The following is a 71,032-nucleotide window of genomic DNA, read 5'->3' on the forward strand; positions in this document are numbered from 1 at the left end:
TCAGTCCAGGCCTTCTGGAGAGTTTCCAAGCATTCCCAGGCAAATGTGCTTTGTGGTATGTCGTGACCATGTTTGTGGAAGTGGGCACTACTCAGATTGGGAACAAATATGCCTTCTTGCACCTTCCTGCGCACCTTCAGCGCTAACTGTTGCGCAAACTGCTGCATCTGTTGGCTGCCACTGTACTGCTGAATCTATTCGCACCAAAACCTTCAGCCAATACGCTAGGGAAATTTCTTGAAAGCAGGGTGAGAGACACCTCCAAAGGTGAGTAGGAAATACAATGAAATCTGTGAACTGGGAGCAAAAGATGCTCCCAAGACCCAGAGAAGATACCTGGAAAGCAGAGTGGGAGATGCTGCCAAAGGTGAGTGGGTATATCAGCAACAGCTCTCTGAACGCTCCTGCCAAAAGAGCGCATAAATTCCTTATAAGCAGAGCACAAGATACTGGCAAAGGTGTGTGGGAATATTTCCCTGATTCCCCGTTGGCATTTGGTAGCATCTCCTGCACTGCTTTTGAGGAATTTCCACTGTATCTTGGCAGGAGCTTTTGGTGAAAATTTCTGCTGACTCCCCACTGGCATTTAGTGGTCTTTCCTGCTTTGCTTCCAAGGTATTTCTGCCGTGTCTTTGCACGACGTTTTTGCACAAATTTGGGAGCAGCTTTTCTCACAGGTTTCATTGAATTTCCAGCTTGCCTTTGGCGCCATCTCCTGCTCTGCTTTCACATTTCTGTGGTGTCTTGGGAGGAGCTTTTCTCCCAGATTTCACCATTTTTCTCACTCCCCTTTGGAGCCGTCTCCCGCTCTGCCTTCAAGGGATTTCTTCTGTGTCTTGGGACAATGTTTTGGCCTAGCTGGGATGGCATTTCCTTCTTGCCGTTGGTGGTGTCTCCTGTTCTGCTTTCAAGCAATTTCTGTGGTCTCTTGGTGGGGCTTTTGGTGCAGATTTTGCCCAATTCCCAACTGGCATTTGGTGGTGCCTCCTGCTCTGCTTTCAAGGAGTTTCTCTTGAGTCGCTGGGTGAGAGTTTTGTACAGTTTATACTGAATTTCTCAATCACACTTGGCGGGGTCTCTTACTCTCCATTGGGGAATTTTCCAGAGTGTCTTGGCTGGAAGCTTTTGGGTAGATATCACACAAAGTTCAGAAAAGATTCTGTCTCAAAAACAGAACAGGAGATGCCACCAATGACGAGAGGGAAATTCCATGCTATTTGAACCAAGGCATCGTCCCAAGGCACAGCAGAAATCCCTCAAAGGCAGAGCAGGAGAGGGCGCCACAGGGAACTGGGAAGAATAGTGAAAGCTATGAGAAAAGCTCCTCGCAAGGCGCTGCAGAAAGTTCTCCAAAACAGAGCAGGAGATGGCGCCAAAGGCAAGCTGGAAGTTCGACAACCTCCTTGAGAAAAGCTGCTCCCAAAACACAGTTGAAACTGCTGGAAAGCAGAGTAAGCGTCACCAAAAGTGACTGGCAAATCTGGTACAATTTGCATGAAAAGCTCCTCCCAAGATGCCAAGCAAATCCCTCCAAAGCACTGCGGCAGACCTCGCCAAAGCCAAGTGGGGCATTCCGCAAGATCGGCACAAAAAGCTCCTCTCAAGGCACTGCGGGAATTCCTCAAAGGCACAGCGGGAAATCTTGCCACAAGTGAGCAGGAAAACCTGCGACATTTGCACAAAATCTTCCGGCCGGAGCACCAAGGACGTTTCTCAAAAGCAGAGAGGGAGACCCCACCAAAGGCCATTGAGAGATGCAGCCAAAACTGAGCAACAACATCATCCAAAGACACTACGGAAATTCCTCCAGAGCAGAGTAGAGCAGAGCAGAGCAGGAGATGCTGCCAAATGCCAATGGGGAGTCGGGCAAACTCTGTGCCAAAAGCTGCTGCCAAGAGACCACAGAAATTCCTCAAAAGCAGACCGAGAGACACCACCAAAGGCGAGTGGGAAATACGATGAAATCTGAGCCAAAATATAGTCCAGAAATATTGCAGAAATTCCTCCAAAGCAGAGCAGGAGAGGATGCCACAAGTGATTAGGTTATTGTGTGATATCTGCCCCAAAACCTCCAACCAAGACACAGTGGAAATTTCTCAATAGCAGAGTAGTAAACACTGCCAAAGGAAGCAAGAGATTCAGCCAAAACTGTGCAAAGACATCATCCAAAGACATGATGGAAATTCCTTGAAAGCAGAGCAGGAAACGCCACCAAATGCCAACGGGGAATTGGGGGAAATGTGCACCAAAATCTCCTGCTAGGAGACTGTGGAAATTCCTCAAAAGCATAGCTGGAGATGCTGCCACAGGAGAGCACAATTTGGGGCAAAAACTGCCCCCAACGCTCCTGCCAAGACACTGTGAAAATTCCTCAAAAGCAGTGTGAGAGATGCCACCAAAGGTGAGTGGGAAATTCCACAAAATCTGCTCCAAAAGCTCCTGCCAGAACACTGTGGAAATTCCTCAAAAGCAGTGTGGTAGGTGCTGCCAAATGCCAGTGGGGAATCGGGCAAACATTCCCGCACACTTTTACCACTATCTTCCGCTCTGCTTTTGAGGAATTTCCGTGCTGTTTTGGCAGGAGCTTTCACAGAGATGTTGCTGATATACCCGCTCACCTTTGGCAGCATCTCCCGCTCTGCTTTCCAGGCATCGTCTCTGTGTCTTGGGAGCATCTTTTGGCTCAGATTTCATCGAATTTCCCGCTCGCTGTTGGCGGTGTCTTTTGATCTGCTTTGGAGGAATTTCTGTGGTCTCTTGGTAGGATCTTTTGGCACAGATTTAGCCCAGTTCCCCACTGGCATTTGGTGATATCTCCTGCTCTGCTTTCAAGGAGTCCCCATAGTGGCAATTTACCAGGGGCAATTTGGTAATGATCAGATTGGAGTTCTGAGCTCTGAGAAACAGGACAAGAGTCAACGGGCACAAACCTACTTGAAATCTATGCAGCTGGAAATCCACGGGCCTCTCAAGATCGAGTGGTAGCAAGGCATACTGAGAGAGATCACAGATTCACAGAATGGTTGAGGATGGAAGGGACCTCAGAGATCGTTTAGTTCAACCCCCTAGTCTCCTAGAGCATGTGGCACAAGATCACGTGCAGGCAGGTTTTGAGTACCTCCGGAGAAGGAGACTCCGCCAGCTCTCTGGGCAACCTGTTCCACGGGAACATTTTGTCACTCTCACAGTAAAAACGTTCTTCCTCGTGTTCCCATGGAACTTGCTGTGTTTCGCTTTGTGCCCGTTGCCTCTTGTGCTGTCGCTTAGCACCACTGCAAAGAATCTGGATTCGTTTGCTTGACACCCTCCCTTAAAACATTTATAGATCTTCGTAAGATCCCCTCTCAAGCTTCTCTTCTCCAAGCTAAACAGGCCCGGCTCTCGCAGCCTTCCCTCATAGGAGAGAGACTGCAGTCCTCTGAATTTCGTAGCCCTACGCTCGATGGCTAGCTCTAGGATGTTAGCTCTGGATGTGGTGCCCTAGCAATACATCAGGAAATTGCTACTCCTGGCCTTGAGGACCTCTGGCTCTGAACAGGCACACGTGGCTTTTGCTCTCGTGCCCACACTGCTCTTGGGAGCCATCAAAGAGCGTTGACACCACTTGCTCTCCGGACGGAGTACCACGGAGGCTTCTTCAATTCCACACCTATTGAGAGGGTTTGATATGGACGTGCTCTGTTTTCAAGAAATTTCTGTGGTGTCTTGGGAGGAGCTTTTCTTGCAGATTTTGTCAGATTTGCCTCTCACCTTTGGAGCCTTCTCCCACTCTACCTTTAAGGGATTTCCGCTGTGTCCTGGGGTGATGTTTCCGCTCAGCTTTCATCAAATTTCTCATTCACCAGTGGCGGCATCTCCTCTCCTGCTTTTTAGGAATTTCTGTGGTCTCTTGGCAGGAGATTTGGCACAGATTTTGCCCAGTTCTGCACTGGCATTCGGTGGCGTCTCCTACTCTGCTTGCAAGGGATTTCCGTAGTGTCCCTGGAGAATGTTTTTGTGCAGTTTTGGCTGAATCTCGCCATCGCCTTTGCTGGGGTCTCCCTCTCTGCTTTCACGAAATTTCCCCGGTGTCTCGGCTGGAAGGCTTTGGGCAGATAGCACAAGACTTCCTGCTTGCTTTTGTCAGCACCTCCCGCTGTGCCTTTGGGGAATTCCCGCGGTGTCTTGGGAGAAGCGTTTTGTGCCAATCTTGCCACACATCCTGCTCGGCTTTGGCAAGGTCTCCCGCTGTGCTTTGGAGGAATTTCCATAGTATCTTGGGAGGAGCTTCTCACAAAAATTGTGCTGCGTTTGCCAGTCACTTTTGGTGACGGATGCTGCTCTGCTTTCCAGGAATTTCTGCAGTGTTTGGGGAACAGCTTATCTCACAGATTTTTGCTGAATTTGCAGCTTGCCTTTGGAGCCATCTCCCGCTCTGCCTCCGAGGGATTTCCTCTGTGTCTTGGGAAGAAGTTTAAGCCCAGCTTTCATGGAATTTCCCGCCCCCCCCCCCCATTAGCCATGTCTCATGTTCTGCTTTTGAGGAATTTCTGAAGTCTCTTGGCAGGAAGTTTTGCTGCAGATTTCCCCCAATATCCTGCTGGCATTTGGTGGATTTCCTGCTCTGTTTTCAAGGAATTTCCATCATGTCTTTGGATGATGTTTTTGTCTGCAGTTGTTTCAGTTTTGGCTGAGTTTGTCAGTGACCTTTGTTGGAGTCTCCCATTCTGATTTTGAGAGATTTCCCCAGTGTCATGGCTGGAGGTTTTGGGGCACATTTCACAGGATTTCCCTCTCGCTTGTGGTGGCATCTCCCACAGTGCCTTTGGGGAATCAGAGTGCAGCTCCTAGAGGCGGTGAGCAGATGCAGCGGTTTGTGTGGCACTGTCTAGGCTCTGATGAGAACTTTTAAGGACCTTGCTGGACATTGTGGGGCTTTTTGTAGACCCCTGTAGAACTAGAGGATGATTCTGCTAACAGTTAAGGGGAGCTAGACAAGGGCAAGTGCAGGAGGCACTGGTGAGTGGAAAATTCTCCCCAAACTGCTCAAAAACATCATCCAAAGACACTACAGAAACACCTTGAAAGCAGAGCAGGCCATGTCACCAAATGCCAGCGGGGCACTGGAGGAAATCTGTGCCAAAAGCTCCTGTCAAGAGATCACAGAAATTCCTCAAAAAAAGACCAAGGCACATCACCAAAGGCAAGCAGGAAATTCAATGCCGTCTGAGCCAAAAGATGCTCCCAACATCCCAGGCAAAATGCCGGGAAAGCAGAGTAGGAGCCGCTGCCAAAGGTGAGCGGGCGTATCAGAGAGATACGCATGAAAAGCTGCTCCCGAGACACTGTGGCAATTCCTTGGAAGCAGAGTGGAGGATACTGGCAAAAATGAGCAAGAATATTGGCCACATCTGCGTGAAGTGCTCCTGCCAAAAGACTGTGGAAATTCCTAGAAAGCGGAGCGGGAGATGCTGCCAAATGCCGGGGGGAATCGGGCAAACATTCCCGCACGCCTTCACCAGTATCTTCTGCTCCGTTTTTGAGGAATTTCTGTGCTGTTTTGGCCAGAGCTTTTCACAGAGATGTTGGTGATATGCCCGCTCACATTTGGCAGCATCTCCCGCTCTGCTTTCCAGGCATTTTCTCCGTTGCTCTGTGCCGGGGGAAACAGTACCTCACAGCACTGTAGGAGAAGGCTGGAAACGGGTTGCTTCTCGTGGGAGGAGAAAGGCCCCTACTCCTCGTGAAGACTTGGATGTGCGCTTGAAGAACCAATTTATTGCCCTCCTGGATGAGGAGGACCTGGACACGACTTCAAGGGAAGCAACTGGGCCGACAGACCCTGTGCTGCGGGGGATGGAGGCATCTCTCTGCTGACCTGACCTCTCCTCTAGAGAGGTTCGCTCCCTGCCAGGGGCTCGCATACGAGATGTCATCGAAAGACTGCCAAGGCCTGTCCCCGCGTCAGACTGCTACCCTGTTCTGCTCTTTCACGTGGCTGCTAATGATACCAAGGGCAAATTGGTAATGATCAAACCGCAGCTTAGAGCTCTGGGCAACGGGACAAGAGGCAACGGGCACAAACAGAAACGCAGGCTGTTCCGCCTCAGTATGAGGAACTTCTTCCCTGTGAGAGTGACAGAGCACTGGGACAGGCTGCCCCGAGAGCTGGTGGAGTCTCCTTCTCTGGAGATATTCAAAATCCGCCTGGATGCAACCCTAACATAAAACAGGTGATCCTGCCTGCGCAAGGGGGCTGCAGTAGACGATCTCCAGAGGTCCCTTCCAATCTCAACAACTCCGTGACTCTGTGATTCACTGAGGTTTTCAAGCAGCTATTTTACAATGTGCTGTTTGCTTGCGGTGGCATCTCCCGCTCTGCTTTTGGGGACTCATAGCGCAGCGCCCGGAGGCCGCAAACAAATGCAGCAATTTGTGTGGCACTGCCTGGGCTCTGCTTAGAACTTCTGAGGACCTGGTGGGGCGTTGTGGTGGTTTTCTGCTGACTCCTGTGGGACTAGGGGGTGATTCTGCTTACAGGCAAGGGTAGCTGGACAAGGGCAACTGTAGGAGGCCTGAACTTCTCCTGGCACAAGCTCTGGCACCTAGCTGTAACTAGTTGTAGCTGCTGCTAATCAGCTGTCTTGATTTCCCCTGATTAGAGGGAGCTGGGGTCTTGGCTCCAAGTGGCCTTTGATTAGGGTGGGTCAAGCACCCTGTTGGTCAGTGCTAGTGAGAAGCCTATATAAGAGCCAGGCTCAGAGCACAGCTCCCAGAGCCAGTGAGCAGGTGCAGGAGCAGCTTGTGTGGTGCTGTCTGGGCTCTGCTTAGAGCCTTTGGAGGGCCTTGCTGGACATTGTGGGGGCTTTCTGCTGTCCCCTATGGGACTGGAGGATGATTCTACTTACAGGTAAGGGGAGCTAGGCAAGGGCAACTGTGGGAGGTCTTACCTTTCCCTGGCAGAAGCTCTAGGCCCTAGCTGTATCTAGGTGTAGTTGCTGCTAAGGAGCTGTCTTGGTTGCCCCAGGTTAGGGGGAGTTGGGGCCTTGAATCCAGGTGACTGTGATAAGCCCCATGTGAACAGAGCAAGGAAGAGGCTTATATAAGAGCCAGGCCTCAAATGCAGCTCCTGCAGGCAGTGCAACTTGCAGGGGTGCTTATTAGATGTGGGGTTTGAATTTCCAGGGGTGGATTAGGGGCCTCTTGAGAAGGTTTGATATCAAACTGTCCTGATAGGTATGGGATTGGAGAGGCATTGATGGTGCTTGATCTGGAGAGCTATTGGTGTTGATCCCTTTTCAGGGCTGCCATAAGCAACAGGGGCCTGAGAGCTGAAACCACCGATGGCTGTCAAGAGCCAGAAGGTGCAGCTTTTGAGGCAGCCAGGTTGGAATTTCCTGCTTGCCTTTGGAGCTGCTCCCACTCTTCTCCTGAGGAACTCCTGCAGGATCCTGGCAGGAGCTGTGCATGTAGGTATTCCTGAAGAGCGTGGTCACCTTTGGTGGCATGTCCCACTTTGCTTTTGAGGAATGTCCACTCCGTCTTCGGAGGACATTTTCCTGTGTATATTGCTGATATTGCTGCTCATTTGCCAGCATCTCCAGAGCTGCTTTCCAGGCATTTTATGTGTGTCTTGAGAGCATCTTTTGGCACAGATGCCAGCAAATCTCCAGCTCAACATCTGACCAGTCTATAAGTGGATTTTCAAGGTATTTCTCTTGAGTTCTGGGTGGGGGTTCTAATCCAAATATTGCAAAATGGTAGAGGAGACTGTACAATGATACACTGTTACAATGCTTAAAAAACGCCGGTGGGGAAGGCCGCTTCCAGGTAGCAGATTTGGGTTCCACTCTAAATAGGCAGGCAGTGCTCTGCTACATCTGTGACCTGTGCTATCTTCTCTTAAAGGTACAGCTGGACATGCTACCGTTGGCTAGCAGGATATTGTGCAATAGCTGCTTGAGAACCTCACTGAATCACAGGCTCACAGACTGGTTGAGGTTGTAAGGGAGCTCTGGAGAGCATCTAGTCCAACTCCCCTGCTCAAGCAGAGCAGGACCGCAGGATCAGGATCAGGACCTCCCTTGACCTGCTGGCAATACTGTTCCTAACGCACCCCAGGAGGATGTTGGCCTTTTTGGCTGCAGGAGCGCATTGCTGGCTCCTAGTCAACTTGTTGTCCACCAGGACTCCCAGGTCCTTCTCTGCAGAGCTGCTTTGCAGCAGGTGAGCCCCTAGCCTGAACTGGTGCACAGGGTTATTTTTCCCCAGGTGCAGGCCCCTGCACCTGTCCTTGTTGAACTTCCCAAGGTTCCTCTCCACCCAGCTCTCCAGCCTGTCCAGGTCTTTCTGAAAGACAGCCCAGCCCTCTGGTGTATCAGCCACTCCACCCAGCTTGAGATCATCAGGAAACTTGCTGAGGAAGCACTCTGACCCTTCATCCAGGTCACTGATGAAGTTGAACCAGATGGGACCCAGGGGCACTCCACTAGCCACAGGCCTCCCACTAGACTCTGCTGCACTGAGCACAACGCTCTGAGCTCTGCCTTTCAGCCAGTTCTCAATCCCCCTTCCCCTCCCCCCCACCTCCCCCATCTGCTCATCTAGCCCACACTTCCTGAGCTTGCCTAAGAGGATGTCCTCAGGCACTGCTCCAGTTCTCCGTGACCTTTCAAAGATGATGGGGAGCAGTCTAGCAACAACCTCTGCTGGCTCCCTCAGGACTCGCAGGTGCGTCCCATCGGGGCCCATGCATTTGTGGACATCAAGTTTGCCTAAAAGGTCTCCCACCCGATCCTCCTCGCCCAAGGGAAAGTCTTCCTTCCTCCAGACTCTCTCTTGTCTCCAGGCTCGGGGATTCCTGAGGGCTGCTGTTAGCAGTAAAGAAGGCATTCAGTAACTCTTTCTCTTGTATCCTTCATCACCAGGGCCCTTGCCCCATTCAGCCATGAGGGTGCATCTTCCCCAGTCTCTCTTGCTACCGCTGTATTTGAAGAAGCCCTTCTTGTAGTCCTTGGCATCCCTTGCCAGATTTAATTCCAAACGGGCCTCAGCCTTCCTTGCTGCATCCCTGCATACTCTGACCACGTTTTTATAATCCTCCTAAGTGGCCTGTCCCCTCTTCCACATTCTCTGTACTTTCTTTCTTTTGCTGCAGTTTTGCCAGCAGCATCCTGCTCATCCGTGCAGGTCTCCTGCCCCCTGTGCTGCACTTCTTTCTCCTTGGGATGCACCACTCTTGTGCTTGGAGGAAGGGATGCTTGAATACTAGCCAGCACTCCTGGACCCCTCCTTCCCTCTAGGGCCTTAACCCATGGGATTGCTCCAAGAAGTTCCCTGAAGAGGCCAAAGTCTGCTCTCCTGAAGTCCAGGGTTGCAGTCCTACTTCTTGGCTTGCTTCCTCCACGCAGGATCCCAAGTTCCACCATCTCGTGATCACTGCAGCCAAGGCTGCCCCCAACCTTCATGTCTCCAACCGGTCTGTCTTTGATGGTTAGTACAAGGTGCAGCAGGACCCCCCCACCTCGTTGGCTCCTCCACCACCTGTGTCACAAAGTTATCATCGATGCTCTGCAGGAGCCTCCTCGACTGTTTGTGCCTAGGTATGTTGTCTTTCCAGCAGATATCAGGGTGACTGAGGTCCCCCATGAGAACTAGGGCCTGTGATTGTGAGGCTACTTCCAGCTGTCTGTAGAAGGCCTCATCAACTTTCTGGTCAGGTGGCCTGTAGTAGACACCCACAGCCGTGTCCCCTGTGTTAGCCTGCCCTTTGATCTTCACCCATAAGCTCTAGACTGCCTCCTCCTCCACCCCTGGGCAGAGCTCGATGTGTTCCAGTTGCTCTCTCCCATAAAGAGCAACTCCACCACCTCGCCTTCTTGGCCTCTTGTTGCGAAGAAGCACGTAGCCGTCCATGACGGCGTTCCCGTCATGTGCACTACCCCACTGTGTCACTGTAATTGCAATGAGATCATGGCCCTGCGACAGCACGCAGATCTCCTGTTCTCCCTGTTTGTTTCCCATGCTGCATGCATTAGTGTACAGGTATTTCAGAGGTAGTTGTGCATGCGGGCTTTGCAGGAGGGGTGCAAGGAGATCCCCAGTAGCCACATCTTGTATGCGCATCGCTGGCTGCATGGACCCACTCGAGGCCTTCCGACTGGAGCTGTGTTTTGTTGACTACCCTGTTTTTATAACTCTCCCCTTCCCCCATCCATCTTAGTTTAAAGCCCTCTTTACCACGCTGGCCAACCTGTCAGCAAAGACACACGTGCTCCACTTAGTGAGGTGAATCCCACCTCTCCCTGTCAGTTGTCGATCTTCAGACAGGGTCCCAGCATCACAGAAGCCAAAACCCTGTTGCCAACACCAGTGGTGCAGCCAGCTGTTCACTTGGAAAATCCATCTACGTCTTCTCCTATCCCTCTCCCTTGTTGGCAGGATCAAGGAGACGATCGCCTGGGCTCTCAGACCCTTGACCACCATGCTCAGAGCTCCTGTTTGATCATTACCAATTTGCCCTTGGTATCATTAGCAGCCACGTGAAAGAGCAGTACGGGGTAGTAGTCTGACACGGGGACAAGCCTTGGCAGTCTTTCGATGACATCTTGTATGCGAGCGCCTGGCAGGCAGCGAACCTCTCTAGAGGAGAGGTCAGGTCAGCAGATAGGTGCCTCCATCCCCCGCAGCCTGGACTCACCCGCAACGATCGCTTGCCCCTTCTTCCAACTGTTCCTGCAAGGCACGGGGTCTGTCGGCCCAGTTGCTTCCCTTGAAGTCGTGTCCAGGTCCTCCTCATCCAGGAGGGCAGTAAGTCGGTTCTTCTACTGCACCTCTAAGTCTTCACGAGGAGTAGGGGCCTTTCTCCTCCCACAAGAAGCAACCTGTTTCCACTTGCCTTTGGCATTGTCTCTTGTCTGATTTTGGAGGAATTTCTGTGGGCTTTTGGCAAAAGCTTTTGGGGCAGATTTCCTCCCATTCCCCACTGGCATTTGGTGGTGTCTCCTGCTCTGCTTTTGAGGAATCTCTGTAGTGTGCTTGGATGATGATCTCTTCTTGCTAAGAAGCACGTAGCCGTCCATGACGGCGCTCCCGTCACGTGCGCTACCCCACTGAGTCTCTAACTGCAATGAAATCATGGCCCTGCGACAGCACACAGATCTCCCGTTCTTCCTGTCTGTTTCCCATGCTGCGTGTATTAGTGTACTGGCATTTCACAGAGGTATTTGCGCATGCAGGTTTCGCAGGAGGGGTGCAAGGGGATCCCCTGTAGCCACATCTCATGCACAATGCTGGCTGCATGGACCCACCTGAGGCCTCCTGACTGGAGCTGTTTTGTTGACTACCCTGTTTTTATAACTCTCCCCTTCCCCCATCCGCCCTCTTTACCAGGCAGGCCAAACTGTCGGCAGACATGCATGCTCCGCTTAGTGAGATATCGCCCCAAGACACAGAGGAAATCCCTCGAAGGCAGAGCAGGAGATGGCTCCAAAGATGTCTGGGAAAAATGCTGAAATCTGCGAGAGAAGCTCCTCCCAAGCAGCTGCAGAAATTTCTCGAAAGCAGAGCAGGAGATGGTGCCAAAGGCAAGCTGCAAATTCAGCAAAAATCTGTGAGAAAAGCTGTTCCCAAAACACTGCAGAAGTTCCTGGAAAGCAGAGCAGCATCTGTTGCCAAAAGTGACTGGCAAATACAAGACAATCTGTGTGAGAAGCTCTTCCCAAGATACTATGGAAATTCCTCCAAAGCACAGCGGGAGACCTTGTCAAAGCTGAGGGGGATGTTCAGCAAGATTGGCACAAAAACTCCTCTGAAGACACTGTGGGAATTCTCCAAAAGCACAGTGGGAGATGCTGCCAAAGGCAAGCAGGAAGTCTGTGCTATCTGCCCAAAAACTTCCAGCCACGACACTGGGGACATTTCTCGAAAGGAGAGCAGGAGACCTCAGCAAAGGCGGTGGAAAGATTCAGCCAAAGCTGTGCATCATCATCATCCAAAGACACTATGGAGATTCCTCAAAAGCAGAGCAGGAGATACGACCAAATGTCAGTGGGAAATGTGAGCAAATCTGCGCCAAAAGCTCCTGCCAAGACACCACAGAAATTCTGCAATATTTCTACACTATGTTTTGGTTCATATTTCATCACATCATTTACTTCCCTTCGGTGTTGCCTCTTGGTCTGCTTTTGAAGAAATTCCTCCAAAGCAGAGCGGTAGATGCCAGAAACCATTGAGTAATTGTGGTATCCGCCCAAATGTTTGCCCCCAAGACAAACTTGACGTCCACAGATGCATGGGCCCTGATGGGATGCACCCACAAGTACTGAGCGAGGCAGTGGATGTTGTTCCTAGGCTGCCCCCTATCCTCTTTGAAAGGTCATGGAGAACTGGAGTAGTGCCTGAGGACATCCTCTTAGGCAAGCTCAGGAAGTGTGGGCTAGATGAGCGGATGGTAGGGTGGACTGACAACCGGCTGAAAGGCAGAGCTCAGAGGGTTGTGCTCAGTGCAGCAGAGTCTAGTGGGAGGCCTGTGGCTAGTGGAGTGCCCCTGGGTCCCATCTGGTTCAACTTCATCATCAGTGACCTGGATGAAGGGTCAGAGTGCTTCCTCAGCAAGTTTCCTGATGATCTCAAGCTGGGTGGAGTGGCTGATACACCAGAGGGCTGGGCTGTCTTTCAGAAAGACCTGGACAGGCTGAAGAGCTGGGTGGAGAGGAACCTCATGAGATTCAACAAGGGCAAGTGCAGGGTCCTACATCTAGGGAAAAATAACCCTATGCACCAGTACAGGCTAGGGGCTCACCTGCTGCAAAGCAGCTCTGCAGAGAAGGACCTGGGAGTCCTGGTGGACAACAAGTTGACTAGGAGCCAGCAATGTGCTCCTGTGGCCAAGAAGGCCAACGGTCTCCTGGGATGCATTAGGAAGAGCATTGCCAACAGGTCGAGGGAGGTGATCCTGCCCCCCTACTCAGCCCTGCTGAGGCCTCATCTGGAGTACTGCACTGGAGTACTCTGGGCTCTCCAGTGGACTGGAGGGAGTTCAGCATAGGGCTACGAAGATGATCAGTGGACCAGAGTATCTCCTCTATGAGGAAAGGCTGTGAGAGCTGGGCCTGTTGAGCCTGGAGAAGAGAAGACTTAGAGGAGATCTTATCAAAGTCTACAAATGCCTTAAGGCGGGAGCGTTAAGGGGATGGGGCCGAACTCTTTTCAGTAGTGCCGTGTGACAGGACAAGAGGCAATGAGCACAAACAGAAACACAGTTCCACCTCAGTATGAGGAGAAACTTCTTCCCTGTGAGAGTGACAGAGCACTGGGACAGGCTGCCCAGAGAGCTGGTGGAGTCTCCTTCTCTGGAGATATTCAAAGCCTGCCTGGATGCAACCCTGTCTAATATGAAACAAGTGACTCTGCCTGAGCAGGGGGGCTGGACTAGATGATCTCCAGAGGTCCCTTCCAATCTCAACCATTCTGTGATTCTGTGACCCAATGAAGTCTTCGGGCAGCTATTTTACAATGTCCTGCTCACTTGTGGTGGCCTCTCCTGCTGAGCCTTTGGGGAAACAGAGCGCAGGATCCAGAAGTGGCGAACAAATGCAGCAGTTTGAGGAGCACTGCCTGGGCTCTGCTTACAACTTCTGGGGACCTTTAGGGATGTTTTGGCTGACCCCTGCGGGACTGGAGGCTGATTCTGCTACCAGCAAAAGGGAGCGAGGAAGGGAGCTGCTGGGAGGGGCAGCACAAACGCCTTTGTGGCAGGCGTTGTTATATATATATAACAAACAGTACTGCCCCAGGAAAGCTCTGAGATTAAAGGTTATCTGATGATGTAACCTGAGACTGCCTCTGGGTTTAACAAATGGTATTAAAAAGGGAATGTTAAGGATTTCTCAGAAACTATTTACAAACCTCCCTTTTAGAACTATTTCTAATCTATTAAACTGATGTTATTTTAGAAATGCCAAATTAGAATAAAAATTAGAATTTCTATTAAAAAAATCAGTTTAAACATTTTAAAAGCTTTAGATTGGAAGTGAGTGGAAAGCAATTGCAAAGAAAAGCAAATTTTTTTCCTGGAATGCAAGAGACCCCAAAACTATGATGGCAGCAAGACTACTCAGAAATGAAGCAGCCTGAATTTCCACGCAAACACTCTGAGGCTTGTGCAGAACTTTATGCAGAAAGCCTTTGGCAAGCGTTAAGTGGTTTATTTTCGTCAAGTCTATGCCGGGCTACCAGCTGCGCCCAGAGCTCGCTGTCCGGCGCCACAGCCTCCCGGCGGCGCCCTGCACCCCGCCCCGGCCGCCGCTCGGCACTGCGCCTGCGCAGCGCTCCCCGGCCGCGGCCGCCTTCTCGCGACGCGCATGCGCGCTCCCCTGGCGGTGCCCTCTCCCGGCACCGCCTCCTGCCACCGTGCTGCCGCGACATCCGGTGTCCGCGCGGAGGGTGCTTCCGGCCGGGGCGGGCCGCGCTCGGCAGGTGGAAGGAGCGGGAAGCGCGAGGGGGGAGGGGGCGCGCGAGCGCCGGGGGCGGCCGTTGGTGGCACGTGGGGGGTGTTGGGCTCCCCCGGCGCGGCGGGGGTGGGGGGGGGGGGGGGGTCGCTGATGGCGGAGCGTCTGCGGACGCGGAGCCCCGCCGGGATGTCGGCTCCCCGCGGGAGGGGCGGGCGAGGTGACGGCTGCCCCCTGCGCTGCAGCCCGAGGCGGGACGAGGCTCGCGTCGCTGCGGCGCCGTGCCGTTGGCAGCGGGGTGAAGCGGCTTGCCTGGGGCCGGTCGCAGGCAAAGTGAAGAGCGCGTTCACGGTGTGAGACGGAGGGATGCTTCCTTGCTCGCCTCTTGTGACTCCAGGGCTCAGAGAACCGCAGCGGTTTCTTAGCAGCAGCGGTTTCTTAGCAGCTTGTGATCTCGAGTGGGTTTCTGCTCCGTGAACTTGTGCGGTCTTGCTGTAACCCTTTTAAGTCAGCTTTCAGTGAAAACAGTGACTTGTGGAAGAGGTGTGCAGCTTTACCTTTTCCGTCCCTATCAAGTTCTCTTTAGGGAGGAAAAAAAAACAGGTTGTTGGTTGATTACTTTGCCTTTCTGCTCTCTGCTTGTAGTTTTGTTGATACAGCAGAGTTTTTAAGGGAACAGTGGGCATTTTGGGGCTTGTATTTCGCGTGTTTGAAACTCCTTGGAAGATGGTTCAACAGAACCTTGTGGAGAGGTGGTAAAGGTACTGAGAAGGGTATCACTGAGTCAGGAAAACAGAAGGATAGCAAAGTGGAGAAGTAGATGGGAGCTATGAAATAGGCAACAAGGTTTTGCAGATTTGCTTCACTGGCTTAGAGAGGTGGGTTATATCAGTATAGTAAGAATGCTTTTCAAAAAAGAAAAGTGTTGCAGAACTTAAAGTGAGGATTTCAGTAGTTGATATTAAAGAAGATCAGCAAAGAAACAGAGGAATGATTTGTAAGATGTGACAAAATCAATAAACCTGTGTACTTAAAATGAGATGGTGAAAATGTGAGAAGGTGAAGCCTTTAAGGAAACTGAAAAGCTGGGACAGTTACTAAATATTTCAACTTTTACAGTATTAGAAAATGTCTGTTTTGAAACATTTCAGCATCTTGCCCTTATTGGTATTATAGGAAATAGCATCTTTCAGCTTTGATGCTGTATTTCAACATGTCCTTCTTGTTTTCAGCAACGAAATGAATCGAGGGTTAATACTGAAGTTTGAAAATCTGGTCCAGTTACACTGTGCTTGCAGACAGTTGCATACTGTGTCGTACGGAAAGCTTTACAGAACACAATGGAAGCCTGTGCAGTCATCTACCTATTCCATATGGTCCGTTCATGTGTACCCACAGTTCTGGCAAACAGACAAATTAATCAGTGTGGCCTTAACACATTACAGACATCTAGCTACAAAGGAGGTAATTAATGGAATCCAGTAATCTCTGTTTCTATGTGAAATTTCAAACACAAGAAATCATTTTGAACATTTTCATTATAAAAATGGGAGCTTTATATGTACTAAGCTGCTTGTGAACAGGATTCATTTATTAATAAATACAGAGAAGTTATTATTTTATAAGGCAAAATGTACTTGTGTATATAGGAGTGTATTGTAACTCCCTCTCAAATGTTCACTTGATACTTGTGGGTATTTATACCCACAGCAACATGACTCTTGCAAGGGCATGAGAAAATGATTATAAACAAAAATGAAAATTTTGTTGAATTTTCTTTACTGTGAAAAGTGAAAAAAAAATACATGACATTTTAAACATTCAGTATGATGTTTTAAGTCATTGTAATTCACTTGTAGTGTAGATAAAAAGATGTATTTATGACATATCATTTAAGGTTATTGTCTCTTTAATGTTATTATTTCTTAGTTTATGCCAGCCATGTATTCCTATATACATGTCTAATTCCATGTAGGAGAAGAAAAAGAATAGAAAGAAATTACCCTTAACAAAAGGTGAAGTGGAGATAAAGCAGAAAATGACCGTTGAAGAACTTGCAAGAGCTATGGGTAAAGACATAGGTGAGAGCCTGGTCTGTTGTTTGAGATGTGTTATAACTGTTACAGTTCAATCAGTTTCATGAGTGATAAAGGCAAAGATGTTCTAAGATGGTATTAGCAAGTGATTGCTAGTCCTTTTCATAGCAGAGTAGATTGTATCTATACTGAAATGCCTATCCTGTCTTATTGTATATTTCTGAAGTAAATTTACAGTGGTGCTCAAGTAAGCACCAATTCCTGACTATTGAAATATGTCCTATGTTTCTACTACCGAAGAAGGTGGAATATGAAATCATTATAGACTTATATATAGACTTATCAAAATTCTTTCCTTCCTGAATCATTTCTTATTTAGTTTGTATTGTTATAATATTATATATTATATATAAGTGTATGTAATAGTATAATATTATGTATTATATGTAAGTAGAATATATTCCTATTTAGCTTAGATGAGTTTCATTTTTTTTCTTGATAGGGATTAACAGGAAACAAGCTATGAAAATCTGAGTGAAAAATAATACCGTAGCATTTAATGAGGCAGTCATTTTCAGTAAACTTTTCTGAATCAGGTTGTTGTGAGTTGGTAGTATAACAGGAACCATTAGGTACATCTAGCTAAAGCAAAAATAGTTTGTGAATGAAATTTATTTGCAGGTTATCAATTACTAATGAAGAAAATCTGAGACATGCTAATAAAGAGTATTTCTGTTGCACACATTTTTTTGATAGATGAAGAATTGTTAACTGTATTCATGTTTTCTTTAGATCATATTTATGAAGCCCTGCTATACACAGATATTGACTTTGATTCACTAGAACCAGATTCCATCTTATATGAAGACTACATCAAGTTAATTGTTAAAAAATCAGGAATGAAGTATAAATCGGCAAAACTGAAAGAAGAAAAAGAAAAAGAAAATACAGATGCTGTGAAAAGGTAAAATGTGAACTTTTTGGCTCTTTTGAACTTTTTTATTTCTGCAAGTATTTTCCATACACTGTCCTTTCTTTTTTGAAAAATATGTTAATGATACCCGATACAGTCATCTGATAGTATTTAAAAGGCGAAGTTTACCATTTTGATTTCTTTGCCCATAAAACTGATGCTCTGATTTGACTGGTTTTAAGTGGTTTTGTGATTTTTAAGGAAAGCAGATTCTTCTTTAATTTACTGAATTGCTATATTAATTGATGCAGAAGTAAGACTTACTACTAAGAGGGCAAATTGCGTGATGTAGGTAGAATTTGTAATTTGTATGGGTGGAAGCAAGGCTGACGTGCTTATCACTAGGTTCTGGTAAATGGTTGTTCATGAACATAAATATGATTCAGTAAACATTTTTGGTATTTACAAAACATAGTTTTGTTCTAATTGTAGGCCTCCTGCAGACCCAGCAGTCTTAGCCCCACGACCTGCAGTTGTTACTATACTGGGCCATGTTGATCATGGGAAGACAACTTTACTTGACAGTCTACGAAAAACTCAGGTGGCATCAATGGAGGCAGGAGGCATTACACAACACATTGGTGCTTTTTTGGGTATGATTTGTTGAAAAAAAAATAATTTGTTGTCCAGCAAGTGTGATGGGCTAATAACTGACAGTTTAGCGTGTGAGGGGAGGAATATGTTAACAGACACAGTTAATATGTAAGCATTGAGAAAAGAAATCACAAATATGCTGTGTGGATGGAACTGTGAAGTGTATTGACTGTACAGTGGAAATGATATTTAGATTATTTTGGATTATGAAAGATTGCAGCATACTCCCTCCCCCCACCCCACCATGAGTTACAGATGCCCTTGATCTCATGGTGTGATGGTTGACTTGGATTAGGTCAAAGCAAGCTATGTGAAATACTGCTTCTAAAATGTGCGATGTATGTGTTTGTTCACAGTGCATTTGCCTTCTGGGGAAAAGATAACTTTTCTTGATACTCCTGGACATGCAGCTTTTTCAGCTATGCGAGCGAGAGGTACCAACGTTACCGATATTGTCATACTGGTTGTAGCAGCAGAAGATGGAGTAATGGAACAAACTATAGAATCCATCCAACATGCTAAAAATGCAGGAGGTACAGTGTTTGTCTTGCTAGTATTTCATTTTTAAGTGAGAAGCAAGCCCAGTACACAAAGCTGGTGTACCAGATGTGTGTCAGTGTGTGATTCACATGAATGAATGAATATCTTGCGAACAAATGTCTGTTCATCTCTCAGTAGAAACTCCATGAATTAGCATCCATAGAATCTGGGAAGCAACTGTCCTAGCCCCGTCCCTTCCCCTGGGAAAGTGTCCAAAAGCATACTGAATGTTACTGTAATACATTAAGATAATGATCACTTATATTTTTGCAAACTTAGTGACTTGCAGATTTGCCAGAAAGGCACTTGCAATTCTTTAAAGGGAATTTAATGCATATACTCAGTGTTTCACAGTTCATATGTGCAGTTGTCAAGAGTATTGTATTGCCCTTTCATGACTTAGTGAAGTTGTTAGTGGCAGAATGCAGAGTCATGTTGTAAGGAGCATAGTTCTCTAGAATCCTAAGGATGCTAACCATGATCATCTAACAAAGAAGTGAAAATTAATTTGATTGTGTGGCTTTATAATAAGCTATCTCTCTTTTCAGAGCTGTTGTTTTCATCATATACCATGATCTAAGGTCACTTCTAAGTTGCTCTGAAATTATCAATTTAAAAACCTTAGTTTTATTTACATAGGACTGTGGTTGGTGATGCTCATTATTGCCTGTATTATTTTTTCTCTATTATTTGTTGATTTCTGTACATTTTAATAATGCTACTGTGGCATTGTCATCTAGATAATAACGGATTCACTATATTGGGATGCTACTCTAAATAGTGTTGCAAATTATCACAGGTGGAAATAGACACTTTTTTCTGATAAACAAGAAAATTATCTATTCATATGAATTTGAGTGGTGAGATGAGTAAACCTGTATATATACGGAATGGTAAAATTCCGTGATTTTGAAGGGAAGTGAGAGGAGAATAATCTTCAGTGTCCAGAGTTGAAAGGATCCGTAGACTAGATCTGCCACAGTGGATAGCAGAGAAAACCTTAATAGTAACTACAACCTGTTTCCAAGAGAAACTTTGTAAAATCCTTCAGAAAAAAAATCTGAAATCTTATAGTACCAGAAACATCTTGTAAAATTAGTTTTCTTCATTCCTTTTTTTTCAGATTGTATCTAAAACAAAAATGAATATTAAAAGACCCTTTTTCAAATGAGTAACTTATATAAGGACCTTTAATGTATTGTAACAAGCTCTTTTTCATTGAGTTTACTACAGTTTGCCAATCTGCTATATTCCTCATTTTGCATGTATCCAGTCAGCTTGATTATTTTGTGATTTAATAAAGTTTGATTACTTGAACTTTAAAAAAGAAGAAAAATCTGAATAATTTAGATGGAAGCATGAAACAGCTGTTTTAATTTCAGTTTAACTGGAAATTGATGTGAGAAGTTAGAGCTGCTCTGGCCTTTCTCATTTGTTAGTCTTATGTAAAATCAGTTTTCTTGGTTGTGTGTAAGTGATGTAGGTACTGAGAACTACCACTACTGACGGCTTGGCTATGAATTATTGTAGAGTGCTGTGAAAAATTTTGTCATATCTGACAGCTTTTTGTGTGATCATCTCAAATACATTTGAATGTATAAAATGCCGCTGAATGCCAGTGTTTAGGCAATTGAATTACACCGTCACATGGATATTCTGATCTTCTAGTCTGTAATGCTATGCAGCAGATCAGAACTCCAATGGCAGTAATATTTGGCCTTTTTTTTTTCTGCTAGGATAACTAATCCAGCCTACTTCTGGTAGCCTACTTTTTGAGGGCTTTCTAAGGTTTTTCAGGGAATAGGCACCAAGTAAGCTTATTTGGTCTTGGTGGTCATAAGCTACTGTAACCTATCATTGCTACTGTCCAAGTGGCAGTTGCACAGCATGCTTAGGTTGGGCAAATGCTGTCCTGAGACTGCAGAAAGTTTTTTGTTATGCTGGTAATGTGTTTGTATGTTCTTTCTTTGTAGTTCCTCTTATTCTTGCTATTAACAAATGTGACAAACCTGAAGCTGATCCTGAAAGAGTGAAGAAGGAATTGCTGGCTTACGATGTGATTTGTGAAGAACTTGGAGGTGATGTTCAAACTGTAAATATTTCTGCACTCAAGGTAAAGGTTTGAAACAAATGATCATAGTATTCATAGATACCTAGGATGTGCATACAGCCACATTTTTTCTTGGAAGTTGGAAAATGAATGCTTAGCTTCCTGGTATTTGATTGGATACCTTACATTAGCTAAAGTGCTGCTGGCTGTTTCAAGAATCCTTAGAACATACTGCTGTCATGTTTTGAGCAATAAGATCTCATTTTTCTTCTGGAAATTCTAGTGGATATTTTTCAGATTAATCTCAATTATTGTTTCCTCAGATACTTGTTTTCTGTGTAAAGTTAGTCCAAAATCAAGGTTGGTGATAACGCTATGCATAAAGATAAATATTCAAAGAGGGGTATAAGTGTCTTCCTAACACGCTCGGAGACTCAGTTGTCTAACTTGCAGATAACTGTTAGCTGCAAACTAAAGTGAAATCTGAAGTTCAGTATTTGCCTTTAGTAGCCAAAGCGGTCCTGTTGAAACTGATGCAGCACCACCTTAGGCTTATTGCTCTGTTCCTAGATGGAGCTCAAGCATGTTCTAAAACATCAGATAAATTCAAGACCATCTGAAGTTGTGGCCTTATGCTTCTTTAAAATAAGTGTATATATGAAAGTAACTTCTATTTACTTTTCTAGCAAGCTTGTTGCCCTAATTCTCACAAAGCTGAGTCTTTTGACAGGTAGCTTATCTGCCTATGCTCTTTTATTCTGAAAACAAAATGTGATTAGAACAAAAAAGGAAAAAGAAAATGGATCCACGTTAACACCTCAATGTAATTTTGTCTCTTTGCTGTCCTGGAGAGATATCATTAGGTTTCAGTTTGACTGTTCTTTTAAAGAATTGCTTGGCATCCCTAGTATGCGTGTAGCAGAATATTGAAAGGTCTATTTCTGCATCTTTTCTTTAATTAAAGAGAGACTATATAAAAGTTCTGAAGGGCTGCAAACAGCTGTTTTGTTGTGAGAACAAGGTTTCCAACTCTAATTTTTTTGGGGGGAGGGAGCATATATACTAACTCCCCAAACCACTGTCTGTCTGTCTCTTCTCAGTTAGCATTAATCTTAAAATATTTTCCAAAAACGTTAGCATTAATCTTAAAATATTTTCCAAAAACGTTTTTCATTCACATAAAGATTTAAATTTTATTATATCTTTTATTAATCCTGATGCTGTGGACAGAGAGGTAGGGGAGCTGTGCTTCTAATGTTTGTTTCTAGTATTCGGGACTGACAACACAACAGTCTTAATAGTTTGTTATTTTAGTACCGTGTTGCCTTAAAGGCAAAAGGGATGTGGGCTATTGGACTGTATTGCGTAATTAGAAGTTCTGAATTAAATGGGAATATTGACACTAAGATTACAACTTCTGATCTTATTTTAACAAGGCACTTCCTTTATTTTTGTGATCTTGTACAGGGTGAAAATCTGATGGTTTTAGCAGAGGCAACAGTTGCTTTAGCAGAGATGTTAGAATTGAAGGCAGATCCCACAGGTCTGGTAGAGGGGACTGTAATTGAGTCTCGGAAAGACAAAGGAAAAGGGTAGGTAATTGATCTTCGTTACAACTTTAATGAAGCCATTTGTAAGAATACGGAGATAGTGTTCAGCTGGTTAAAACCTCGATATTTAGGCTTAACGTACTTTTTTAAAAGTTAGACAAAACTTTAACAGTTCTGTACAGTGTGTAACTAAAACATTGAAAATGTTTTACAGCATGAGAGCCAGAAAATGAAGTTACATACTGGTAAAGCAAACTTCATATCACAGAAATAAAATACTGTCTGAACAGGAAACATTTTAAAATACAGATGTATTTTTAAATGTCATTATTAGGAGGGATGATCAAGTGAACAATCATAAAGTAATAGATATGTTATAAACAACTTATGAAAAATTATATGACATTTTACTCTTTTAAAATACTTTAAGCCTTTTGCAGATTCTCTGTGAATAAGATCTGTTCTGCCCTTTTCTTAAACGGAATATAGGAAAACTTTTAAACATATATGTATAAGTGTGTGTGAGATACTTGTTTTCTGTCCCTCTCCCCTCTTTAACCTCTAGAAATGTGAACCTAAGCAAGTCATGTACTTTTTCGCTCAGGGGAAAAAAAAAATCACTAGGATTTCACTTAGCATGTGAAATCATTCTGTATTTGAAAGCTGAATGTGCCAAATTCTTCATTAATCTGCAAAAATGAAAAGTACAATATGCTTCTGGGTTTTTTTGCACGTCACTTCTAATATTCTCTTAGCATGATAATGGATTGTCATAAGAATGTTCTGTCTGTAATCACAAATGTACTGTTTGGTCTTTGCTTATCTACCGTAACTGTAAAAATGGGATGTTATTTTTGTATGTTTTGTTCCATTCTCTTTTTGCTCTTCACTAGTCCAGTTACCACAGCCATCATCCAAAGAGGAACTCTGAAAAAAGGGTGCATTCTAGTTGCAGGGAAGACCTGGGCAAAAGTGCGTTTCATGTTTGATGAGAATGGCAAAGCTGTAGATGCAGCCTCTCCAGGCATACCTGTGGAAATCATGGGCTGGAAAGAAGTTCCTTCAGCAGGAGATGAAATCCTTGAAGTAGAATCTGAGGTACAGTGAGAACTGTTTAATGGAAGCTTTATACTGTGGTAAAGTGGATAGGCAGAAGCTGAGTGAAAAATAAGTGATAGCTTTCATTCTGAAAAACCAAGATAATCTTGACAAAAGATGAAGGCCAAGCATAGGTCTTAAATGTAGCCTGAACTAGGCATTCTGTATGAGGAGTGAAAACTTGTACATTGTCTCTTTCTTTCTCTGTTACACCTACCACCTCTCGCATGAGGACCCTTATGTCCTCCCCTCCTCTCAGATTAACCTACTTTACAAATCACATGATGAAAGTGGACTGTTGTTTTGTTCCTTGTGCTTCTCATGGTCATCGTGCCATCCTCTTATGCCTTGTTTGCAATGACTGCAGAACTAGAAAGCTTCATTTTGGATAGTATTGGAGATGTTCTAATGTGCTCCATTTCCAAAGGCACAGAAGACAGTTTCCTCTTTTACATTACCTCATTATGACCTTACCTGGAAAACAATCTAGTACTTGTCAGTGTTTTAAATTCTGAAATGAGAGATAATTACATTCTGACAAAAGAACATGCATGTCATTTAGCTAGAAATAGATGTTTGAAGGGCTGGACAGATACTGTTTGAAAGAATGAATAATATCAGAGATAGCTTAAAAATAAGACTTGAATCATGTTGCGGTAGCACAGGGAAGAAAGCATTGTGCTAATTTACTGCCATCGTTGTGGCAAAATCTGTAGTTAAATGCAGAAGAAAATTAATAAGTCTGTAGAGAAAACTTTAAAGGTTGAAACTTTGTTAATGTGGAGTTTTCCAGTACTGTGTTTTTAAAGGTAACATTTCTGTCTCTCTGACCAGCAAAGGGCACATGAAGTTGTGGCTTGGAGAAACTACATTGAACAACAGGAGAAGATGAAAAGGGATTTGGAAGTTATTGAAGCAAAGCAAAAGGAACACAGGACGGAGTATGAGAAGAAGCAACAGAAGCTAGCCCATCTGACCTGGAGACAGAGAAAGACAGCACTATACAAGGCTAACAAACATCTCATGTTTTCAAAGCCAAAAGAGAGAACAGAGATTGACAAAAATGTACTATCAGTAATTGTTAAAGGTAGTGTCAAGTTCTATTCCATTGTTTTTGCACTTCTCTGATCTGAAGCATAGTTCTAAAGCATTAACAAAATTTCTGTTACCAGAAGTGTGGTTAAAAGCCCACTTAAACAGAATAATATAATAATAATAACAACAACATTAAACAGAATATTGAATTCTCGGTAAAGGGAGAGGCATCAGAAGACATCCAGTAATCAGAAAGTGTGTGCTTCCAGCAAGGGCAGAGCAACAGGAAGGTTTCTAAGCCTGACCCTCTTATCCAGGAACTCCTAAGTAAAAGCCACGTGAATGCCAGCATAATATGCCACAGTAATGTGTGTGAAAGACAAAGGGGATAGACAGACTTGGAGCATGGATGCATTGGGTTTGGCCAGAACTTGGGAAAATGGAAGAGACAGTTTGAACATGTGGAGCCATGAGACTGGGAAGCCGCAGAAGGATGTGAGTTTTGGGTAGTAGGTGCTGTGTAATTCAAATTCCAAACAATATTTGAAGTTTTAAGTTGATTTTTCTTGATTTGATTTAATTGCAATTGCAACTAAACCTTATCAAGCTTAATTAAAAATCTTAAGACAACTGACAGTCTTCAAGTTCTACTGCCTGCACAGATTTACCCTGTTTTGGCACATGTACTAAGACCACATTTTCTTGAACAGCAGAATGTGGGTTGTACCTGCACTGTCATCCCTCAGTCCCTGAGATTGAGCATGGGTAATCAGGGACCAGCTTTACTCTGCTTTTCATGGCTACAGACTGGAACTTTGCAGACTACAATTTAAAGCAAATTGGTTGAATCTCTTTTATAGTTTAGAACATTGTTGATTGTCTTCATTGAGCATTCTGGTCTAACAAAGAGGAGAAGAAATAAATAATTCAGTATTTTTTTTTCCTTCGGTTGTGTACGGCATCATGTATCTTCCTCGAACCCAGACAAAATCTTAAAATGGCAGATTCCAGGTTTCTGGGGCTTTGTATTTGACCCATAAATGTGATGGTGCTGATGGATGTAGTTTTGAGTGGTTCTTGCAGTCTTTCAAGTGTAATTCTGCTGCCTGTCCTCGACCAAATAACTGCTTGTTAGTCCTCAGGAGAGGCAGTATTATCAAACTTGAAAGAATGGTTCCTTTCCAAGTTATCTGGTGGGTACCACAGCCTTTGCTCTCTCTCCCAACTCACCTTTCTCCTCTTCCTTTGAAGCTGTCATTGAAAAGTTGTAGGTCTTCAGTTCTTCCTTACACTTAACTGCAGAGATCAAGAGGGGCAGTGATAAAGATACCAGTGCTGCTAGGTGTGTGAAAACTGATCTGTGTGGTCAGCGCTTCTTGAAGATGTTGCAATAGGATACATGATGATTCTGTTCTTGTGTCAAACAGCAGTCAGTTTCATTGAGGAACAGCTTTCTGGTAGAACAATATCCATCATATAGAATAGAGAGATAATGTAAGCAAGTTTACTGGTTAAAATGAAAATACGGTAGGTTTAATGGGCAGGCTTCCTGTTGGAACTTCAGTTTCATGTCTCCTTTTTTGTGCATTTGATTCTACTTTACAGCCTAGAATTACTGTGTCACTTTTCATTTTTACTTCAGCATTACTTGCTTGAATTTGTACAAAGTTAATAACAGTACAGTTTATTTGTTCAGGTGATGTAGATGCATCTGTTGAGTAACTACCATCTAGTCTGTGGAAACAAGTATTGAGTTTCTGCTCTAGCTCGTGCTTCATCAGCTCACTAAAGTGATCTTGAAACACTTAAGTGCACAAATAACTCCTACACATAAAAGGAATCCCAATAGATTCAGTGGCTTATATGCGTAAGGTTACTTCTGTGTATAAATACTTACAAAGTCAAAGTCAAGGTTTAGGTTTCAGTAATAAGCCTGTGGACATATAGGTGTGTAATTTGCTAGGATGTCCCCATTTATGTATATATATATATATGTATATGTGTGTGTATCTATGTGTGAATATGTATATGTGTGAATATATAAATGCAAGCAGCACTACTGCATTGACAGAGAAGAGGTCAGAACAAGAATGTATTGAATAAAATGGGGCAGCAGAAACAAATTTGCCTCTCATTCTCTACTATACACATAGGGAATAATAGTGGCAAACTAATAGTAAACCATGCAAACTTGACCTGAAAATGACAAAATGACAGCAGATACAGAGTCTCTGCTCTTCTGATATTCACTTTCAGAATTAATACTCTTATTTATATATTTTTTGTATTTTATATATATATTTAAAGATTATGATTATGCTGTATCATGTAGAGTTGTCTATTCTACTTCAGTATTAATTTGTGTTACACAAAGTCAGTAGCACTACTGTTTTTATATATGCAGGTGATGTAGATGGATCTGTTGAAGCTATTCTAAACATTCTGGACAGCTATGATGCTGACAGTGAATGTAAACTGGATATCATCCATTTTGGAATGGGAGATATCAGTGAAACTGATATAAGTCTTGCTGAAGCTTTTAATGGTGAGTGCATGTTTAAATATCAATTTAAGAATAGTACAAAATCTTTTCATCTTTTCCTCCCTAATGAAATAGCAGTTAGTCATTTTAATTTTGTTTTCTTTGTAATATTTAACATTATCTTTGATGTAAACTTTCATGAAACTTAAAAATGTGTATTCTTTAACATTGAAGACTGGTGCAGGTAGCGAAGGCCAGAAGTCTAATGAAAATGAAAGAATTTGACTTATTTAATTGTTTAATAATGACAGATATTGCTTAAACTCTCCCCTCCCCCCCCAAAAAAATTATTTTAGTACAAGGTTGGAAGTAGTAGACATGCTGAATGCAACAAGCAAGGGAGACATGCTCCCCTCCTTTAAAAGGAAAGCATGTATAAAATAGTGCTTCTTGTATTGATGACTGCTAGTTTTAGGCAGTTTAACCTAAGTTTAACATTACAGAATAAACACAGCAGAATTTCACCTACTGTTCAAAAAGCAACGATCTCTAGTCATAAGCTGCTGATTTTTATTTTTTAGGTGTTGTATATGGATTCAGTGTGAAAGCCAGTGAAACTATTAAAAAGCTGGCTGCTAAGAAGGGAATAAAAATTAAACTTCACAATGTTATCTACAAACTTATTGAAGATGTGAAACATGAGCTAAATAGCAGATTACCCCCATCTGTGGTAGAAAATACGATAGGTGAGTTTTCATTGAGTGGTAAGTACATTTTTACTTCACAGTATGGCCTTTTATCTTCCAATTAGGGATTCTTACTACTTTGAATACTTGCTATTCTTCTGTATCTGCTTCTCTATTTTCTTACAAAGCTTAGTAAGCGGAAGAGTATAGCTTGGTTCTAATTAATAGTAGCTTGTACTTCATTCTCTTGTATTTCATACACTTTTTTTTTTCTTTTTTTTTTCAGGAGAAGCTTCTGTACTTGACACCTTCTCTGTAACAGTAGGAAAAAGTAAAGTTCCAGTAGCTGGGTGCAGAGTACACAAAGGGCAGCTAGACAAAAAGATGAAATTTAAGTTAATCCGTAAGGGAGATGTTATTTGGAGAGGTAAGTATAATTGCTACAAAAGCAGTATGTATTCATATTTGGTATTAGATATGGCATTTCCCTGGCAAGTCAGGGGAAAATGCATGCATGTAACTGATGATCATACAAACCCATATACTATTTAAGATGGCTTTGCCCAACTAGAGAAAAGCTGCAAACTCAGTCGTCTTTGTTATTCAGACCTTTTTCAGACCACCATCTCTATAGCAAAGCAGTAGCAATGCATCATTTGCCTACTGAAAAGGATGGCTATCTGACTTAATCTTTTTTTGTGACATTTTTTTCTCTTTGTAGGATCCTTATCATCATTGAAGCATCATAAAGCTGATGTCCAGATAATAAAAACTGGTATGGATTGTGGCATAAGTTTGGACAAGGATATAGAATTCAATGTTGGAGATGAAATTATCTGTTACGAAGAAAAAGAAATTGAACAGACAACTTCGTGGGATCCAGGATTTTGAAGTACATTTGAATACACTACACTAAAGGACATGCATTGTTCCTGGCTGGAGCAATGGGTTATAAACTCTTCACTTTAAGTGAATTTATTAAGCGGCTCATATGAATCTTTAGACCTGATATTTATATAGTGTTGTTCTACTTTTAAATCTTGTCAATTACTGCCTTGGAGTAGAGGCTACACTGGAAGAATTAACTGCAAATACTTCAGATGGGTAAAACTATCAAGATAAATTTCTGGTGACTATCAGAAATCATAAATGCAATGGTTCCAGCATAGCTGAGCTGCTCCCCTGTAATGCACCACTACCTTCAGTAAAGAAAGAAAAAGCTGTTTCAGTGTGTTGTCTGCATTTTGTTGTCAGGGCTCCTAATGCCAGAGAAAAAGGTATTTAACCCTTTGTAGATGTAATTCCAGTCCTAATGTATTGCTTTCCTTTACCTCTTTCCTAATTAGAAATAACAGTTCTATCTACTCCCCTCATGCATAACAGGCCTCTTTTAAGATTGTTAGCTGAAATTTTTTTTTTTGCTCTGCCCCTGCAGTAGTGAGTTTGCACAGACAACCACCGTATTTTGTTGATGCTGTGAAAAGGACAAGCTATTACAGAAACTTTCAGGGTTGACTAGAAAGGGATGGAAGAGTATTTTTGAAAATAAGCTTAGGGAGATTGCTTCTGTTATGTGTACGGTACTTCCTGTTAGATAAGCCTTGCATAGAGATGGGCATCTTTACTCGGGCATGTTGTTACTGTGGTCATAGGCTGTTTCAAGGCCTTAGGAAAACAAACCCACTCTAGAAAAGTAAAAGCTTAGAACAAAACTCTAAAGTAGGATTTTCCTCGTGAAGAGCTAAGTTTTTCCAACTGTGATGAATACATTCAACGTAATAGATGGCACAGCTCAGTTATTAAACATGGGCTGAAAAGAGCAGCAAATTTAACAAACCAGTATCTTAATAAATAGCCTAGAATAAAAGCACTAGAACGAGACTGTCACTGCTAGTTAACACTACTAAATCAATTAGTTGGTAATCAACATTTGAAGTTTTGTAGATTCCTCTCGCTTACCAATGAAACGGAAATATGATGGAAGAAGAAATAAATCCTTAAACCATAAAGTACTTCAGATTTTTATTGTATAGCACATTTACTTGTCTTCTGGTTTATTGAAGCAGTATGTCAGACAACATTTGCCACAGTAGTGCCTGTCAAAGTGGCTAGCCATGAACACTCCTGCTCCGCACTCCTCAGAAGGGCACTCTCGGCGCAGACGACTGATTTTGCCATTCTCATCCACCTGTAAACAACAAAGAGGCAAAAATCTCATATTCACTCATCACCTTTTAGCATCCATGATTTTTCAGTATTTTCTTTGGCAAAGCATTACTTATAATTACGTCACAAGCTTCCCAAAGCAACTGTCAGTTTCTCTGCTATTTAAGAGAGAAAGACTATTTGCAAATACATGCCAGGCTATCTGAAGTCTAATTATGTGCCTAGAACACTGCTCTCAAACTCTGTGTTTTGTCCCTTTCTGTTACTGCATAGCACAAAATATGTGAAGTTCTTCAGCTTTACTGAAAGCTAAGCTCTTACCAAAATTCCCCTAGAAATAGTTCTGCTTACCTTGTAATACTTCAGCACAGCAAGCTTAACCTTCTTTCTCTTATGCTTGTTCTTCTTAGGAGTAGTGTAAGACTTCTTCTTTCTTTTCTTAGCACCACCACGAAGTCTCAACACAAGGTGAAGAGTTGATTCCTATTTGTAAAACATTATATAGACTTAGAATTCTTTCTCAGTCTGTGACTAGCATTTATGTAGGCTTGTTCTTTTATTTACACAATGTATTTAAGTAGCAGATTTAAAGCTCTAGCCATCTAAAAGGCTTTAAATTTTTTTTTCTTTGCTACTAAGTTTGCAAATGAACAAACTCCAGTGAACTGCATGCAACAGCATCCCAAACTCCCTAACAGTTCAAATATGAGAAATCTATTGCAACTACATTATTTTAACATAGGGAGGATGCAGTTTCATAATGCAACTAAGTCAATCTGTCACCTATTTATTGCCAAAAAAAAATAATGCTATCCTCCTTTTATATGGCATTGCTGCTCATCTGTTCTGACCCTGCAGTCAATCTGTGAGTAGTTTTCACATTGGTTCGCTAAATTAACTCACCACAGAGTGAACAGCGCCAGGAGACGCAATGGAAATGGAAGCCATTAAAGACATTAACTTTTGTCCTGAAACTATACCCTCAACTGCAGTGATTGATAGGTCTAGTCTTAGTATCACTATTTCCTAAGCGCTACCTACCTAAATAATGTAGTTCAATTTACCTGAAGCACTTCTTAGGCTCAACAGCTAGTTTGTACTACAATATTCTATTGAACCTTTTCTACTCACTTTTTGAATATTGTAGTCAGACAGTGTGCGTCCATCTTCTAACTGCTTACCAGCGAAAATCAGTCGCTGCTGATCAGGAGGAATTCCTAATAATTAAATAAATTAAGATTAAATAAGAAACAAAGTGAGCCAGGCAATCCTGTCTGCATAAGAAATACACCAGTCGAACTGAAAAAAATTATAAAAAAGAAAATGCATTTTGAACCTACCTTCCTTATCCTGGATCTTAGCCTTTACATTTTCTATTGTATCAGAAGACTCAACCTATTATAAAACAAAGGTAGTGTTAAAGATTAGAAAAAAGAAATACGTGTGGTTAATGTAAATCTTGACGTGGTGTAGGAAGTTGAGAGCAACCTGCACGCCACATCCTACCTCATTTGCTCACTGCAACGAGTAAATCGATGTCAAATCCTTATAGAGGGGAAAAAAAAAAAAAAAAAAAAAAAAAAAAAAAACCCAAACCCCGGAGACCATGTTTTCACAATCAAAACCGTGCTCGGCCTTTGAAATAGCCGGGAGGAGGACGAGACCCACGAGATATGTCGGCCTCGCCGGCCGTGCTGCCAAGGCCCCTCGAGCCCCGACAGCTGCTCCGACCTCCCCTCAGCAGCCCGGAGCACGCGAAGGCCTGCGCGCGGCGGCGGCACCCCAGGCTCACCTCGAGGGTGATGGTTTTCCCTGTGAGGGTTTTCACGAAGATCTGCATGGCGAGGGGCGGCGGACCCGGGCACCACACGCCGCAGCGGAGCGAGGCCTCACCAGCGACCTGCTCGCGGAATGGCGGCTCCTCGAAAGGGCGCCGCGCCGGCCCGCACGGGGTTTCCACCCTCGGCAGAGGAGGGGCTCCGCGCCGCGCCTACGGCTCCCGAAGCGCACCGCCGCCCCGGGCCGCGCTGAGGCCTGCTGGGAGGTGTAGTTCCCGCCCGCCGCCCCGGGGCCTCATGGGAGTCGTAGTCGGAAGCCGGGCGAGAGACTGAGGGGAACTACATTGCCCACAACGCACCGCGGCCGCCTCTTCCGCGCCCCGCACCGCCTCGCGCGGCCGCAGCCACTAACGGTCGCGGGCGGCGGTTGGAAATGGGCGTGTAGGGGTGGGACAGCGCTGTTAGCGCCACGCTGCCCCCCCCCCACGCAGACATTCGCGTCCCGTGTCTGCCTATGTCTGTACAAACATACGTTCGGGTAGATGCGTGGTTGTCTTCGCAGGGGTGCGTACGTGCTGTGCACCCTTCGCAGTGGCACTAAGGGCTAAAGCAGGGTGGATGAGGGCTGTTGCTTGAATACACGAGTACTAGCTTGTGCTGCTGTAACAATTTCAAATTTTATTCTAGGTTTTGATTTGGGGCACCTATCGAGCAAAAGAGGGAAGAGGTGTATGCTTCGTGTAAGTAAAGGAGGTCGTAGGCAGCTATGCCGAGCCGTGGCGCTGGAGGAGATAAGCGTTCCGTCTTGCCTCCGATTGTTTTTGAGAAAGACAAGAGATTTCTGGAGAACGTACGAAGATACATACTGACCGAAATCGAGAAAGTGGGTTGTACTGAGCAAGGGCCACCTGAGGAGTATTACATTATATACAGAAACGCATTTGACAAGGTAACAAGCATTTTCCAGGTAAATGAGCAGTGGGCAAGACTAACAAGGAATACTTTGGTGTTTACCCTTCTTCCCGGGAGGGGGTGTCAAACTCATCGTGGCCTGTTTGCATTGTTACAGGGGTCAAGACTTGGTGTGTCATAGATTCTCAACCATTTTTTATGTGTGTCCCCTGTGCATACTCCGGTCAAATAGAAGCCATAATAATGACTTCATACTAGCAGAAATTATATTATAGTAGGATTTGTGCTTGATAACCATCTGTGTTAATTTTATGGCAGTTTTGAAATGATAAAATGTTAAAAAGTTGTCCTAAAACAGGGGAAAACCTATTCCCATTTAACTCAAGATCATAACGTAAAAACTTTACTCTCTGGGCTAATATTAACTGCCTTCAGTTAGTGTGAAAGGTTGTTGGTGAAGCTTTTGAATGACTCCTGCACTTGCGTGCCTGATTCTCTCTGCCTTTTTCAGCCACAGAGATGAGAGATGCCAAGAAGGGAAGGAAAAAAAAATGTAGGGGACAGGGGGGAAATTCCTACACAGCTAATTTTCTGGGTAGTTAGGAATAAGGGCTACCAGCTGTGCTTTTAAATCCTGAGTTAGACTGATATTTTAAGCCATTAAAATGCACAGCCCTTGCTTCTTTGCTTTTCCACTCCTGTAAGTGTTAAGGACAGTTAGTGCCTATCTGGATAAAATATCTTCTGTTACATGAAAATGATGTTTGTAGCTGTCTAAATAAATAGTGATTGCTTTAGTTTTAATAACACTTATGGTTATTGAATCTGAAGGAAGTTTGGAGACTGTCTTTCAGCACGCAAAGCATTTCTGTATTTTCATCAATTTAAACAATATTATTTATTTGTTTTAGGGACCTCTTTTTTATTAGAGCAACACTATGAAGCTTGATCTAAGAAGTATTAATTTACTATAAATTTGTTGTGCTCATTAGAAAGTTCTAGAAAGTTTTTTTTTTTCTGTTAATTATCTCAGTATAAACATTGCATCCAAAAATACATTTACAGATAATAGAGTATGTTACTGCATACAAGAACATCCTTGTTGCAATCAAACAGGAATATGAGACATTTATTGTCACAATCAAGAATGGGCAAAGGAATGCATTTTTTCTTCATGGGAGGTTAAAAGTTTTGGCATCTGAACCCACAACTCTGTTATACTACAGGAAAAGAGCAATGGAGTTTGAAGACAAGTAAGTTATCTCTAATAATATTTAGAGCAAAACATTCTGTTTTACTTATGACATACAATAATTTAGTTGTTGATGATTTCTCACACTTATATTTTTCCAAATGGTTCTATTCTTATTTTTTTATATGGAAGCTCCCAGTGATTGTGTAAACCTTTGCTAAGGCTTTGCTTGTGAGTTAAACATGCAGATTCTCTCCACTTGTAAAAAAAATATAGCCATGAAGTGAACATTTGTTGCTAAAATGCATTGTATTAGGTTGAGAAATACAAAACAGAGAATATTTTCCTCAATTTACAGTCTTACATTTAAGAAGTATTGCTATATAGCTGTATTTATGGGATCGGCTTCTCAAAAGAGACAGTTACCTTGCCACATGCAGTTTCAAATAGAATAATGTAGCAATGTGGAAGACAGGCTGTACAGAGAACAGCATGTCAGCAAGCCCAGTTCAACAACATTTGGTCCTGGTGTTCTTGCAGTCTGTAAAAAGGGAGGGGAGGAAAAAAACCAAAAAAAAAAAAACCAAACTGTTTCCTTTTTCAGGATAAAGACTATTGAGAAGAATTCTGCAAAAATTCAAAATATGATACTGAGAATTCAAAACATAAGAAGGGTACCCTCTAAAAATTTTGAAACTCCGGGGAAAACAGTAAATTCTGCTAAGCCCATCCCAGGTAAATCTATTATTTTGTTAATCTTAAAGTAAGACTGGAAGGTGGCAAAAATGATGCCCATTTGAAATAGGACTCCAGGAGAGATTCAGAGAATTACATATCTCTAAGACTAAGATCCGAACGGGGCAAACTGAGAAAATTAGGAAGAAATACAGAATAAGCAGATAATGAGATAAATACAGCTTGTTTGTGAAGAATGAGTATGGCCTTTGTTAAGGGAAGTCCTGCTTTACACATCCATTAGAGTTCTTTCAAAGGGTAGGATTACATAAGTGATACAATCTTCCTGAATTTTCAGAAGACCTCAGAGAAAGTCTTTGAAGGAAATTAGGCAGCTGTAAGATAAGAGGGAAAGTCTTTGCCTGGATAAATAAATATTTAAAAGATAGGAAATGGAGAGTATGAGTAAGAGGTCAGTTTTCATAACAGAGGCAGGTGATCTATACTATTTAGCATGCCAATAAATGATTAGAGAAAGTACGTCATCTTTGCTGATGGTACTAAGGTATACAGGATGGCAAGGATGAGAGTAAAATGCGAAGAAATGCAGGAGAACTATGAGACTGAATGTTAGCTCAGCACTAAGAGCATTCAGAAAAGCAAATCAGATACAAGGAATTGTTAGGAAAGAAACAGAGGCCTAATGATATTCTCTCTCTCTTGCATCTTGCAACGGTCCAAAAGGGATATGGTAGGACTGTATCTCAAAAGAAAGACCTGGAAGAGACTCACAACAGAGCAGTCAGGAGTTTGTAAAAGGCATTTTCTTCTCACACAGGTCTCAGTATAGAAGAATCACTCAAACCGGATTCTCTTTCTAAACACCTTGCTCAGCTAGACAGAAAGATAATAGAATTGAAAAAAGAAAGTGAAATGAAATACGTCCCTGGGAAGAAAAAGATCAAGTTAGAACAAGAACTCCTGCACTTATTGGCCTTACGAGATACAGCTGAAGCAAAAAGAGAAAAGCTGAAGACCAGGTACAAGCACATATCTGTAATATATGTAATATATAACATTTTTACTTCAGATGTGTTCTCACACAGATAGCCTTTCGTTTTGTCTTGTGCATTAAACTGAGTACATGAATTAGTTTTTAATACAGATATTCATGATACTGTTAGGTGAATATTTCTTGATTGATGTAATGGTACTGATCACATACCTGTTTTCCTCTTTAATTATCCATAGGTATACTAAAATTTTGTTAGTTGCAAATGTTATTTCTGCCTGTGCAAAATCAGCCAAGACTATCACCCTGCAAGATCTCCTCTCTCAGATTATGTTTCCTCTTTAATTATCCATAGGTATACTAAAATTTTGTTAGTTGCAAATGTTATTTCTGCCTGTGCAAAATCAGCCAAGACTATCACCCTGCAAGATCTCCTCTCTCAGATTATGTTTCCTCTTTAATTATCCATAGGTATACTAAAATTTTGTTAGTTGCAAATGTTATTTCTGCCTGTGCAAAATCAGCCAAGACTATCACCCTGCAAGATCTCCTCTCTCAGATTATGGAAAATAAAAATGATGAAAGAGGTAAAATCATTAAAAATTGAGTGACAGTTTTATAAAGAATGGGAATATAAGACTAGAAAATCAGCTGTAGTGGACCAAAAGTTTTAGGATGGTGTCTTTTATTTCTGTGTCTGGCAACTTTGAGGGCACTGGTGGTAAAGCTGTCTGAAATGTTAACTGGTGCGGTGAAAGGAGCGTCCTAAATAAATGTTGTATTTGGAAGACTATTTGTTTCTTAAAAATACAATATCCTCTGTATAAATTATATGTCTTAATTATGTTTTCTTACATTTTTTAAAGCAATCTTAGCTCTGATTAGCTCTTTGAGATAATAATGTAGTTATCCTACCGTGTTTTATATTTCAGCTCTTGATGCCTGTAGTAAAATGGCTGAAGATTTGCTTGAATACTTTGAAAGGTAAAAAGAATATGGTTGTATAGTTCTCTGTATTAGCAGTTTACAACATTGCTGTTAATGTAGCATATTGAATGCAGTCATTCCAGGACACATCAGGCTTTTCTGCTTTTTCTATCCTTTTTGGTGTTTGCTGGAGTTGCAGCCTTGCACACTGCCAGTTGTTTATCCACTTAAAAGATGGAGCAAATATTGATCTCTGCACACTGTTCTACTCTGCACGTTGATCCAAACTCAGAGGCTCCTCTTTGGTCCTTTTTAAGTTACCAAAATGGAAAGAACTAGTTCTTGAGATGTTTCTAATTTGTTTGCTTCCTTGTGGTGTAAATGCTGACAAGGTAATTTTAAATACATTTCTATACCTATAGATGAAAACATACAACTTACGGGATTTTCAAAACTGTACAAATACATGATGCAAATTGCACGTTGGGTATTTTTAAAAATTCCAGGAACCTAGCTGATTATTTCTGGTGCCTAGCTCTTGTTGCTATACATAATCCTTTGGTACTGAAAATTCAGAGTACGATCATCAACTCATCTGGTATAGCCTACTACGTAACAGAATCACAGAATAGTTGAGGTTGGAAGGGACTTCTGGAGATCATTTAGTCCAACCCCCCTGTTCAAGCAGGGTCACCTAGAGCATGTTAGACAGGGTTGCATTCAGGCGGGCTTTGAGTATCTCCAGAGAAGGAGACTCCACAGCCTCTCTGGGTGACCTCTCCCAGTGCTCTGTCACCCTCACAGTAAAAAAGCTTTTCTTTATATTCAGGCGGAACTGCCTGTATTTCGGTTTGTGCCCATTGCCTCTTGTCCTGTTACTGGGCACCACTGAAAAGAGTCTGACCCCACGCTCTTGACACCCTCCCTTCAGATACTTATACACATTGATAAGATCTCCTCTAAGTCTTCTCCAGACTAAACAGGCCCAGCTCTCGAAGCTTTTCCTCATAAGAGAGGTGCTCCAGTCCCCTAATGATCTTTGTAGCTCTGTGCTGGACTCTCTTCAGTAGTTCCATGTCTCTCTTGTATTGGGGTTAGAATTGGGGCAGAATTGGACACAAAAGCCATTAAAAGGAAACAACTGTATCCTATTCTTGGCTATTGATGAATTATATTAGTGCCTCCCAAATCAGGGTTTTACAAGAAATGAAATGTAAGTTGGTTTTTGTTTCCAATTCTGAAACAAGTGGCTTTTTTTCTGCAGATTGATACTTAGAGTGAAATGGATCAGCCTGCTGAGAGAAAGTCTAAGATACTGGCCACTGGGTGACACAGGCCATAGCCAGGATGATGAATTTAGTGGCTGCTGTCACTGTTACTTGATTGTAGTTGGAACAAGTGGTTTCATTTGTCTTCTCTTAATTTAATTATATGAAGCAAGATTGTGCCCTTACTTTGTACTATATCATGTATGGAAGCATCTATTTTAATAATAGATTGACTGTCCTTTGAGAAAGTAGTGTCCTTTGTGCACGGCTAGTTCTTAAGGAATAAAGCCAACAAATTCTAGGCAGGCCCAGGACAAATTTTTGATGCCTTACTCAATTAACTCATATGGCCTTGAGTATTACAGTATGGATTGCCCTCTGTTTCACTTTCTTCTCCTCTCCTTTCCCCAAAGCATTTCTTTCAGCATTATCCTTTTTTTTTTTTTTTCTTCTAAATCCCTTCTGTGACCCTCTTTTTTTTTGGTAAGATTTCCCCACTGATAACTGTCTTCCAGTTCTTATTATGGACGCAGAAGAAAGTTAATCAGATGCATGGGGAAACAAAGTTGCTGCTTCTTACAAAGCTTTATAAACATTTTTATCACAGTGTTTTGCAGTATTTTTAGCGTTTGAGCTTCTTGACTAGATCACTATCCCAGCAGCCAATCTTTTTACATATATCATGTATTTATTTAGCGTTCCTATAACAGATCATGTTGCTTTTTTTTTTCCTCGTTCTAGGTTCAGTGAATTACTTTCAAGTGGTCAGTATCATGCTGCAGCAACTTCTGCAGCAAACACTTACAGAGGAATTCTCCTTAATGAAGAAACTCTGGAGAAACTTGAATGTGAGAATTTCTATTGAAAATATATAACTAGGTTGCTTATTAGAGAGGTTTATTTGGTATCAATTTAGTCATTTCAGTGGTTAGGAATTTGTTTTTTATCAAATGAGATTTTTTTGTGTGGGTTTGAGGTTTACACTTAACATTCTAGCTGAGGATAAGTAAAGCTATAGGGCTTTTCTCCTCCTTAGGGAATGTCCTTAACATTTGACAAAGAGGTGCAAAGCAGGGGATAGCTGACCCTCAACCATTGCTTTTGTTGCTGTTGGTAAGATATTGGGATAGGCAGTGGGTTAAGGGAAAGAATGGAATATAAACAGTAGTGTACAACTTTCAGAACAAATTTGGCTGACAAAAGTATGACCAGCTGTTAGACTTCCTTATATTAAATTCAGAGCCTTTTCAATCATTTTGAGTTTCAGGTTTGCAGAAGTATAAATGCCCATTACCTTCTCTGTTTAGTGCAGATCAGATGTGATCAGTATAAAGCTGTTCCCGCAGTAGTTTTAAAACATTTTATTTCTACTGATAAATTATGTGCCATATACAAGGACAAAAGTGCACTCACTGTTTTGCAATTCCATTCCTTACTGTTCTGTGTTTTAACGTAGCCTCTTGAGACAGGCTAGCTTCTTGAGTCATAAAGCAGTATTAGCTTCATTAAAATTAGTTTCTGAAATCTTTCAATTTCAGATTTTTAAAGAGTAATCACAAAATTTATATACTCCAGATAAGCGTGATGTCATCTTTTATAGTTTAGGCCTCCTGTCAGTGTTTTGATTTGCATTTAGAAACGTAAAATTCAGTGATGACAGAGGCAGAAGCAGCTGAATATTTTGTTTTTCCTCTGGAATGAGCCATAGGGGCATTGCTAAACTTTTCAAGTTCAGTATTTTTTTTTCCTGTGCGTGTCTTACTGGCATGTGTTCAAGGTCAAAGGCAATAACTGAGAGAACTGTGATAAGCTAATATTTGAGATCTGACTTACAAATCAGATTATGAATCTATGACAAGTTGTGATCTAGCAAAAATACACTTATGTGTTTAGTGTCAAGTACCTGAGTCTTGCTGATTTCAGTGGCATCATGTCTGTAAAATACGCTACTATAACCCTCAAAATAAGCAAGCACATTACATTTTTGTAGGATTTGAACATTACATTGTAAATGCTTTGGATCACAGCCTATATCTCTGTAGAATGGGATGTGACCCTAATTTGTACTATTGTAGTAGAAATAATAAGCAGTTTACAGAGAGCTTTTTGTCACCTTAATAGAAGATGTTTTATTTCCAAAGAGATAGGTAGGCCTTCCCAACATAATTCTCTACATTCTCACTAGAAAAATGGTTTAAAGTTGCACACATCTCTATGAGATTTCCCCATTAACTGTCAATGGTAAAGGATTGTCATGAACCCTCTGCCTTCAGTTTTGAGCAACCTTAATTTGGAGTGATTAACATAGTACCTTAAATGACTCAGCCTCACAACAGATGTAGTAAGAAAGTTTTCAAATGTTTTAATGGGTATTTGTAAACAAAGACAAAAACTTAAGAAGTCTTAAATGGTGACTTTTTTGAGTGTTCAGCCAATGACCTTTTTCTTTATCTCTTTAGTTATTGGTTGTCTTCAAGGAAGAAATATCCTTCTAATGAAGTATTTTGAGACTCTCATAAACTCAAGTACTACGACTGGATTGCCTCAAAATTCAGCCATAACTCTGGATGCAGTCAAATGTGCATTGTCTGAAAAACATTTGAATATTGTAATGCACTGGGTTACACAGGAAAGGTAGGTGTTTTTTCTGCACTGAGATAAACATGAGGGTTATGCCATCCACATTTCCTCCTCAAGTCATGAGGCTTTGCCTTTTTTTCATTTCCTTTGCATTTTATCTGAGGGATTTTAATTTAGACAAATATATTAATGGATTTCTCTTTTGATTCAGTTATTAAATCCAGTATTAAATCTTAAATTCACTATGAGCATAGACCAAATGAGCAATACCAACAACTGCCTCTGCAGAATATGGTTTGTGTTGGTTGCTATCGGCCTTTGTTACAGCATTGCAGATTCCAGTTTTGTTCAAGCTTATTTTCTCTTGTGTTGTAGTTAAAAACCATACAAAAATAAAATTTTCACACCCTTCTGTGGATGAAAAAATTGTAATTAGTGGAAGACTAATTTCTTCCATTTTTATTGTTGCTGTCAGTGCCAGATTCACATTTTTGAACACGATTGCACTGAAAACATCTTTATATATGTCATTTACACAAATAGGATACAGTCATATTTGAATTTTTAGAACTGAGTCTGTCTCTACAGTATCGTTTTTGAAGGACCTATCAGAGATACATTTTCCTAATGCAGTGTAGATTTGTCTGAAGTGATGAAAATCTCACCAGAACAATCTGGCATTGGATTAGCTGTAGTTGTTGCCCCTTTGCTGAAAACCATCTGAAAAGAGCAGCAATATTCTTAAAGGTTATGTCATATTTTGGGTATGAATTCAGATTATAAAGCATCTTGTGTCAGGATCTAAATATCACCTTTGTTGCAGTCCTAACCCATAACTTGTCCTACTCATGTGAAAGAACCATTACAACATGTTCTCTCAGCGTGCTGAAATCATCGTCACTCTTAAAGCAATTAGACCTAGCTAGTTACATCATCACACTTAAACATATTATTAAATGCATTGTTAGTAAGCAGCAGCTTAGTTCCTTGAATATCCTATGTCCAGCAAAACTGAAAGGCTACGATTGTTCCTCCTGACTGCAGTGGACTGGCACTGAGGTTCGCACTGGAAGAAATGTTGCATCGGAGCCTACTGCATTCACTGCTGTTAGAGCTCTCTGCTGCAGTTGAGACATCAAGGAAGGGACTACTTCCTCAAAAATAGTGTTAGGGCTGTAAGAGGGACAGAAGTGCTGAAGAGCTGAAGGGGTATAGTCTAATATTTGTACAAGCAAATATACGCCCATATGCTGAATTCACCTGTGTGTGAGCTCATTCTGAAATATTCAAAAGTTATGAAGCATATTGGTAATACTGGTTTATTTTATTACCTTGTCTTCTTCAGGCTGATGTTTTCTGAGGCATTAGGAGATGTGATTTATGACTATGGGAAAGTGGAACCAAGCGACTTGTCAAAATGCCTGGCTTTGGCTCAGATTGTATATGATCGGTCTGGTGTACACAAAAAAGTTGCTCTGTGCCTATATGAGCAGGGCCAAATTTATACAGCAGTGAATTATATTCGGAAACTCAAGCATTTTTCTTTAGGTGAGTAATAAGGCACTCATAATGTCATTCATGATTGTTCCACCATGTATTTATTTCAAGCTTAAGAGTGACATTTTGAACCTCACTTGTATAGAAGGCATTTGAAGTAAATACAGGAATCCAGCCTTCTTGTTACTAAGTTTTGCAAGACCCCAAGTGCTCTGTTAAAATGTCATGCTCCATTAAAACGTCCCTGTGTTTTTTCATAACGTCAATACATGTATGCTTTTAAGAATGGAAGCTGCATAACACATGTGAAATAAGGAATTTCTTCTGATAGATGTACTTGTAAATACCCACAATTTGCCAAGAATGCCAGAAGGAGAAGGTGGCTTGTAGGAATTTTAAGAGCAGTTCTGCAGTTATCAAAGCAAAGGTTAATTTGGCCCCCTCTAATGCGATCATGAATTCATTAATCAAATTGTTACTGAAAGGGGGAAAAAGAGACATTTCAGTGTGTCAAATGAGCTCTTCAGGATGTTATATTGGTACAAAGCCTGCAGATACTGATAGCATTACATTAATCTTACCTAAGTGCAAATGACAAGGTGAAGAGATTGTAGAAATGGATATCAAGAAAGATGACAGTAAAGCAGATTGTAACATTAGAACCCTGCTAGGAATTTTTCACCTTTTGCTTTCCAAATGATCTCTCAACCAAATAACATAAAAATTGACAAATAGCATTTGATATGAAAGTAATCCATTTTTTTTTGTGATGCAACTTATGTCTCTGAAATACGATAAAATAGATATTTCTTTTGACATCAGTATATTACATTTTTGGTTTTGTTCTCCAGAAAAATTTAAGGTTTACCACATTTGTCATAACTGAACTGTAGCAAGCCTGCAATTTCAAGATTGTTTAAAAGATTAAGGAATAACACTTATTTCCAAGGTTTCCGCCTCCTGAGTTCTCTCCCTCTTGTGGTAAAGCATTAATTCATGAACTTTGTCAGAATATAAGTTTAGTTATTGTTTGCAGTACTCCTAGAAAGGGGCAATCCTTTGAAGAAGGAACTTGTTCCTTCATTGCTCTGGGATGTGCTTTCTTTGTGTAAGCAGACTAACTGCAAAAAAAAGCCTTTTGTTTGTTTGTTTTTTGTGGATTGTTTGCAGTTTATTTCCATATCAGGAAATATGTGCCTGTATTTGTTTCTATGTTCTGTTCTACTTAGCTGCCTTCTCACTGTATCTTTATTTTGTTTATATATATTCTTGCTTAGACTACTGTTCAGTTAAGTTATAGTTTTCTATTCTTTTATTTCCTGACTCTCTCAAATAACTTCAATGAAGGTTTTTTTGGTATTTAGTTCTTTGCTGATGTTTCATAGTTTCCTTATTTTATGAGATTTCTAAAATAATTTTTTTCTCAAAAAAAAAGATGTAGATTTTGATCTCACACTAGCTTTTTCATTGTGTTTTGGGAGAGCAGAGTACAAACTATTTTGTTCATTTATGGTGAAGAAGGAGAGAGGTGACTATATGGAAACAGCTAATAATCTTGGTATCTGATTTTTTAGATGATTACCTATTTCTACTGGAAAACTGTCCTGCTACTGAATTAATCTCTTGTCTCAGCCAAGAGTGGTTTAGAAACCCACCACTTTCATCCATGGGGTCTACGGTACTATCTCTTATTTCAACTGATCACAAAAAGCATGGCTTTCAGCTGTTGGAGGAGATGAGCAAGAAAAGTAAGTATAGCAAAATGTTAATTACAAACTTTTATTGTGAAGTTTTAAAAATATCAAATTTTAAAAATTCCCATTCCAGCTGGGAAATAATAAAACATCTTTGTATCAAGTGACAAAAAATAAATAAGGAGAGTTGATAGTCATTTGTTATGGTAGAAATTTTAATTCAGATCCTAGTTCAGCCTATAAATTACTTTGGATGTGTTGCACCTGGTTTATAAGGGAATCTGGATAAAAGCTTTTCCTTTACAGTGAGTCAAGTCTTGCATTCTCACATCTTTTTGGAGTTCCCTCAGAGATGAAGATTACTTACTGCAAATTTTAGGGTCTTCCTGCTTGTTCTTGCCCACACAGATTCAGTCTACTGTTGCATAGAACACTCCTTGGGGCAACACTGCTGCCAGAATAACTGTGCAGGCAATTTGCTTGCTTCTAGTAGAGCCTCTATAAACTGATTCTTGGCCAACCTGCAACTTCAGCACATATTGGTTAGGCAAAAAAAAATAACCAAAGTTCTATTTTGTTGTAAGAGTTGTAAGTCCCCAGAGGAACTCATGCTGCCACATGCAGAAACAGAAGCTCTCTATGCAACGTGAACTCAAACTAAAGGCAGACAGCTGCAACAAACTATGTGGGCACCAAGTCCTGAAACTACTCTGCGGACAGACTAATACATATCTGCCTGGATGTATTTTTAGATTTAAGCATTTTATTGGCTAATAGTTCTGAAAATTAGGTTTTCTTTATCCAGTGATACTTACTTGCATCTACTGTGTTTATTATGTTTTACTTCAGTAAGACAATTAAATGCCTTTAACTTTGTGTCCGCTGCTCACCTGTCATTCTATTGCTCTTACGATTTTCAGAAGAGATTTTGAGTACAATCGGAGGTTTTGGCCTTTAATCTTTTTAATTAAAAGAAACATTATTTTTCTTAGAAGTCTTTTATTTGATCTTTTTTTCTCTCAGTCTTTAATCTTAGGATTTAGAGTCTAGCTAGAAAAAGTGATTTGTATACTGTGCTTCATATGAACAGTAAGACACTGATCAAACCGAAAGCTTGATCTTTTTATGTTCTTTTTTCTTTCTCAGATACATTGGAACAGATGATTCTAAATGATACGGTCTGTACGGTACAAGGCTGGAAGAAGATAGCAGATACATGTGCAGAAAATAAACATGAAAAATTATCTCAGGAAATCCTCTCAGTTATCACCTCACAGGATGGAGTGTTTGAAAGTTCACCACATGAAGATGAAAAAGATGCAATGTTAATGGAGCATGTTTTCTGATAGCTCTGTAACAACAGAGGGAGCTCTTAAAGCAGTCAAGTGAAGAATCCTTTTAGCTCTTTCTATGAACCGTAGTAGACAGTAATGTCTGAGGGAAAAATACTGAGAATAATTTTACGATCAAATACTAGTTATTTGTTCCTTTTAACATGTCTTTGTGTGAATGTGTGTGTGTTTGTATTTTGTTTAACTGGAAGTGTATTCTCAGTGTAGAAGAAAATTGCCATAAGGAAGTCTGGAATGGTATGCTATGGTAATATTGCCATCTGCTTTCTCTTACCTATCCAGTTCTCCACTTCTGTGCATCATGTCTGTCCTTTAGTACAGTGCTGGAGGGACACCACACTAGTTCTGAACCTTGTGCAGTAAGGGAAATTACTCTGAGAGGATTATGGTACTGAGGGAGCTTTGTGGCAGTGTGTTGCACAATGTAACCATACCCTGATGCCTGAACTTCCTTCCCCTCCCCACCCCAATAGGCCAGAAGGGTCAAGCACCATCACCAGAGTCATATTACAAGTTCAGTTACAATAATTAACAAATTCTGTCAGAAATGTAACAAATGCCTGCTTAAATTTAGGCATGAGTTATATGCATCCAACTGGTACTGATTGCTGTGAAATTGTATGATCTGAGAGCCATTATTACACAGTGAGAGTCAGTACTGGAAGCTTACTTCGCTTATATTGCTCACTAAGAGATAGGTAATTCAGTTTCAGAAAAATGAAGATGTCCAACTGCAGTCTTTGCCAGCAAATTCACTGGATATGCACTGGTAGAGAATTTATTTATTTATTTATTTTTTTAAAAAACTTTCAGCCCTCAATAACATAAAGGGGAAGAACTCTGAATATTGTCTGCTGTTGTCAGTGTGGTACATGTTTGCAAAAACAGATATTTATATAATTCTGATCACTACAACTACTCCTATTTTGTTTCAGTCTTAATATTTTTTAGCATTTTTAAAAAGCTGCTGGGCTGCATTTATTATACTGATAAATCTGCAGAACTCTGCAGGTTTTATGATAGAATTTTCTTTAAAAGAGAAGAATTCAAATTCTGCAGGTACTGGAAGAATTGCATGCCGATGAGGAACAGAAAAAGGTATCTAGTTTTCATTCTCAACATAAGGATTAAATTTATGGGGCATATTTTCTATAAATTAAATATATAAATATGTATATATTTCCTGAAATAAATTAGTGTTAATTATTTTTTTTCCAGTAAAACCTATCATTTAGTAGTGTGTTTCCAAATGCTTACAAATTATCCTTGCTCTGAGGAATTTTTGAAAGTCTGATTAGAAATGCACTCTTTGTAATGAAGATTCAAACTTTTTATGTTGAATATGATTCAAATCTGCCAAAGACTGATGGATTTAGCAGGGCTTTACGTGTTTATGTTTAGAAAAAGGAAAATTCTGTGGCCCTGGGAAGTAGTGTCTTGTCAGGATGCCTTTGCATCCTTGAAGGGGTTGGTGTGGTGGGTTTTCTTTGTTTTCTTGTTTGTTTGTTTTTAAAGCCAAAGCAGTGTATTTTATACTCCGTTTGTTACGCTGAGAAGAAATTGATAGTACTTTTAAAAGTCAAAGGGAAGTTGACATGGGGGGGGCAGAAAAGGGTGAAACTAGCAAAAAGAGAAAGATTTAAAATGTTTTTTATCTAATTTACAGAACATACTCTAGGATAAATGATTCCAGTGACATGCTGCTGAAACTTGACTTAATGTTTGAGTACCTTTTCTTGGAATTACAGTGAACTTCAAATTAAGAATGTAGTTTTCCCTTTTTGCTGCTTATTGCTGTTAATGTTATTGAAATTAATATAAGCCTACCACGATAGGCGTATATACTGGTACAAATGCTCCAGAAGTGGTCAGGTGAGAAGACCTGCACTGATGGCTTATGTGGGAATTCTGAACACAATAATAATAATAAAGCAACATTACACACCGTGTTTGTAAATGTAGGCTAGTATGGTTTGGGGGACTTCTTGGTTTTATAAGATGTAAAGAGAACATTAGATGTTTATTTCCACATCAAGATTGTTTTAGCTGTCCAAAGTTTTTTCTTTAACAGCATCAGAGCATTAATTACTAGAACCTGGTCTTTTCCTTAATGCATCTAGACTTTACCAGAGTAGCCAAAGACTTCGGTGCGTTTTGATTATGAAAGGAAGAACAGTTGGATTCTGCAGGGAATCTTGTTCCAGAGTCAGGTACAGTCACATAAGCTAAATACAGTGGTTAATAGCCATTTATCTTGCCAGTTACAGAAGTGAGCATCTGATCTCAGATACACTGTGTATATTGTAACTTGGTTTATGTTGTAGAATAGATCAGACTGTGGCCAAAAGTATGAAAACGATGAATGAAACATCTGTAAACATTAAGCAAGTTTAAAAATATGTCCCTAAATTCCTTACAAAACATTGCCCTCAAACTCAGATATTTTTTACTTTGAAAATGTTACCCATTTCTCAGAGATGGAGAAATAAAGAGAATCTGTCTGAGATCTATCATCTGGCTGGTAAGAGAGATTGTGAAACACTTTGGATACTGGCAACATTCACTTTTCTTGCTTTCTTTTTATTTAATAAACTCAGAATTTGTAGTTTTCTCAGTATCTGACAGATTTTGACCCATATCAAAAAAAAAAAAAAAAGTTGAAATGGAATTACAATAAAGCAGTTGTGGGGTTTAAAAGTACTTGATAAATGAACAAAGTTTACAGATCTAAAGCATGATAGTCCTGTGCATTTTTTTATTGCCAAGCTCAGGGTAGCTGACTTTATTCCTAGCTCTTCTTGATGAGAGTGCTCCCCTTATTTCCTGTAAATCCCCTCACAGTGGTCAGCTGCAGATTTATACCTTCATTTAATAAAGAAAGTAGGCTCTTACAAGACAGATGGCATACTTAATCTCTTGTGCAGAAAAGAATTGGAGATTAAAGGTATCAGACTGAAAGGAAACATTCTGAGGTTAGTGCCCAGAATGCACTGGATTACCTAGAAGGAGGAAATCATAAGCTCTGTTTCTTGCTTCATGTAATTCTTTGTTTTTATATTCTTTCATTCATTATTTACTAGATAAGGTACAAAACCCAACCCAGGTTCACCTTCCCAAGTGGGTACCCCTTACCAGCTGGACCACAAATTACGGGTAAATGTTCCAATCACTACCTGCTGCTTCAAGAAAGTAAGTAGTGAATGCATTTTTGCAGATGGCAGGACCTTCTGTGTGTTAGTATGCTCTGAGGCTTCCCCCTGGGCTGGGATTTCAGAAGAGCTGAGTAGCAAAGCATAGGCTTTCGGGTTTGGTCCTGCCAGCTCTGCTGCCCCCACCGAGCACAGAAGGGGAATTCAGTGCTTAAAGCAGGAAAAGACAGGCTTCTGAAGTTCAGGTGGTAAGTAAATTGAATCTTTTGAGTTAAAGTTCTGAGTTTTGTGTATCCCCACTCTATTTACATCTTACTTTAGGTACTTACATGCTTTATGAACAATAGGTCTTCTGTTATGCTGGTCTAGCCTGCTGAGTATACAGACTTCCAGGCTACAAAACTGCAAACATCACCTACCTGATTGTGCTCTCGTTATAGCCAGTGATGTAAATCCACTATTTGCAGAGTTTATTCTGAGTTACCCTGCAGAAGGCTACAGGGAGGTTCTTCTGTAGCCTCAGAAGGTTACAGAAGATACTGAGAGTTAAAAAAACAAAACTAAAAAATATCTATATCTATCTAGAATGTACTCAAGTAGAATTTTCTGTTAGCAGCCTAGCTGAATGAATAATACATGCATATCAATAACAGTATTTTACCTCATTTTTATAGTAGCTTTAACTCTTATTTTTCCCCACTTAATTCAGATTATTCTGGAGTTATTATGATTAAGTAATATATGAATTATTTAAATATTAAATTATTTATTCTAGTGTTAGGTCACTAAAAATATGGATACAAAATGTATCCATATTTTTAATGTATATTTTTATTATATATTTTATATTGTATATTGTATATTTTATTGTGATATGTATATTTTTAATGTATATTAAAAATGAAAAATACTTTTATCAGTAGACCTTACCTTGGTCTTATTCTCCGGCTCAGAGGAGCTTAAATTACAGATATTGGCAGTCAGAAACATATGCAGGGCATAATTTGTATTGTATTTTTTATATACTATGTATTATTCTTAGCCATATTCTAATCTGAATAATTACATTCTCATTATCTGTTCTCTATAATGTTGACAACATACAGCACCACAAGCTCTTGAGTTTTGGTCCAGAGATAACTGTATCTTTGTGCTGTGACAAAGTACTCCATGTTTTGTTATTTCACAAATATTTGAAATATCATTAGGCTGTTCCAACTTCCGAAAAATACTGAAGTGGACCAGATCCAGGATTTGGCAAGAAGGAAACTCGCCTAGCATCACCCTTATTTATCCTCCCTTCTGTCCTGCAGGAATTTAAGCTGCTGTACAAGTTGATGTAACCCATGGAAAGTAAATCTATTTTTTTTTTAATGGAAATGCAGCATGTCCACCTTTCGTTATTACCTCACAACTTTGGTAGTGTGCTTAAAAACAGATATATCACTAGGCATTTCTGCTTAATGAAAAGTTTTCATTCTAAATGAAGCAAAGAAGCTATCACTTTTTGTTTATGGTGGCTATAAATCAAAAGAGTAAATTACTGTGTCTGCCCTAAGATAGTCTGGCATCCTTAACTGATACCCCATAATGGTGATTTTCAGTTAGTGATCAAGAGATCCCAGTAGGATCTACTTAATACTTCTAACATGACTCTGAAAGGTAACTGAGGAAAGTGAGTGTTGTCAGGAGGCTAAGATTTACTGTACATAGGATGTACAAATCAAGAAGATTGAAAAGTACTGTCTTAAGGGAATATAAGACTGATTACCACTACCTGGGTGCCTGATACGTTGTCAGTACATCAAATAATATCCGCTATAAATCAGCTCTCCTTGCCCAAATCTTTGATTGTCTGATAAGTCTGTTTCGGATAACCTCTTCCTTTTAGCACATATTTTTAAGACTTTGGATCATAAACAACAAATAGCAATGATGATTTCACAATAATGTAGAGTAATTTAAATACGTATTTTCAGGAAACGTTTTCTGCCAAATTTTCAAATGAGAATTGACCTAATCAGTTAGTTTGAGTAATACCTTCAAATCATTTCTGAGCCTCACTATCTTAACTGCTACCAGATCTCATAATTCTGTCCACTGCAGTTTGGCAATTTGGAGTTGGTTAATCTCTCTTCTGAAAATGCAGTGAAAGCCTGAGAGCTTATAAATTGTCCCCAAGTCAAAATTACTTCTATTTCCTAGTATTTGTTACTGGGACTGAAACAAAATAAGATGGTCACTAGCCACTGTTTCCATCTAATTTTCTGCATGCAGAAATGTGGTTCCAAAGTATCTGCCATCTCTAGCTATTTCCAGTGTGGATGAAGTTATCTATGCTCATCAGAAGAATTGGGGTTACGTGGAGCTGAGGGATTCTAGGACACTGAGAAACAGTGAAGCCCCACGAATGGAACAAGGAGCTGGATGTCAAGAGGTGAGTAGGGGGGGTGGGAGGGGATTAGATGGCAGCTCTGCAGTTTGGGAGGGTGTTCTTCCTCCTTAACAGACTAGGGGAGCGATTCCCTTCTACTGAGGTACTGAAACAGAGTTATGATCCTTGAAAACTCACACTTGCTTTGGAGAAGGATAATGGTCCCAACCAAGGTCACAAATCAAAAGAAACATACACTTTACTATGTTTTTCTAAATGTTGATTGGCCTCTGAATTTCTGTGAGCATGAGGTTGGTGCTACTGCACTTTTCTGCTGGTATCTGTCCTTGAAAACTGCCAAAGCAGAAGTGTTTTTATAGAGCTGGCTATGAGATACTGCATTCCTCAGTTATTTTGATCCCACTATGCCCATGTGGCAGCTTCTTTTTATATTCAATGTGTGAATATAAATGATAATAGCTAGAAATCTGCTTATCTATGTTTTAGCTGAAGTGAGCAATGTCATGTTTCAGCCCTTTCCTTTGGCTATTGGTGTTTTTTTTCCTGAATATAGCCCTGAAATGAGCAGATTGGACTCAGTTTTCCTAATAAAACTGTGCTTGGCATGGATAAGATAGTTTACTCCAAAATCTATAAGAAATTTCACTGGGGCTTAGAAAAATAATAATACTACTTCTGTTGCATTTCCCCTTTTATAAGATAGTCTTTTCTAGGTGCACTCCAGCAAGTTTTACTGAAAGAAGGAGATAGGTAGAAAGGTAGATAGCCTTTTGCATGGTTTAATGATGAATCTTTGATGTGAAGTATGTGAGAATGGTAGGGAGCAGTCTTTCACTGACCCAGGATTAACAATATTAGCATGGTGACCTAATACGGTAAATGTGGTCTATTTTCATCCTGCTGTAATGCCACTGAAATCCATGAGTCACAAGTAAGGATGTTTGGCCTTCTGCCTTTTCCTTCTCTAGAGTCTCCCTTCTCTTTCTAAACGCTGTACATGCAACCACCAGATTTGCATCGCTGCTGCAGCCCTTAGTCAGAAAAAGCCTTTGAAGAGGCATCAGTGAATATACCTGACCCATGAACTGATTATTCCCAAGCACAATTATTTATATCTTACATTCTTATGTACAGATATCTTATATCTACTACGTTGTTTTGGCAGATGGTTTTGAAACTTTTAGGTGCATTAAGAAATCCTGATAGTTCTATTCCAAATGAACTGATGAAATATACTGTCTATTTACAGCACTCCAGACTTCATTAATTAAAGCTTTACAGTGAATTCAGTAAGCTGTAGGTTCCAGACCGGTGTGTTCTGCTCCAGTGATACTCACTCTGACTGTTCTACTGGATAAATTCAAGTGCAAGTGAGTATCTCATGAGTGAAGATTACAAAACAGAGAAAACAAAAATGACTTAGTATTTTTCTGAGCATTTGTAGTCAGATTCAGTCAAGCTCAAACTCCAGTTGTTTGCAGCTTTATGCTCAACAGATATAAGCCTAGTCCAAAAAAAACAAAGAAAAATATGCTATAAATACAGCGTAGGAGACAAACTTAGCAAGTACACAACTGCTATAGAGAGATTTGATAAGATGGAGTGAGTTAATTTGAATGAAACTTCCATTGACGTTAAATGTAAAAGGTCAAATCACTTCTCAGTACCTCACCATTAACCTTTGATGTTATTGGAACCTCTGACTAACTGTCGTTCTACTTCAGAAGTTTAAATGAAATAACAAACAAACAAACAAGCAAACAAAAAGAATGAACTGCCATAGCAGCTGCATTCACTTAGGCCTTCAGTCCCTGATGTTTTGTTTTGTTTTTTGGGGTTTTTTTTTTTTTGCCTTTGACAAGACTGGTGTTAAGTTCTCTAAAGCATCAATGCAGAAGATTCCATCCTGTATGTTCAAAGTAATACTTAGCTGAAATGTAGGGAAAAGCGCCCAGTTGACCCTCCTGTAATCAGCAGGCAGCAAGTAGTCAATTATAATCATTTTGATCATAAATCATGTTTGGGCAAGGGGAAGGGAACAACCACTAGTGTTACTTATACTGTAGGAACACAAAATGTCATTAGCAGAATGCTATTTTTCTAAAAGGATTTTTTTTTCATAGAACTATTAGAAAACAAGTCTCTGCTGGATATCTTGAAAATATTTCTTTTTTGTATTGCAGTAGCACTGAGAGGCACCACATATTACTACAGGCTTATTTTACGAGATACTGTAGAAATACCAGGAGACAAACAGTTAAGATAAAAAGAAAGGAAAGCACAAATAAGCACATCTGGAAAGGTCATTGCTAGATGCTTTTGTTCTGGTTACTTTTCTGAATTCTAAAACACACAACAAAAATCAAAGGAGAAAAATGCATCATAATCAGCTGAAAATTCTAGAGGGGAACGTTTTGATTTTCAAGATTCATTGCCTGTTATTTTGTACTTTTAAGTTTGATTACATTGTCAGTACTAAGGGGGCATCTTCTCCCCATTGGTCTCTGAGGGTCACAGTATATGTCTTGGGGCTCTTGCCATATTTTTGGTAACTGGCTCACCAAGTCAGGAGAGACAGTGTCTCTGATGATCACCTGTCTTTCTGAAGCCATTCTCCTTTATGAGCAGATAAGTTAATTAAAAAAAAAATACTAACGTTTTGCATCTCTGTTTTTACAGAGGCATTTGCAATATTAATATCATTATCAAAGCTGTAAGATATGAGAACTTGTTACTAAAATTTCTTTAAATTTAACTTTACTGGGGAAAAAAATATTTCCTAGTTCTAAACATTTTGCCTTCCTTGTCATTTGTCTTGATGGCTGTTATTTATTTAATAAGTAATAAAATGTGAATGTTATGCAGACTTCATTGTGATTTGTCTTTGCAAGTACAATTTCTAATCAATTAGTACTGATTGTCTGAACTCTTATTTTCATCACACCTCAGAGAATCTAGTTTTCCTTCAGATATATTTTGCTGTTCTTGGTTAGCTGGTTTGTGCAAAAAAGTTTTATGTCTGTCACGGTCCATATGAAAAAGAAGCATTTTATTTTTTAAAAATTGCATTGCAGTCAAAGTTTCTATTGGTGTTTACATTTTACATTTTAATTGCTATGAATTATATTTTTTGGATAAACCTGTTTGTTTTCCTAGTCATTTTTTTATTGTTCTGATATGAATTCTTACAGTAGTATCTACAAAAAGCTTGATCACAACTGTATGATTACTATTTGTCATGTTGGCCAATATCATCTCTTTGTTTCCCTTGTAGTTTCCATATGTTGTCTCTTACCTGCAAATTCCTTGGAGCACTGACTGTCTTTTATTATTCTATGTATAGAACTATACAAATTAAGTCTCATTCCTAACTGAGGCTCTTGTGCAGCATGGTTACAGAAATCATAATCTCCTTCTGTGTGTTTTATTTTCCATTCCAAGAGGAAATGGCAGCAACAGGAGGAGACTTGTTAACAGTGTTTGGGCTAGGCCATGCAGCGCTCCCGAAGGCTACTGCCATATACTGATGAAAGTGGTTTTGCTACTGCCTCAGAACTGATACTCATTCAAGTTTTTACACTGCAAAATATACCTTGTCTCCTCATTTAAGATCCATCTTTTGAAAAGGTTAGTTGGCTTATTTCTTCCTGTATCATTCCCAGCAGAGAAAGTACTTTGGAGTGAGGAGTATAGCGTCTATAAGAGGAGTAACTACATTTGATTAGCTCAGAATAGAAAGTAGTAAGGTAAGTAGAAACTTGGCAGAAGGGAAGAAATTTAGTTACAAGTTATTTGGAAGGGAGTGTAAAGAAACTCTGCAATGAGAGTGCTATGGGAAGAACAGGAGACAAGGGCTGCCCAAAGGGATGGTGATTCTGTGCTTGGAATCTAAGGCACTTGTACCTTGGTGTTTAATGTCCTATGGCAGAGCACCTGGGATCTCATATTTGATGAAGAGCTGCAATTTTGCTCAATTAATGTGGGAGATTATTCCACAAAAAATAACTTTCACATAATCAGATACATAAGTACTGACTTTTGTTTTGTTTCCTGACAGTTCAATAAGAGAAGAGGGGAGTGGGAGCGTGTATTGCATATAAGGAGGAAAAAGATGTCTGCACTGAAAAGAAAATGCAGAAAGAGAAGCTGGAAGATAAGGTTCAGATGGAAGCAAATAAGGAGGAGAGAGAAAGGGCAAGTTTAATATTATTTCCAAACTTTCATATGGGAAAAACAAACTTTCACATAGGATATTTAAAATGGCATTTGACAGAAGATGAAAAAGATGACTAACGATTTGCTAAGTATTTTATATGCGTAAACATTAGTGATGCACAATCATCATACTGTGTCATGCACATCTGAGCCGGTATTGCTCTCCTCACATTTGTGGCAGGTCCACATCTTTAATTAGATTCCCAGCCAAGTAATGCTCCATGAATTTGAATCCCAACGGTTGTATTCAAGACTGGAATTTGAAGTACAATCAGGAATTGGCAGCTGCTCATGCAATATCTGAAGAGCAGGATTATATTCAGAGTTTTCCTTCAGCACCAAATATGTGCATAAATATTCTTATGCAGATTTACACATACACATCCCTCATTATTTGCATATGTCTAAATCCACTTTCCACTGAGATACTTAGAGTGGTGATTTTAGTTATTCTTAGAGCTGATCCTTTTCAAAAAAACATGTTTGACAGGGTATTAATCCTTCAGTAGTTTAATAGCTCAGCTATTTAAAATACCTATATTTTCTTTTTAGTGAGTATACTTATTTGTCTTCATAGCTGCCATTGTAGAAATGTGGTTATATTTTTCAGTAGCGAGTGGTTCCAAACTGTTTTTTGTCTCTGGCAGAGAATTTTAGAACTGAATTTCTTCCTCATTCCAGAGCACACTTGCGGCAGAAGTTTTGTTTGAAGAGGAGAAGCTTTCCATGTCTTCTCATGATTCAGAAACAGTTAAAATGCTTCTGAAAATTCTCTTCTTGATTCATACATTTATAAACTTAGATTCTATTTGTCACATGTAAATAATGACTTACTCCTCTTGAGTCTAATGGGAATATCTAACTTTTACAGATATTGACTCTATTGGGTTTTGAGCGGCAGAGACCTGTATAAAGAAGTTTGCTGTCTCCAGGACATAGTATGTTGTACCACCATATGTAAAGAGAGGATATGCCTAAACTAGAAATAGGCGTGAACTGAAATCTCATACACAAGTGTTTCTGAGCTGCAGATGAATGGGGATCAATAGTTTTGAGTACAGATCTTGACACAATATAGGATTTTAGCTTCTATTAAGAAGATGAGTCACCATCTTCACTGCTGGTCAGAATGACTTCAGACTTAGATGCATATTCATAGTCAAGACCGACACTTTGCAGATTAGGACCAACTGTTGTCTAAATATGTTGGACATATGAGAGATTAATAATAGCAATATAAATAGGCACAATGTATTGTAGTATTTGATAATATGACTAAAGACCATGTTCAGCTGTTGTGATGACTTGCTGTTAGTGTTAGAAAACTTAAGCCTATGGCTTAGTTTGTGAGGTTGACTGAGAGACACGCTGGAACAATGGCATAAGGCATTATTTGAAATAATATTTCACAATAGAAAAAAATACAGTAAATATTATTTGAAGAATATACTTGAGAGTAAGCATACAAAGATAGAGGTCTTCAGTCCAACTGCCAAGCTGGAGATGTGAACTGGAACTTCTGTAGGTGACGGATGCAACTTTCTCCTGCTTTCTCAACTGGAGTAATTGTTCTGATGGGAAGAAGGAGCAGCCTCTGTCAGCTCTGCCCCGTTTTTCTCTGCTTCATTCTCTGAAGAGTGAGGTTTTACTCCTCTCTCTGCGCCTAGGGATTGGAGAGTGAAGAATATCTAAAGCTTTCTCCAAAGAGACAAGAAACTCCATGGCAATTGTCTTCCCGTCCCTGTGACGTTCTTGGAACTCCAGAAGGAGCAGAGTTGGCCAAAATGGAACAGTCATTGTGGTGGAGTTGTTTGGCGTGGACAGTGAAAGGGGGCTTCCAGTTCAGCCCCTACTGCTTACCATCTTCTTATCTAGCTGAAGCCTGGACTTTTGTGGGCTCTGGGCCCTGAGGCATTTGCACTACCCTCCTCTGCTGTGGCCAGCACACATGTCAAAATTGAAAAGGTCAAAGCTAATGTTGGAGCTGATGTGATATGTCCACGACCACTGGCTAGCAACTGTTCTGATGAGTGGGTAGTAGAGTGTAATAATATTCACTGTTCTTCAGAGATGTTAGGAGCTCTGCACCTTACAATATCATACTGCAGAAAAATGGACAATTTGATTTTCATTTTTTTCAGGGGCATTACAAACAGCATGGCTGGGTCACATACTCTCCCTATTTCATAGACTGGTAGCACTGCAGTTCCTGTATGCATGTGGCACTCACAGTGAGAGAGAAAAGGTATACTACCATAGTCTATTTTGTTTTTAATCTGGTGGGTTTTGCAGTCTACCATAACTTTTGAACATGGAGATAGACAATACTGACTTTTGCACCTCTAGTGCAAAGGAAAAGGTGGTTAGCTGCAGATAGCAGGTCGTAATGAGAATTCAAGATGCTACCCAGAATTTCTTCACCTGTGAAAGGTGTTGTGATCTGTGCTGAGTGGGCTTTCTTGGCCCCACCTGAAGCTGCTGCGTGCAGCAGTGGAAAAGAGCTGGAGAGAGCTGTGTTCCCAACCTTTGCTGAAAGTTGTAGGTGAGCATACTTCTTTCTCCAGAAGAAGATAGAAAGTTTACTAGCACTTCAGAAGGAAATATTCAGCTTTGACATATCAAAGCATTTAATGTCTTTATAGATGTAAAAATACGGATAATAATAATAAAGTGCCGGCAGATGGCGCCCTAGAATATCAAGTGTAGAATCTAGAGTTAGTGGGACTGAGTATCATTTCCTTTTGTGCATTACCTGAATTTTGTCTTACATACAGCTCTTATGAAGCTCAGCCTAAAAGGTCTTTCCTAAATTAATTAATAAAACAACAAGTAACACATCAAACTGACAATCACCCGTTGCTATGTGTGAGAAATGAAATCGCTTGGAGAGTGTCTGTAGGAAGGAGACATTTTGCAGCACTGCAGAATTCCAGAAGATACTGCCCATGGCAGGAGGGAAAAAAAAAATCTCTTCAATCCCTTGTTCTAGATATAGCTTCGCCTCACAAGTGGTGACTTGCCTGAAACAAACATGTATGGTAAACAAAACCTTTACAAAGCCTTACAGAAGGCCAGTTAACTGCAAGTAAATAGTTACTGGGGTGGGTAAAATGGTGAAGGTATGTCAGGAATGAATCTTCTTGCTTAGTCATCTTTTGCAAAAGTGTTCAACCATCTTTTTACTCTCGTGAACAGTGGAGAGAGAAAACATCCGATGGATAGAAGTGGGAGCTTTCTTCTCTTGTTCTCATCTCTTAGGTGAAACATGCACAGGGATTAAAAAATTGATTAGATAACATTCTTTGGGGGAGCAGAGAACTGGTAATAGTGCTCTGCCCTATTCATCATGAAGGATGCTGCAAAACTGTCTGGTCTCTCTCAGTTTTTGCAAAAACACAGTATTTATATTGGCTTTTATTTAATTGACAGCTTTCTTTTTCTTCCTTTTTTCCCGTCTTTCTTTTCAGCTGTTTCAACATAGACAATGTGTCTTCACAGATCTATTCAGATGTCCTTTCTCCGGTATATTCTGTGTGCTTTGAAGTGTCAACACGACTGGAAATAGAATTGTGGGCCCTTAGATTAAATACTAAATACTTTTTCGTAATTGCAATTTGTCAAGATACAAAATCTGGCTTTTAAGCAGTTTATTTTCTAGGGCAGTGTGTTCTGCTTGATCATTTCAGAAATTTGTTATTGAGTTCAATGGGAATACCTTCCACAGAATGAGGCTCTGACAGGTATTTACTTTGCATACCTTTTTTTTTTTTTTTTTTTTTTTTTTTTAATTATGGTATATTTTCTAAATAATGGGTGTGGAGTATAGTCAAAACATGTAATTATTGCATGTTACTTAGTGCCCTAAAGATATATTCAGTTAAAGCTTAAATAGCAACAGATTAAGGTATTTCTGGGAAATAAATTTATTTGTCAAATAGGGCTGTTGTATGCCAGCATAACTAGAAACAAATGGTCTGACAGTATGCACTGTCCAACACACATGCTTCTGTGGAGAAAGATAAGAATATTGGTAACAAAGGGCAAAATGTCAGTGACCAAACTTTAGCAGTTGAATCTATTCTCTCTGTCTCTTGCCAAATAGCTTATGAAACCTTTTAGCATTACGCTGTCTGTGTCATTAGGAGATGATCTCATTTACGCCAACAGCTTCACTGTGACAGAGTAGCACGAACACCCTTCATTAATCCCATAGATATATTCTTGCATGATGCATTGAACACACGTTGCCTAAAACATGCTGTCATCAACGTACTGCAGTATTCAATATACTATCTACTTATGTTTAATATGTAGTATAAATCCAATGTTGGATTGAAAGTATAAAATTGGTACATATAATTTCCTTTTATGGCATATTGGCAGGATTGGAAGGAATATTGGCAGAATACTGCTGTGCTTTATTTGCACATGCTGCTGCTTATTTCTTTCTGGTAAAATAAGGTTTTCCTTTGTCAGGTTTTCCAGTTATCAGATGTGACAGAGGCGGGGTTAGAGATTTAAGCTGATAGAAGATTTTGCCCCTAGATGAGCTACAGTTTGAGGAAACATTAGATTTCTGGTCCCCGTATGTCACTGTACAGAACAACATGTGGTCTTCCTCTGTTTTCACTAGGGAAGCAGTGTTTGTGCCATGTGAGCTGTTTCTGTCTCTAAGATGGATGTGTTCATTTTTGCAAGTCTTTTAGTACTTCCAGACTTTGATTTTATGGAGAATGAACTGATCGCTAAACTTCCAGCAAAGAGAATACATCAAAAAAGAGAAAGTTCTTTGTTTCTTCAACCAGCATGCTTTTTAGGGGAAAAAAGATACACACGTTCCTTTGTATTTCTTTATATCAGACTGCAATTACAGTTACCAATACCTTTACAGTACCTCACCCTTGGGTATTTCTCTGCTTGGCCTATTGTTCTATGATAAGCACCATAATACAGTCTTGAAATACGTTTATTATTGCCATACAGTGTGTTTGTGTACACACATGCATTGGTTTTGTTTTTCATTTTTAGAATGGTTCATTCTGAACTGCCTTGTCACCTTGAAGATTTCTTCACTGAGCTTTATTGAGAAGAAATTTCTCAGCTCCCACCTGAAGGCTTGCAGAAAGCATTCTTGCTGAAGCCTGAACATTTCCTGTTAGGTAACTTAGGTTATTGTAACACATTGGTTGAGGAGCATACAGGAGAACAGATGTCATCTGATATCCCAAAATAAATGTTAACATAGTGTTTCAGTTAAAAAAAAAAATGCCAGAATATTTAGAAACTAATAATTATATGCTAATATTTCTAGACTAACAGGAATAGGAATTAGAATTAATGAGTTCTTTCTCTGCAGGTACATCTGCACATTTAATAATACTAGGCATATATCATGCTCAGAGCATTCTGTTAACATTATGCAATCCTTGCAATAGGTCTCTGAAGTAAATACTAATCTTGACTTGCTATTAGAGAAAATGAAACATTGTTTACAAGCATGACTTCCTCAGGTGCTAAGTCTGTGTGTGTTTCTCTCCTGAGGTCAGTGGATATAAACATTGCTTGGACCCTGTGTAAAATGCTGTGCCTCTGTAGACTTGGTGATCCTTTCTTGTTTAAAACATTTTTACATTTTAGAACCTCTGACTGCCATGGCTGTTCTTTGCCCAGTTAGGTGCATCAGTTCACAACTGTTGAACCCTAAAATAAAGAGAAGCAGAAATTTCCAAACATACCTGTGTAGTTGATCGTGTTTCCTAGGATAAAGACAGAGATAAACACCAAATACGTTTACTTGATTTATGAACAAAGTTTTAACCTGGGATTGTGCCGTCAGGTTTTCTGTGGACACTTAACTAAGTGATCTGTCTCTGTCACCATTCTCCCTTATGTAAAAGTAGATTAGTACTTGCATCTGTCTTTGAAGAAACTAGAAGAATAAGACTTTCAATAGTGCTGAGTTAGTTTTGTTTCCTATAGAAATCTCTCTTAATCTTTATTATAATAAACTAAGAGTACCCAGGTAAGGTAAGTCAAGCATTGTTGTGCTTGACATTGCACATACGTTGAAAATGGCATCCTTTTCCTTCGGTAAACTATGTTCACGTGAAATAAACAGGTAGATATTAGACTCTTCTAGTCTTTCCATAATTCCCAATACGGCCACGATTCACTTAAACTGAAATTTCAAAATGACTTTACCTGTAAATGGAAGTTCATTTGAAATTTTGTTCCTCTGTATTCATTTGGCTTAATCTCATTTTCAGTCACAAGTAATATAACCAATTATTAGCAGTTTTTCATTTAATGTAAGAGTCAAATGTGAGGATAATAGTTATGATTTTCAGTAATTGCTGCTGCAGTTCTACCTGTGTGTGATGCTGAAGTTCACTTGCCAAAAGCAATGGTTTGAATGTGATTCTAGATGTTCATGCTTCTTTTTGAACTATGGCTTTTCAAGCGAGGATAAATCTATGTATGTAACTACATAGCAGTTTTTTCAGCAATACAGATGGACCTAAAAGAAAATTTCTAATTTGGATCTTAATTTAGGGACTGTTTAAATTTGAAGGTCTGTATGAGTCCCGTGTGTGTGTTTTCTTTTTGTTTTGTTTTGGTTTTTTTCCCCCCAAGCTGGACATTTGGTATATATTCTGGCTTGACATCACTAGTGACAGGCTTTTTGACAAAATAGAAAAGCTTTCACTTTGCCCATTAATGAAGTTTCCATTTATCCATAGATAGAAAAAGGTATAAAAAAGAGTATGAAAAGACTATAGCTCATATTTTTCACGAATTATATACATCAAACTATTCCTCATCCAGGGAATGGGGGATATCTTTAGACTTGTTAGCTCTGATATAGTGCGAATACATGGATACATTTTGGTTTCCAGAAATATCTCATACTGTGCCTGAGTTACTAGGCCCTTCTGTTGCAGTGCTGGGTAACTAACACAAATGGCAAGCTCTTAGGCACCTGAGACAATACTCTCTCTTTTCCTTCCTTTTCAGTACATCAATATGACTGTCATCTTATGCCTTTACCTTAATATAATTTTCCTCTTGCAAACTCGCATCCAGTCAAAAGGAGATCTTTTCTGCAAATGCATCGTCTTGGCCACTGGCTAGGAGCTCCTGAGGCATATAATAGTGACAAAAATTATCTGTTAGTTTTTAGTATTCATTCTTCAACAAGGACAACTTGCTAAAGAACAGCTAAGTTGTTTTTTTATTAATATTTTTAAGGATAGAAATAGGAACTGTTGATAGGTTGGATGATGTCTGGCCACAGTTAGTCTCCCTGAAATAAACTAATAAAACCAATATGGATTTAGAAAATGCAGAAAAATATAAAACCAAATACTGACATTGAAATTTGCATCTGAACTAGTCCAAGAGCTTAAGAATGAGTGCCACATTTCTGGTTTGGCCATCTCTAGTTGTAGACAGTTTATATCAGTGGTTCATGTAGACTGTAGAGCTGTCTACATATGTTATGAGACTTTTAATGGAAAAATTATAGGGTAAACACTGAAAACTGCTGGCTTATATTGATAATGAATTGGGGAGGGATGTCAGTGGTATACTTCTTTGGAGATGAAAGTGAGATGTAGTTCTGTTACTGTTCTTTTGTTTCTTTTCTGAGCAGCAGCATCTGAAAATACTGTTCTAAAAAGGAAAAATAAATCAAGAGGCAGTTTGATCTAGATTGCAGATTCCCTCAAATGTGTTCTTAAACATGGTCCTGATGACTAGACTGAATACATGGGCTTTGTTCAGTCACTGATTTTTTCTCTCAGGACATGTCTGCACGGGAGATTGCAATGGAGCTTGTAAGTATTCAAACTGTCTCCAAATTAGATTGTCAAGAAACAGGGAAAATCAGCCCATGGCAGACTCTCTTCAGAACTGCTCTAGCTAGAGTGCTTCTGGGTCTCACTTGCATAAGCCAGACTCATTTAAAACTAGTTTAGTCTCTCTATGTTTTTTCTCAGGCTTCTTTAAGGATCTAGTTCTGGTTTTCCTTTTTTTAATCTAGGGATAATGCTATGTATGCCATAGGAAAAGCTTTATCAGTTGTGAATAACTGGTGATGTTAGGTGAGACTAGTAGCTTCTATAGAATGCCTTTAATTTTTTAAGGGCTGCACTAATACCAGCAACTAAGCATGCTAAAATCGAGGATGATCATGTCTTGTATCCATTCTCCTTCTAAAAGAGATGCTGAAACTGCAGAAAAATAGCAGTAATTCATTTAATATTACTAAGTCAAGTTCCTGAGAATGCTAGATGAGAAAAAAAATGATTTTAATTCTCTTGATGTAGTCTGTGGGGTTTAATTAGGCATCCAGTTTTAAATCCAGTTAAGTTTGCTTGTGCTTTAGTGCTGCCTCTTAATTCGAAGAGTAAATATGGCAATGTTCTTCACTCACAAATGTATGTGTTGATGCTGTTTACTGCTTAAAAGCCTGTCAAAAATATTCACTAGTTTTCTTTGTGACCTGTTATATCTTATTCATGAAGACTTGTTTGTAAATAATCTTCTTCAAAATATGGGCAAGTTTCACTTAAAAAAATATAGAAAAGAACAAACTTGAAATAATAGATCTGTAGCCTTTGAAGTTTAAGAATAACTTGCATCCAAAAACAAATATGGAATTAGCAATACATGCTTTTGGTGACTCTTGGTCACTGTGTATGTGTGCCTCACCTTGCAAAGTGGTGGACAAATCCTTCAGAAAAAAGTATGCAGGATCCTATATTTCCTTTGCATAGGGCTTGTCTTTTTTAAGATCAAACCCAGCATACAGAACAAAGACAGACAAGCTACCTCACTTTTCTGCAGGCCATCATCAGTCCTTTGGTATTCCCATCTGAAGCTCTGTACTGGGAGGTCATTGTTCCTCAGAAGTGTCTCCTTCTGAGAATTGCACCTCATCATGGTTAAGGACTGCCCCTGGTCCGTGATCTCTCCTGTCTCCTCTTTTTACAAAAGAGACATCATACCACATATATAATTCCAGTCTGAGAGGACTTGAGTCATGGAGGAAGTGAGCTGGATTATCCCAGAGTTCACGACCCTGTTCTGTTCCAGATCCTGTTTTGTGTCTTTTTAGGCCCTAGTGTGGTCACTTACATATTGGTTGTTGCCTTAGTTTTCTTGAAATCAAATGGGATATATATGAATAATTAAATATGAAGACCTTACTCTGTAAAATTTTAAAGTAAGGACTATGTCTTGCTACTGTGCAGTTCATGTTTCATTCTGAATCATGCTTAAACAGGTTCAGCAACTGTGCATTTTAAATTGTTCTGAAGGCAGGTTGTCTTTGTGTAAAAATGGAGTCTGAATAAATCCTGGTTACCAAATATCAGTTGTGATAATTTTAGCTAGGACAAATCAAAAATCAAAACTTTCCATTTGAAATTGTTTACATCTTAGGAACATCATAGATGGTTTACTTAAATTGGGTTCTACAGTTTTGATTCCTGTTGTTTTGGATTCCTAGCTTTTGACTGGAAGGAATTAATTCCATGGAAGCTGAAAAGTTATTCTGGAAGAATAGCTTGTGAATGTTTGAAACTGTTTGTCTTTAAACCGCCACTCCTACTTTTAGGTTTGGCTCAGATGTCTCAGATAACCTCCAGTTGTAACCAAATTTCTATCTCCTTTGTTAATTTATTGGTACTTGACTATGGATTTTGGGAAACTCACATACCTTAGTACAGATCCAGCAGAAGGCAATTACTGGAGTTCACTACATTTAGGCTTAATGACATTGTTTAGCATTCAGGTCAAAATGTTATGGACATTAGCTGTTTCTTCTGAATGATTTTATTTCAGATAAAAAACAGTTACCAAATAATTTTTCAAATAGTAAAATCCATTGGAGTTGCCAGACAGTACTATCAGGAAATAAAATTTTTATCAAGAGTTTAGATACATGCTATTTTGACCATTTTGTTTATTGTCAAGAGCAATGGTTAGATACCACAAACTCTCATGACCAGTATTTCTTTCTTAAGGCCTGAACTCAAGATCAAAGCAAAGTCTATTAAGGAGATCTTTCCATACACATGAGCAGGCTTTGGATCAGGTCTATAATTATTGTAGTATTTCTAGCAAACTCTGGAAGTTGTTTGTGTATTACCTGTTTCTGACCTTATCACACAAAGGGCAGCCTTTTATTACTAAAGAATAGTCTTTTATTTTCCCTTTCTAGATAAAAGTCAGTTCAGGGCAGTGTCTGGAATTGGAAGGAATCTTGCATGAAGGAACACATTCAGTAATTGTTTTTAATCCATTTTAATCAGGAGCTGACTTCCTCATCCTCAGTGGAAAAAAAAAAGCGGTTGATATTTTTTGTGGCGATGAATCCCACTCACTCAAGCAATATTAGAGCAATCTTAGAAGATGATTTCATGGCATATCTTGCTACTTATTTTCATCCATATTAGCAGCTGTCTGTAAGATCTGGGCACACATTGCCTAAGTTAGGAATGCATCATAATCTCAAAGTCAGTTTTCTTCTCTGCATTCGTCTATCTCCTACTGTCAGTGCCTGAACTGTATCTATTGTAATAAGGTAGTGCATACTTTAGAGATTGTTATTGATTAGCTGTGATTTGAAGAAGTGCTATTCAGACTCAGACTAGGGTTAAGTGTAAGTCAAATCAAGGACAGGGCTGGCTAGCGTTCAGACTCAGATGCTCCATGCTGAAATCTGCATTTATTCTGATCCATTCAGATACCATTTCTGCAATGCAGCCAATGTCTGGGTTGACCTCAAATCCAAAGAATCCTTGGCTGTTGGTCTGCTACCAAAGCTTAATCCCTTTTTGTCTTGAGTTTCTTTTGTTTCTTCTTATGCATGCATAGACTTGAATGATATTTCTGCTGCTGTTTTATTTCTTCTGGAGCAATTCTTCACATCATTGATTGGTTATTGATATTCCTGCCCTTTTCTAAGTATTAATTTCACTTGATCCTGCTTCTGCAGGATGCTGTTTCTGTTGACATGTAAGCATATTTTGAATTGCATTAGTGCTACTCTGTCAGTCCAGAGATGGTATCCAGGCGTGATACAAGGCGCTCCTCCAAAGAGCCTGAGCTGAACACACCTTACCTCTGCATTACTCCTTGTCCCCATGCTCCCTCCCTAGAAACTGGAAACTGAGTGTGGCATTCTTGCTAGCACCATCATGTCCTAGATAAACAGGTTGGTCAGTGTGATGCCTAAACTGTTACAAATATTATGGTTGGAATAAAAAGGAAAATTAAGACCCAAGCTGTGCTACCTAAAGTACCCACCTATGATCATTGTGGGTGACCTGGCAATGCTTTTTGAGAAACGGTACATTGTGATTTTGATCCCCAGTTTGTCCCTGGTCATCTCCTTTTGCTGGGAATAAATATAACCCAGAGTATTTGGAGCATAATAACCAAACTGATCCTTCAAACCATGTAGATTCCACATTAAGAACTAAAACAAAACAAGCCAACAACCAGGTAATCCCTGCCATTTCTTTATATAATTCCAAAAAGTGATGTTAAAACTCCAGTTTAAGGTGTGAAATCAAGGATCTAAAAAGAAGGATGTTTCAGAAATAAATTGCTATTTATTCTGATCTCTTAAAGCATGTTATTGACCATGCCTGTCTTTTAAGCATTAGGTTACATACTATCTTTGTCACCGAACAGCTTCCTCCTCTACTTATTTACCTCATTCATCCCCCAAATCTACCTTGTGCATTGAAGGAAGCTGAAAAGCTGCTGGGCAACAGGAAAGGAGAGAAGAGTCTGTGTGCACGTGAATGTCTGTGCCATCAGGTACACGCATGAAGAGGCCAGATAAGTTTCTTCCCCGTACCTCCATGCTACTCTGCTCCTTCTCTCCTTCCCATTCTACTTCTAGTCCTTGATTCCTTGTCCAGTCAGTCCCTGCCTCCCTCTAACTCCTCAGCTCCTCCTCAGTCTATGTTTTCCCCTGATCAGTTTATTCTCAGTTCGTTCTTGTGTTAAATTTCCCTCTTAAGATCCAGGTTTCAACTCTCACCAGTTCTGGCTTTGTTGCTTGCTGGTGTTAGCTTACCTTGGTGCCACCTCCAAAACTCTCCCAGCTCCCAGTTACAGCTTTTTCTTCCTCTTTTGTGTCTGGTCTTCTCTACTTTGCTTCTGTTTGCTACTCATGTAAAACCTAGACTCCAGTTTGAAGTATTTTTAGCTTGATCAAGTTGGCCTGTCAGCAAGGATGGAGAGGTTGGAGCCTGAATGTTGTTGAACACTGGGGACACAGGCTGCAGACCTTCAGATACTAATCCAGCCACCCTGCTTTTCCAGTCACCCTGTAATGTAAGTGTTGCTTGCGGGGTGGCTGTTTCTTTCTGCTGTCACTTGAGCTGGACCAGCTCAAGTGCAGTACTGAAGTGGCAGCTACCTGTTGCTGTGCAGATGAGACATCTTGCTCCATTTTGCTCGTTTCCCTCATACTATCCTCATGTCAATCCAACATCCCTGTGCATTTTGAAGGAAACTGCTGCCTTGTCTGTGCTATGCACTGAGGAAGAGGTTATTGTGAGCAAGACAGATGGATTCCCTGCCCTCAGTTTCCACGCCTGGCCTTCTAGCATCTGGGTTCAGCAATTACAGATGAAAGTGCTTGTGAGCTCCCTTTCTGCAAGGAGACACTGCCCGCCCAGTTTAGTTACAGACAGAGCTGAAAAAGACATAGGGATCTTTAGAAATTTAATAGCATCAAATTAAAAAAATGTCTATGAAGTACATATGAGTTAGATGTTTTCCTGAGGATTATAAGTTAGTAATTTCTTTTCAGAGACAGCAAGATGGGTACCTCACAAGTTAAATGCTACTTAATACAAAAAAGGTATTTAAAAAGCCTCTAGCTCCTTTTTTTTTTTTTTTTTTGTCATGATCATGTTAATATCTTTTTTTCTCTTATTTCTTGGAAACAGCTGAATCACTTTTTGCTGAAATGTTCTCCAAAATATTCAGCCAAGGCATGAAAAATTTTGGCTCAAAGGCTTATGTGCAGCTGAGGTTAAGTTTTGGGGGGTTTGTTTTTGTTTTTGTTTTGTTTTGTTTTTTTAATGGAGAGTGGTAGGCAGCCGTAGTAACATGGAATTCTATGAGCCCAGAGAGTAATATATATACATATATTTCACTTATGTAAACACAGCCTTAATGGTAGATCATCCAGGTGACTAGAACTCTGAAGACTCTTTCATTCTGCTAGTGGAATGCAAAATAATTTATAATAATTGCATCATTTTTCACTAGCAGTAAATATGTTCATGTGAGCAAACAAGGCTAGCGCCTATATTTGATTTGCAAGTTTGATGTGTAATCTGACCCTAACTGTAAGTCTAAGCAAGATAACAGGTTTTTGATTTCATCTGGAGTATAGAGTTTGTATATCTGCTTAGCACTGTGGCTGGAAGCCTCTCTGTTCATAGCAAGCAACTGTACTGCCATAAGTTGAGATTCTGTATCATATACTCTGTTTCTTTATTACACAGGCTATGTAAATTGAATTACATTAACATCACCTATGGATTCAGGGCTATGTTGTTTGCATAACAAATAGTCTTACAAACAGTGTGCATACTGTACACTCACCAATTAGGCTTTCTCTTAAATCCTCTTAGTCAGTCGTTCATAAAAAAAGGGGGGGGGATTGGTGGTGGTGTTGCAAAGAAAAGCTGCTAATGAAGGAATGATGAATGGTCTGATTGTGTTACTGTTTGTATAGTTTCACCTTCATTTGCATCAGTACCAGGCACAGATCCCAAGACTCATTTTTCAGTTTTCAGTGCTCTTCTTATTTGGCCCCTGCCTGCACTAGAGCCAAACACATTTATCATTGCCTCCTAGAGTACAGCACAGGAATATTTCCCTTCTTGCATTATTGTGGCCTACACACCCTGAAATGTATACCTCTCCCCGACCAGGTCTCCTGTCTTCAGTTACAGGTTGGTCTGGAGATCTGACACCCTCTGGAAGATACACAAAGTGTACTGCGAGCCATCACTGTACTTTCCCTCAAGAATGTTCAATGCATCAGTGCATTGAAGAGTGTATCCATTTCTTGCTGCAAGGAATGGATCTCTTATTTAGTATCTTTTTCTAGCAATGTCCACATTGTGCTTGGTGCTGGAAAACTCAAAACAAATGAATACAGAAAGAAAGTGCATAAACAGTGTGAAGAGCTCACACAGCAAACCCCTAAATGATTTAAAGCAAGAGTATGTAAATCCATACTGCAGAACAGACAATGAAGCCTCCCTCTCTCCCTGTAGCAGCAAATGAGTATGCACAGCCAGCAGTTCACAAGCAACTCCTCAGTTCTAGAGTTCTCTCTGGTTCTTCCTATTTTTCCTGTCTTTTGAAAATATATTAACTGTCAAAAAATAATAATTTTCTTTTAAAAAGAAAAAAGAGAATGTAGTCATTTGTTTTCTGTATCTGTTCAGGGAACAAGCTTTATTCATTGAATGCCAGGGAGAGGATAATGCATTCTCCCATTAGGCTTGTTTGCATCTTTTTCCAGGGTGACAGTTTAAGTCTGCTGGCTACAGATGGCCTTTGACAACTGACAACACTTGCTGTTATGCCAGTGTATGACTTCATCTGTGTGACTCTGCATGTGACTGCAGCTTTCTTCCTCTTTGGCTTGCAGAAACTGTTCTGTAGTTTGGTAGCACAAGAATAACATTGATCTTTCCCATGCATAAAAGAAGCAGGAACCTAAACCTGCTCTGTTGCTTATGCTAGAAGACACTGGGGACTGGAAAAGTAGTATTGTTGGAATCTGTTTTGGGGGATTTTAACCACTCACTCTGAAGTTAGCTTGGCCAAATTTGCTAAAGCATCTTTACAGCTCTTTGGAACAAATAGTTTCCAGTTCTGTTACATTCCACCTGTCTATTTGAGAGTTTCTGTAGTACCTATCCCTCACACATCAGTGTGTTTTCTGAATAAAGAAGCCTCAGGCTTTGCAGAACTGTTTTGTTCAGGTGCAGAGCCTGCAGAGCTGTGCTAGAATATGCAGAAACAGTTTTGTCTCCTCTCAGTCTTGATAACCTCAGAGAAGGCTGCAATATGAATAAATGAAGTCATGCATCATCTAGCTGTGACTGCAACTCATTGCCATTCTGTCTTTTGCATCAGAAACAGGAACAAAGTAAGGTTTATCTTCTAGACTTCTCTTTTTACCACTTGGAACAGGGCTCATGTTTTGTTCTATGGTTAGTAGCTATTATCTTTTCCTAATCTTGATTATACCTGATCTAAACAAGGTCCTAGAGCCTTTTCGAGGACAGCTAACTTAATATTGGCTTATGAAAACTATTTTTTTTTCCCACAACATTTTTTCTTGTTACTGTTCTAGACAGATACCCAAAGTGTGCATACAGTGATATGGCTCATAGGCCATACTTATGTATGTGTATTGTACATATGTACCAATACACATGCAGGCTGCCAAAGCAGTCCATCACAGGCCTGGGCTGGGGGTGAAGTCTAGCAGATATTAGGTCTCATAACAGATGATGATAACCAAAAAGCTAAATAAATATCATGTACAGGAACAGAACTCTTGTCCTAATGGAACATAGTTATGCTGTTACCAGTCAGTGCCTGGATTGCAGCTTGCTATAGCAGGACATAGAGATGATCTGAATGGCAGGCACACAGCCTCGGAGTCCTAGGGCACTTAATGCAGAGAGGACCATGAGCCTTCTTTCTTCAGTGAAGTTTTCTGTTGCATCTTGGAAGAGAGGAGTCTAGCTGGTTGTGGCAGAAGGAAATACTGGCTTGCAGGGATAACTCAGTGTTCCCAGCTGGAACGAAGCTTGGTGGATATGGAGGAAGATACTAGAACCCTAGAAGTCATCTTTCTCATTCTTCTTTATTTTCAGTGTAACTATAGGAAGCCTGTTCTACACTATATGATGTAAGTCTAACAAAGTCCACACATTAGTCATTCAGTTTTAGCTAAATGACGTATTTTTCAATATCCAGGGAACAATAAAGAACATATATAGTAATCTCCATTTGTTCAATGATCATTTTTGAAATATGATCCTATTTTCACTTCAGAGTCTCACTGCTATGAAAACACCATTGTCATGAGTTTGTGGATTATGCTAAAGAACAGAAAAATGAATATATACTTACCTGAAAATGTATTTTTCTTTGCAAGATAATATCCTTGTATCTGACGCACCTTAAAAACTCATGGACAGCCTAGGATAGAAATAAAAATTATAATGCAAAGATCTATATTTGGTATTTCTAAGGAGAATCTTGCTTCTTCAGAGCATGAGGAAGTTATGCATTTTCCATAAAAATTTAGGAAGATAATTTATGAAAGTAAAATTGAACTAACTTGGATCAGTAAATTGCCTCAATTAGAGGAAATCTTGGGGAACAAAGCATTATGAAAAATTGATTCTGGCTCGGTACTGCAAGCTGGCTGAATTAGCCTATGGAGTAAATCTACGACTCTTTACAAGAAAACTTTTTCAAGAACTACAAGTAAATTTTTCTATTTCCACTTCCTACTAAGAAAGGATAGGACAGATGTTACAGATTTGAAACTTTGACATTTACCCCATCTGGTCTTATGGCAATTTAACAGATGACAGAATAGAAGAATGACACTGACAAGAGGAATTTCCATCACAGTTTCTTTAGTCACGTGTGTAACAAGTTAGATGAATAATCA

General features: G+C 40.2%; 3 protein-coding genes across 4 annotated transcripts; 2 read left to right on the top strand and 1 right to left on the bottom strand.

Moving 5' to 3' along the window:
- Positions 1–14,397: 14,397 nt before the first annotated feature.
- Positions 14,398–28,696, top strand: MTIF2 (mitochondrial translational initiation factor 2). Of its 2 annotated transcripts, none has more exons than XM_062571665.1 (14): positions 14,398–14,457; positions 15,662–15,893; positions 16,405–16,510; positions 17,258–17,429; positions 17,871–18,031; positions 18,389–18,565; positions 20,546–20,685; positions 22,090–22,214; positions 23,066–23,270; positions 24,105–24,357; positions 26,710–26,850; positions 27,369–27,533; positions 27,760–27,900; positions 28,195–28,696. In XM_062571665.1, the coding sequence occupies exons 2-14, from the start codon at positions 15,669–15,671 to the stop codon at positions 28,362–28,364; spliced, it is 2,181 nt and encodes a 726-aa protein (XP_062427649.1). In that variant the 5' UTR covers positions 14,398–14,457; positions 15,662–15,668; the 3' UTR covers positions 28,365–28,696. The 2 variants fall into 2 exon arrangements, with proteins under 2 accessions (XP_062427649.1, XP_062427648.1); XM_062571664.1 differs by lacking the exon at positions 14,398–14,457 and adding an exon at positions 14,839–14,972.
- A 782-nt stretch (positions 28,697–29,478) lies between these two features.
- Positions 29,479–31,584, bottom strand: RPS27A (ribosomal protein S27a). Its single transcript, XM_062571666.1, has 5 exons — positions 31,432–31,584; positions 30,980–31,034; positions 30,771–30,856; positions 29,991–30,122; positions 29,479–29,661 (listed from the first exon to the last, which is right to left on the bottom strand). The coding sequence occupies exons 1-5, from the start codon at positions 31,477–31,479 to the stop codon at positions 29,512–29,514; spliced, it is 471 nt and encodes a 156-aa protein (XP_062427650.1). The 5' UTR covers positions 31,480–31,584; the 3' UTR covers positions 29,479–29,511.
- Positions 31,585–31,918: 334 nt separating this feature from the next.
- CLHC1 (clathrin heavy chain linker domain containing 1) lies at positions 31,919–44,645 on the top strand. The gene is made up of 13 exons (XM_062571290.1): positions 31,919–31,981; positions 32,105–32,366; positions 33,395–33,582; positions 34,126–34,256; positions 35,035–35,261; positions 35,362–35,447; positions 35,584–35,795; positions 36,141–36,192; positions 38,145–38,251; positions 39,863–40,037; positions 41,329–41,531; positions 43,055–43,228; positions 44,321–44,645. Exons 2-13 carry the CDS (start codon positions 32,184–32,186, stop codon positions 44,518–44,520), a joined length of 1,938 nt encoding a protein of 645 aa, XP_062427274.1. The 5' UTR covers positions 31,919–31,981; positions 32,105–32,183; the 3' UTR covers positions 44,521–44,645.
- Positions 44,646–71,032: the final 26,387 nt, after the last annotated feature.

The sequence above is a fragment of the Rhea pennata genome, chromosome 3 (genome assembly GCF_028389875.1).
Source record: "Rhea pennata isolate bPtePen1 chromosome 3, bPtePen1.pri, whole genome shotgun sequence".
NCBI classification, from domain to species: domain Eukaryota; kingdom Metazoa; phylum Chordata; class Aves; order Rheiformes; family Rheidae; genus Rhea; species Rhea pennata.

Coding starts and splice junctions, on each gene's coding strand:
- MTIF2 (XM_062571665.1), top strand. CDS start 15,669: ATGAATCGAGGGTTAATACTGAAGTTTGAAAATCTGGTCCAGTTACAC. Junction 23,271..24,104: donor TCCTTGAAGTAGAATCTGAG/GTACAGTGAGAA, acceptor CTCTCTGACCAG/CAAAGGGCACATGAAGTTGT. Junction 27,901..28,194: donor GGGAGATGTTATTTGGAGAG/GTAAGTATAATT, acceptor TTCTCTTTGTAG/GATCCTTATCATCATTGAAG.
- RPS27A (XM_062571666.1), bottom strand. CDS start 31,479: ATGCAGATCTTCGTGAAAACCCTCACAGGGAAAACCATCACCCTCGAG. Junction 30,857..30,979: donor TAAGATCCAGGATAAGGAAG/GTAGGTTCAAAA, acceptor TTTAATTATTAG/GAATTCCTCCTGATCAGCAG. Junction 29,662..29,990: donor CTGTGCTGAAGTATTACAAG/GTAAGCAGAACT, acceptor TGTTGTTTACAG/GTGGATGAGAATGGCAAAAT.
- CLHC1 (XM_062571290.1), top strand. CDS start 32,184: ATGCCGAGCCGTGGCGCTGGAGGAGATAAGCGTTCCGTCTTGCCTCCG. Junction 34,257..35,034: donor TTCTGCTAAGCCCATCCCAG/GTAAATCTATTA, acceptor CTTCTCACACAG/GTCTCAGTATAGAAGAATCA. Junction 43,229..44,320: donor GGAGGAGATGAGCAAGAAAA/GTAAGTATAGCA, acceptor TTTCTTTCTCAG/ATACATTGGAACAGATGATT.